The following is a 72,089-nucleotide window of genomic DNA, read 5'->3' as shown; positions in this document are numbered from 1 at the left end:
CACTCAATGGGTTCTATAACCGCTAGGATGGCTCTGGGATCTTCTCTCTATCCATCTTCATCCCTGCTATCCCCAGGTTGGTTCTAGACTCCATCTCCTCTATACCCCCTGAATGTTTCTGGCACTCCCCACCTCTCTAACCATCACCATCCCTGCCATCCCCAGGCTGCTTCTAGACTTCCTCTCCATCTCCTCTATACCCCCGAGGCTGGTTTTGGGATCACTCTCTCTACCCATCCTCATCCTCATCCCTGCCACCCCCAGGTTGGTTCTAGACTCCCTCTCCATGTACTCAATAACCACTAGGATAGTCCTGGAATCCCTCTCTCTACCCATCCTCATCCCTGCCACCCCCAAGTTAGTTATAGACTCCCTCTCCATCTCCTCTATACCCCCTGAATGGTTCTGGGATCCCCATCTTTACTAATCACCATCCCTGCCATCCCCACGCTGCTTCTAGACTCCCTCTCGCTCTCCATCTCCTCTATACCCCATAGGCTTGTTCTAGGACCCCTCTCTATAAGCATCCTCATCCTCATCCCTGTCACCTCCAGGTCGGTACCAGACTCCCTCTCCATGGGCGCTATAACCCCTAGGATGGCTCTGGGATCTTCTCTCTACAATCCTCATCCCTGCTATCTCCAGGTTGGTTCTAGACTCACTATCACACTCCATCTCCTCTATAACCCATAGGCTGGTTCTGGGATCCCTCTCTCTAACCATCCTCATCCTCACCCCTGTCACCCCGAGGTCCATACCAGGTGTCCTCTCAATGGGCTCTATAACCGCTAGGGTGGCTCTCGGATCTTCTCTCTACCCATCTTCATCCCTGCTATCCCCAGGTTGGTTAAAGACTCCCTCTCCATCTCCTCTATACCCCCTGAATGGTTCTGGCACCCCCCTCTCTACCCATCACCATCCCTGCCATCCCCAGGTTGGTTCTAGACTCCCTCTCCATGTACTCAATAACCACTAGGATAGTCCTGGAATCCCTCTCTCTACTCATCCCGACCCCTGCCACCCCTGGGCTGGTTCAACACTCCCTCTCCATCTCCTCTATACCTCCTAGGCAGGTTCTGGATCCCCCTCTCTACCCATTCCCACCCCTACCAACCCCGGGTTGGTTCTAGACTCTCTCTCCATCTCCTCTATAGCCCCGAGGCTGGTTCTGGGATCCCTCTGTCTACCCATCCCCATTGCTGCCCCCGAGGCTGGTTCTAGACTCCATCTCACTCTCCAGCTCCTCTATACGCTCTAGGCTGTTTCTGGGATCCCTCTCTCTACTCATCCACATGCCCATCTTCGCCACCTTTGGGCTGGTTCTAGACTCCCTCTCGCTCTCCATCTCCTCTATACCCCATAGGCTGGTTCTGGGAACCCTCTCTCTAAGCATCCTCATCCTCATCCCTGTCACCTCCAGGTCGGTACCAGACTCCCTCTCCATGGGCGCTATAACCCCTAGGATGGCTCTGGGATCTTCTCTCTACCATCCTCATCCCTGCTATCCCCATTCTAGACTCCCTATCGCACTCCATCTCCTCTATACCCCATAGGCTGGTTCTGGGATCCTTCTCTCTAACCATCCTCATCCCTGTCACCCCGAGTTCCATACCATGCTCCCTCTCAATAGGCTCTATAACCGCTAAGATGGCCCTGGGATCTTCTCTCTACCCATCTTCATCCTGCTATCCCCAGGTTGGTTCTAGACTCCCTCTCCATGTGCTCTATATCCACTAGGATGGTTCTGGGATCCTGCTTTCTCCACCCATCCTCACCCCTGTAACCTCCAAGTTGGTTAAAGACTCCCTCTCCATCTCATCTATACCCCCTGAATGGTTCTGGCACCCCCCTCTCTACCCATCACCATCCCTGCCATCTCCAGGCTGCTTCTAGACTCCCTCTCTATCTCCTCTATACCCCCTAGGCTGGTTCTGGGATCACTCTCTCTACCCATCCTCATCCTCACCCCGGTTTCCCCCAGGTTGGTTCTAGACTCCCTTTCCATGTGCTCAATAACCACTAGGATAGTCCTGGAATCCCTCTCTCTACCTGTCCTGAACCCTGCCACCTCTGAGCTGGTTCATCACTCCCTCCCCATTTCCTCTATACCTCCTAGGCAGGTTCTGGGATCCCCCTCTCTACCCATTCCCACCCCTGCCACCCCCGGGTTGGTTCTAGACTCTCTCTCCATCTCCTCTATACCCCTGGGGCTGGTTCTGGGATCCCTCTGTTTACCCATCCCCACTGCTGCCCCCCAGGCTGGTTCTAGACTCCATCTCACTCCCCAGCTCCTCTATACGCTGTAGGCTGGTTCTGGGATCCCTCTATCTACTCATCCCCATGCCCATCCTCACCACATCCGGGCTGGTTCTAGACTCCCTCTCCATCTGGTCTATACCTCCTAGGCAGGTTCTGGGATCCCCCTCTCTACCCATTCCCACACCTGCCACCCCCGGGTTGTTTCTAGACTCTCTCTCCATCTCCTCTATACCCCTGGGGCTGGTTCTGGGATCCCTCTGTTTACCCATCCCCATTGCTGCCCCCCAGGCTGGTTCTAGACTCCATCTCACTCTCAAGCTCCTCTATACTCTCTAGGCTGTTTCTGGGATGCCTCTCTCTACTCATCCACATGCCCATCCTCGCCACCTTCGGGCTGGTTCTAGACTCCCTCTCCATCTGCTCTATACCACCTAGGTCGGTTCTGGAATCCTTCTCTCTACCCATCCCCATCCCCGCCACCTTCAGGCGCTTCTAGTCTCCTTTTTGCTCACCATCTCCCAACCTTTTTCCACCTAGTTTAGTGCTGGACCCCTCCCCCTCGCTCTCCGAACCCCATTTACTTACCACCTTTGTACTATTTCTGGGCTCGGTCTCGCTCCCCATCCTCCCTCACACTGTTGATCTGTTTCTATGTTCTATCTCAATCCACAGTGCGCCCCACCGCCCAGATCAATGTCTGTTTCTGGGTTTCTGGGTTTCTGGGTTCCCTATCGCCCCTCACACCCCTTTCTTACTCCACCCTAGGCTGGTTCTTATTTCCCATCCCAATTGTAAAGCACCTAAACATGGGATTGCTGACATTATGGTTTATGTTATGGTATGTTATGTTATGCCATGCTATGTTATGTTGTTATGCTATGCTATGTTATTGTCCGTTATGCTATGTTATGTTATGTTATGCTATCCTATGTGCTATGTTATGCTATGTTATGTTACGCTATGCTATGCTATGTTATGTTATGTTAGGACATGAAATACGTCTTTTATACTACTCCAATCACCAGTAGTACCTTGTTTGCAAAAATGGAGAGTTATGCCCCTGTGAGAGGTAACCAGACCTTACACTGGAGGGAAAGAAGAAAGGAAAACAGGACAGAACGTGGGGGCGGGGAGAACCAGCAGTGGGTGGGGCCACACAGAGCTGGCACATTGGAAATATCTATGCCGGGCTGATGTAGCGGGAAGATGATTGATGAATTAGGGAGACATACGAAGTGCAGCTGTGTGTCACGTGGAGCAACTTTGATCAAAATATAGTTTGCTATCATCAAAACAAATGCAAACAAAAAAAAAAACACAAATAAAAACGAGAGTAACTACCAAACGAATGTTCTTTCAAACTGTGCACTGCACTGACCACGTGTATTTTCCTATCAGAAACTGGAACTGTCTCATTGTCCAGACTTCCATTTCCAGCGGTGTACCGCTCACTTCTATCTTAAGCAGAAAAAACACACCTCTGTTTTCTCAAAGCAGCCTTTACTGTGGGCTGTGATAAAAGGGGCCAGATTAGTTGACTTCAGGGTTTTTCTCTGTGTCCGGGAAAGCGGGAAGGGGAGAGTGTCGCTTTTGGGTGTCGAGGACTGAACGCCTTATCGAGTTGGGGCCAGTTGTCAGCAGGGCCGGCCTTAAGGGCAGCAGCGCCCTGGGCGAATTGACGCCCCCCCCCCCCTCGCCCTGGTTAACAGGGGGCGGGGCGGAAGGGGGCGGGGCAAAGGGGGGCCACTTTCTTTTTTTTTTTTAACCTCCTCGCTTTGGCGAGGAGGTTAAATAGGGCGCGTTAGCACCCCATTGCCATTGAATGAGCCCGCCGCTGCGGGTTCATTCACTGGCAATGAGGCGCCTGCCACACCTTCTGCCACCATGCCAGCTAGGGGGAACCCTTGAAAGACTCCCCGGAGCTGGCGTGGTGTGGGGCTAATGGTGCCTTTTCTTGTGAAAAGTGCCCGCGGCAGAGGGGCGCATTTACATGCACCCCCCTGCCGCGGGCACAATTTACGGTAAAAGGCCACCTGCTGCGCCTTCTCCCACAACGCCAGCTCGGGAGAGCCCTTTAAAGACTCCTCCGAGCTGGCGTGGCGGAGGCAAAAGGTGCCCTGGGGGGGCGTGGCGCCCCGGGCGGTCCCCCGGCTCGACCCTCCTAAGGCCGGCTCTGGTTGTCAGTGTTCTAAAAACGTACCCCAACGCTTCCCAGTGACAAGCTATTGCTGAATGTCGATCCCCAACAATCTGGAGGGATAAAGGCATGTTTTTCATTGTGCTTTCTCCTTTCATTCTCAAGGTATTCACGGTCCATGAAAAGGAGCCATGCCCTCAGCATGAGGGGAAAAGGCAATAGGTCAGTCACCTCCAGATAGTGGGAGCCAAAACCACTTGGCACCCCTGAAAGAAAAAGCCATGCCTTATATGTTAGGCTCCTAGAGTGTGGACGAAACAACAGTTCTGCTGTTTAGGAGCATACGGTCTTTTACATGGATGATTCCAGGACAGTTTTGCAATCCCATTCGGATGTGTTTTAAACGTTTACTGTTCCCAGGGGAGGACTGTCCTTCTCAGAACCGTGTTGTTGTTGCCCATGGGTGTTCAACCCATCAACAAGAGCATGCCACTCTGCATGGCAGGTCTTTCTGTGGGTTCCTGGCTGAGTCAACAACCAAAGTTAATCCTTGTGTCTGACCGCCAAGGCTCCACATGTCCTTGGCTCACTTTGTTTTGGACAATCCAGGGTTTTTCTGCATCAATCTTCTCTTGGCCTTGAAACTATGAAGCTCGTGGAGCAGTCTGTGGGCATTTCCTTGCCATGCCAGGCTGGAATCTATATCTTCTCACTGTTTGCTTCCTCTCTTTGGAACGTTCTGTCCCTCCTTGTCTGGTCAACACTCAATTACCTTGATCTGCCCCTTGACTGGGGTTTTCTGCAACCCTGACTGGCATCTCCCTGTTGCACCTGCTTCAATAGTCCTAGAGTCAGGAGATCAGTAGGTTGCCACTGCATCCATTCTTAGATGACAGTGGCACACTCCTGGCCAATAAGACCCATCTTCACTGGCCTGGTAACCCTAAACTGCCTACCCCGTAGCCTTTCATGAAACTATCCCTTGAGAAAGAATATTCATAGCATGTCCTGCTAATAAAAGTCCATTATTCTTCATAACCCCTTTGGTATTCGTATGTTAAGCCATTTTATTTGAAGGCGGTTTTAGGGCAGTCAGAACCAGGATAGATAAGCTTCTCTCAATCTTATATGGCCTTGAGATCCGCATATCTTCAGATGTGTGTCACGTGGTCTGCTAGGGTGGGCAGTGGGTGTTTTTTGCTGTCTTAGTTTCATCCTTCAGTCCTGATTTGTCCTTCTGCTACTGCGCTAGCTGGCTCCATCTCCATCCTTGAGAATCAAGAAGTCCAGGCGTTGCAAGGGACTGTGACGCCTCAGAGCTGCCTATCAAACTTATATTCCCTGTCTTTTACTCGTGCCACTGTGTGTCAAATGCTTCTCATTTTCAACTCCCTGAAATCAATAAGACTAGGCAAGGGTGGGCTGTCTGTTCGATAAACCGCGGACGCGGGCAGCGCCGGTTATTCCGGCTCATGAGGCGGGAAGATGAGGCTAAGATGCTTTTGCAGTGCAGGGATCTGTGCTAATGGGGACAGCAGACTGCGCTTCCGCCTGCCTGAACTAGAGAGTTCCTGCTCAGGGAATGATGGAATCTGCCACGGCCCCTGCAAAATGCCTGTGTGAGTGGGGCTTTACTCCTCTGCTCCAAGGGCTATCCTGAATCACTGCGTTATCAAGGTCAGTGGTAGAGAAGCAGGCGGCAAAATGAATGCTGCCACAAGTGTTTCCGTTATCAGCTTTTTGGAAATTCCTTTTTCATAGTATTCAATTTTATATGACACAATATCAGGGTGGTTTTATTGTGCCTCACAGAAATCCAGTTTCATAAGTAAGAGACAGCATTTGGTGGTTGGTAGGTGGGTGAAGGGACACAAAATGCTCCCTCAAAGGGAGTGGCCAATGGTGGCTCTTGGATGGGATTTTCAGATGGACGGCTTCCGCGTAGGCGGAGTTCCAGTGAGGTGGATCCTTGGAAAGGGAGGTTGGTGTGAAGAGAGGGCCCTTATTCTTATCTTGAAGTTCAGTAGATTGACTGCAGCCCCGAAGACTGAATGGAGCAAGACCAATGGGTCTATGTCAACTACTTTTAAGGGTAGACCCTCAGAAAACAGGCACGCTTGCCTTTGGGGACAATCGGTTGAAGAAGTTGGGGCGGGCTGATCCTTGCTGAGCGGTATATAGTGGAAGGTTAGTCTGTAAGGTGTCTTACTTTTGGGTTAGAAAAAAGAGAGGAACTCTTGTGGGGATACCGATTTTTTTTAGGTTAGCTATGGTTCATTTTTAAGTTCTTATAAGCTTGTCTCCTTTTCTCCAATCTACACAAAACTTTCAAAAAAAGTTTTGACATAGCTGATGGGTTCAGCTTTTGTGTAGGCATGGGATCAACGTTTTTGATGTACTGCCATATGGGCAGTATCTAGCCCCAAGATGTCAACAGTTGGCCAATGGTGATAGTACATCCACATATTATGTCAGTTCAATGCAAATGCCTGCCTATTGCAAAAACAAGAGATTACAAACACAACAGAAAAAAAAAACGTTTTGGCTTTGTCAATGCTGGTTTTAACCGGACTTTAGATATGAGGATACATATACTGCTTATAAATGAAATGGCAGAAGACCCACTTGGTTAGGTCATTTTCATTACACCAAGAGCTGGTTTACATGTGGATTTAAGCCACGACTTCACAGCGGACTGATCAGAAAGCACATAGCTAGTTCAAAGAGATCATGGGGGAGGAGGGAGTGGTGTTTTGGGAAGGGAATGACAGGTAGTCGGTGGGAATGGCCTTAGGCTCTAGGATGGCCATCAGCGGTCAATGGGTTGGTAAGTAAGACCCACAGCCTTGAGTCCCTCTGCACATCTCATCTCTCTTCTCTTTTGGCTTCCCCCGAAAATAGTTTTGGCTTATAGACAGAAGTTGCAGTGCCAGCTAAAAGCCAAACCGACACAGGGGCATAACACCAGCTCTGAGTGGGTTTTCAGAATGAAAGTATATTGACGGCTATTATCCCTTTCAATCTCCCAATCTGAACTTTTGCCAAACAATTGCACACAAGGACACCTCCACCAACACCACAGACGACAAATCCCTCCTGGTAAAACTCCCACTCACACCCTCAACCTCACAGAGTTTCCTACTCATCTACAGACCCACCAGGTACAACAAAAACTTTGCAAACACATTTCGTGAAGCACTGGCTGCCAACCTCATCCTACACCCAACACTCACCATCCTAGGGGATTTCAACATATGGTTTGACTCCCCGTCAAACCATTTGACCAGGTCGCTCACAACCACCTCATCCTCAACCATGGTAAAACTGAAATCCTAGTTTGCGGGAATACAGCACTCCTCCCCCAACCAGTCCTGTGGCCTTAACTGCTAGGACAAACACTGTCAATCTCTAACGTGTTGGACTCAGATTTATCCCTCACCCAACAAACCACCATCGTATCCAAAACCTGCTTCTACCAACTACGGAATCTCAGGCGCATTTTCCCTTACATCACCAACACCCACCATTTTACGGCCATCAACTCCACCATCCTGTACTGCCTAGACTACGCAAACTGCCTCTACCTAGGAGCCCTGTATCTCAACTAAGGAAACGCCAAAGAATCCAAAATGTTCAGCCTTAACCAGCCCGCCAGAGAACGCATCAGCCCTACTCTAAGAGTCCTCATCTGGCTCCCGTTTGCTCGACGCACCACCTTTAAAGACATGTGTATCATGCAACGCGCAGTCCATAACACAGGCGCAGAATTCCTCTGAGACAAAATTGTCCCCTACCAACCTTCTAGGGACCTCAGATCTTGTACAGCATTTGGACTAGTGATCCCACATCACAACTTTACAAAGTTGTGTGGGTCCTCCATCTCCATCGAAGCGCCAATCATCTGGAACTCTTTCGCGCTACACATTCGCAACACTGAAAAACAACTGAAATTCAGGAAGGCCCTTAAATCCTAGCTTTTCACAATATTACGCTAATTCCTTGTTCCTAGAGACTACAACACCGAAACAACACCCCTTGCACCTAAATGGTGTAATCAACAAAGGAGCCGGCAGCTTTTGTGGCAGCTCACCTGGCACACTATCACCCCATGCACAACAACATCAACAACATTTACACCCGACAAGTACACCAGGTAAGCTAGCAGCCTTAGTTGTTGCACACCTGCAATAAACACACGCACGCTTGCTGCCCATTATACTCCTACACAAGAAAGACCACAAAAAATGAGACAAATAGTCCAGGGTAGCATGCATCCCGCAACTAAGGCAGACTGCCATAAACCTATCCTTGCTCAGCGCATACTCTGACCCTTTTCACTAGAGAGACCACTCATGACAAGTCCACGCCGTCCGCTCAGAATGGGGATCACACCAGCCGAACCACTCTGAAGACCACAGTGCGTAGAATCCCTGAAGACTTTGGGTACATATACCCACACAACAACTATGGACAAAGGCAGCAGGCATGGCCAAGCACCCATGCACCACAGAATTCAGCTATGGTGCTTTTCGGTCTAGCAGTGCATATAGTCGTCCACACTGAAACACCTTGCATACATCAACACCTCTCCGTCTAGCATACAGTGACTACCAACTAAACGAAATTTGGTATCGCCGGCCACACGTTGATTCCTTCAACAATACCAGCACATTGACTATGGTAACCAAGGGTGTTCCGACCCGGAAAAAGCTCATTGAGGCTATACAAATGGGGAAAGAGTGCTATATAAATAACCAAATACAATACAATACAATACAATGAACACTACATTTGAATTAAACATGGAGGTTTCCTCCCACTTTAAATCCTTTTTTGCAAAAAATACTTGTTTTTAAAGTAAACAAAATGGGGCTTGGTTTGATAGAGGTACAATAACATTGCATTGATATTCTGGCATGGAGGACTAGATGCTCACATATTTGAGTGGCCTCATCGACCCCAGGAACTGCAGAGACAGCTGCAAAACACGTTCTGGGAGAACATTGCACCCCCCTGGTGCATATGCTGACCACAAGGAGAACAAAAAGCAAGCTCAAGATAGGCTGAGTACGCCATCAGGTGCAGGAAGAAAAGTCACCACATCATCAGACTCAGAGGGCAGTTCTGCTGTGTCAAAGGGCAATGACAAAATGTGACCGAGTCCCCAGATATTGAATAAACTATGCACACCTCAGAGGCGAAAATGCCAACCATTGGACACTGTAAGCATGGTGCATGGTATATAAGGGCAAATTCCAAAGGGCAGTGTCAAAGGATATGCCCAGGCGGACAGTAGCGAGAAGGAATGGATTCATATCATGCCCTGTTGGTACTGTAGGGGGAGGTATTGAACGTGGGCATGACCACTGGCCACGCACAGCAGACATTGAAGGCAAGGGGACCATGTTGAGATCTGATGAAGGCCATGCCCTGCCACACTATCAGCATGGTGTGGCCTCCTGCTCTGCCCAGCAAGCATTGCAGTTAGAGTCACTTTTCCTGAGGCTTGTCTGAAGGGCATATATTGCGGGCACTCTTTGTATGGCAACTGCATTGATGCTGCTGGCAGGCCCTGAAGCCCTGGCCATTGTTATTGGGAATTGCTGAAGGCCAAACATTTCTCAGTGGGCACTGCGGGCATTGTCACTGTGCCTGGGGCATGGCTACAGGGCTTAATGTGTGGTTGCCTTTGTTAAATGCGCCCTAAGTAAAGTGTCTGTGGAGCATGACTGAAGGACATGACCTTTAAGCATTCCAGTCAAAGTCACTGTGCCTTGCTGCATGGCCTGCACACACGGCAAAGGCATGGTTTCTGTAGGCAGGGTTCTAAAGGCAGTACGCTCAGACATATTAGCTGCAGTGCATCGAGTATGGCCACAATTCATTCCCAGGGCATAATGCCTTCAGTAGATGATTTCATGCAATGTGGTTAGTTAGGGTGACCAGATTTTTAAAATAAAATATCTGGACGGGCCAACGACATAGAAGTAGGACTACGGTTTCAGTGGACATAAAGACAAGGTCTGGTAATGCATTGTAATTGTAATGGGTTATATATAACGCGATACCCAGTGGTTTCTAAGCGCGGACCTGAGGATTGAACCTGTCTTGCTCCACCTTGCCTTGCATTCAAGACGAGCGCGTTGCCCCCGAGCTATCCTCCCAAACCAAAAATCAAGAATAGTCTCTGGCTATGTGCTTGGACACCTCCAGAGGATAGTCTGAAGTCATGCCCTAGCTGTCAAAAATGCACCCAGGAACGGCCACAATCCATTTCCTGTGGTCACTGTAGGTAGGTGCATTGTGGCCAAGCACTGGGGCCAAGAATACTGATCCCAGTACCCTTGGGCATGGTTGAGGGCCATGCTCTGGTACAGCGTCTGTATTTTATAGCCTCAGGTCACACCGTTTGGTCACTTTATGCCATGGTGCTGTGCCCAAACCAGACATTGCCCCAGGATATGCCCACGGATATTCCCTGGTCATGCTGCTTGTAGGCATGGGTACTGTGCCAGAGAATTGCCTTGGGCCTTGCCAGCCAGCAGCACTGTGCCCATGACATGACTGAGCACCATGCCTTAGGCACAGTGCCCACGGAAGAAGGCCCAATGCCATTCTATCTGGGACCTGAGGTCTGCTGCTTTACAAAGACAACGTATTATTTTTTAAATCACAAAAATAAAATGTTACGTTTTGATTCTCTGGAATGCTGAACTCATAATCCCAGAACAAAACTTCAGGACATGATGATTTTGATGCAACACCTAAAGCTCCCCGAAATTCAGGAGTTTTGATTAGCAACGCAACCTTCACCTGATTCCCCCACTTCCGTCTCCATCTCCCTGTGCTCCGGAAGTGGACGTGGCATCGTCAATGTATGAAGTCACGGAGATGTTGTTTATTATTATGGGCAGGGAAAGCGTGCAGCGGGCACCGGGCGAGGTCTTGTTCGGGGGGGAAGCCAGCACAGAGCAGGGTTTCCGCTTTCCGGACATGCGCTGTGGGTACATCACTTGCAGTACGATATCTGCAATCGTATTACCTGCGAGTTATGGCACCAGGTAGCGCCGGAAAGCCTCGGCCTAGCTTGCAGGGAGCTGGTGGAGCGACTGCAGCTCAGCCTCTGTGGGCTCCTGTCTGAGATTGCCAATATTAGGATCCTGGCGTCTTCCCAAAGCGGGCATATCATGAGGCAACTTACTGGCATTATTTAGCATAAAGCTATGGAATGCATGCACCGTAAAAATAATTATTATTCAAAAATCGTCATCACAAACATTAAAAGATGCGCAGAAATCCCCTTTTCAAAGAAGCCAATTGAAAGGCTTCTGAGTTCAGAAGGACCCCAGTCGTTAAGACTAATTATTGAGAGCAAAAGCCCCGAGGTTAGTGCATGACGCATATCATGTGGCCCTTTAAATTCCAGATAAGAGGACTGGCCTTTTCAATCTGTCAGATGTCATGTTCCAGTTGGAGGTTTCCAAGCCATTGACCCGCAAGCAAGGAAACACAGACATTGACTGATGGCACCAATCTTTCATCTATTTGTTTTGGCTATCGTGACAGCCTGGCTGGACTTTACTATTCAGAGGATCATGACAGTCTGGCTGCACTTTACTATTCAGATGATCGTAACAGACTGGCTGGACTTTACTATTCAGTGGATTGTGACAGTCTGGCTAGACCTTACTATTCAGTGGATTGTGACAGTCTGGCTGGACCTTACTATTCGGAGGATCGTGACAGACTGGCCAGACTTTACTATACAGTGGATTGTGATAGCCTGGCCAGACTTTACTATTCAGTGGATCGTGACAGCCTGGCCGGATGTTACTATTCAATGGATCGTGACAGCCTGGCCGGACTTTACTATTCGTTGGATCGTGACAGCCTGGCCGCACTTTACTATTCAATGGATAGTGACAGCCTGGCTGGACTTTACTATTCGGAGGATCGTGACAGACTGGCCAGACTTTACTATACAGTGGATTGTGATAGCCTGGCCAGACTTTACTATTCAGTGGATCGTGACAGCCTGGCCGGATGTTACTATTCAATGGATCGTGACAGCCTGGCCGGACTTTACTATTCGTTGGATCGTGACAGCCTGGCCGCACTTTACTATTCAATGGATAGTGACAGCCTGGCTGGACTTTACTATTCGGAGGATCGTGACAGACTGGCCAGACTTTACTATACAGTGGATTGTGATAGCCTGGCCAGACTTTACTATTCAGTGGATCGTGACAGCCTGGCCGGATGTTACTATTCAATGGATCGTGACAGCCTGGCCGGACTTTACTATTCGTTGGATCGTGACAGCCTGGCCGCACTTTACTATTCAATGGATAGTGACAGCCTGGCTGGACTTTACTATTCAGTGGATCGTGACAGCCAGGCCAGACTTTACTATTCGTTGGATCGTGACAGCCTGGCCGCACTTTACTGTTCAATGGATAGTGATCCATATTCAATGGATCGTGACAGCCTGGCCGGACTTTACTATTCAGAGGATCATGACAGCCTGGCCGGGCTTTACTATTCAGTGGATTGTGACAGCCTGGCCGGACTTTACTATACAGTGTATCGTGACAGCCTGGCCGGACTTTACTATACAGTGTATCGTGACAGCCTGGCCGGACTTTACTATACAGTGTATCATGACAGCCTGGCTGGACTTTACTATTCAGTGGATCGTGACAGCCTTGCCGGACTTTACTATTCAGTGGATCGTGACAGCCTTGCCGTACAGCCTGACCGGACTTTACTATACAGTGTATCGTGATAGCCTGGCAAGACTTTACCATTCAGTGAATTGTGACAGCCTGGCTGGACTTTACTATTTAGTGGATCGTGACAGCCTGGCTGGACTTTACTATTCAGTGGATCGTGACAGCCTGGCTGGACTTTACTATTCAGTGGATCGTGACAGCCTGGCCGGACTTTACTATTCAGTGGATCGTGACAGCCAGGCCGGACTTTACTATTCAGTGGATCGTGACAGCCTGGCCAGACTTTACTATTCAGTGGATCGTGACAGCCTGGCCGGACTTTACTACTCAGTGGATCGTGACAGCCTGGCTGGACTTTACTATTAAGTGGATCGCGACAGCCAGGCTGGACTTTACTATTCAGTGGATCGTGACAGCCAGGCCGGACTTTACTATTCAGTGGATCGTGACAGCCTGGCCGGACTTTACTATTCAGTGGATCGCGACAGCCAGGCCGGACTTTACTATTCAGTGGATCGTGGCAGCCTGGCCGGACTTTACTATTCAGTGGATCGTGACAGCCAGGCTGGACTTTACTATTCAGTGGATCGTGGCAGCCAGGCCGGACTTTACTATTCAGTGGATCGTGACAGCCTGGCAGGACTTTACTATTCAGTGGATCGTGGCAGCCTGGCTGGACTTTACTATTCAGTGGATCGTGGCAGCCTGGCCGGACTATACAATTCAGTGGATCGTGACAGCCCGGCTGGACTTAACTATTCAGTGGATCGTGGCAGCCTGGCCGGACTTTACTATTCAGTGGATTCATGAGCCCAGCCATGATCTGTTGGTGGCCCCAGGGGTTTTCCGTCTAATGTCCATCTCAAGTCATACAGGGCCCGCAACCACAGGCTGTGTCTCGAACCTGCAGCTGGTGGCGACCAGCCCTTCTACTCTGCCTCGAACACTATGAGGCAAAGATTGGAGCATTTCAAAGGAGACCAGAGTCAGTTGAAATATGGTCAGCGCTGGAGCAGAGTCACTGGTTTGCCGTGCTCTGGTAACTCTTTCCGTATCTCCCCAGTCGTTCTGAGGTCCTGGCCAGATTCCTGATAGGCCTGTCCACCTCCCACGGCCGAGCCAGCACCCACCCTCCTGCAGCCGCTCTTCGGTCTGTTTCATGAGGCTGCCCACATATAATATGGAAGTTCTGGCGGGCGAGCTCCACAGCCTGGAGTTGATTGCTTTTCCTCGAGGGAGGGGGAAGTGGGGGAACGTGGCCCTGACGACAGCATCTCCTGCAGATTATGAAAGATAAATGGTTTATCTCGAGAAAGGTCAAAGGTTAAGAGACAAACCACAGCTTAAAGAGAAGAATCCTTGCGGATTTATACATTACAGTGCAGGGTCAAACTGTGATGAATGTGACGTCTTGACAGGTTAAGGCCCCTCGGCTTCCTTTCCCTCCCCTCCCCTGGGCCCTCTGGTCTCTTGTGCTCCTGGTAACACGCAGCTCCCTCCCTCCCTCCCTCCCTCCCTCCCTCCCTCCCTCCCTCCCTTCCTCCCTTCCTTCCTTCCTTCCTTCCTTCCTTCCTTCCTTCCTTCCTTCCTTCCTTCCTTCCTTCCTTCCTTCCTTCCTTCCTTCCTTCCTTCCTTCCTTCCTTCCTTCCTTCCTTCCTTCCTTCCTTCCTTCCTTCCTTCCTTCCTTCCTTCCTTCCTTCCTTCCTTCCTTCCTTTTTTCTTCTGCTCGCTGCTGGCATTCTCTCCCACTCATCTCATCACTCTCTTCCTCTATATTTCATTTTGTTCTAAATTTCCCCTCTCCGTGCCTGTCTTTAGATCTCTATCCCAATATATTCTCTTCTTCTACACTTTTCCCTACTCCTTACAATACTTCTTATCAATGTCCTGTGCATTAGCACCTGAAAGAATATGGCAAAGTACTACTTTATGATCAACATAAAATAAAGTAGGGTAATCTGGCGAGCAACAAGCTGTAATCCACACACTCACACCCAAATTTGATTATACAAAGGTTTAATACCTCGATAGGCATTATCTATGACATCATCCTACGTGGCAAACTGTAAAACCTATTGAAGCGAGGGATCGTTTAAGGGAACATATATACCTGTATATCATATAAGTATCAACAATATTACTGGATGCCCCTTATCTGGTGGCACGCCTTGGACCACCTGTAAATACTTATAATACTGATTATAGCAGAATAATGGCAGCAGATTGGCTTTTACAGCATTATATAGCATGTTACTTATGTTACTTCATAGACCCTCTGATTGGTTGGCATGCTTTCCCAACCTTGTACTTGCAGCTAGTTAGCAGCACGTAAGCAAAATGGTACCAGGTGGCGAGAGTAACGTCAGACTTTTCCCAATTTCCCCATTAGCCACTCATCTCTTATCTGCCCGGCCCTATTCCAAGGCTCCTCCTTTGTATTTGACCTCCCTGCCTGTTCTTGATTCTGGGACTTTTAAGGGAGTGTAGTGACAGCATTATCTTTGTCTGGTGCTTAGTGAATGGCCGTTGACTTTGACTTCTGAATCACGTGTGAGAGGACCAAGAATTTGTCAATTCCGACCTTCTATTTACTGCTATTTGATTCAATTGTGCTAGGTTTAATTACTCCTCTCGGCCTCTAGAGACTTGCTCACTCCACCTTGCATAGGCTTTTCACATCTTTAATTGTCCAATACTTGACTCTTGCAGATGTTTTCCTCTTTAATTAATGTAAGAGAAATATGTCTGACGTACATGGCTTATCCTTCTGACTCCCCTTGTGCCTTGCAATTATTCCTTAAAGTAGCATGCTTGAACCCAGGCCAATAGACTCCTCTTTATTCCTCACACCAAGCTGTTTTTCCAGCGTCTCCTGACTGAGCAAATCGACTATCTGCACAGTGGGTATGCGCTTGCCTGGGCTTTTTTATAATTTAAAATGATATTCAATGCTAATAGATCAACCTCCGTAAAATGTATGGGGCTAATCCGCACATAATTTCCTGTGCTCACTGCATGACTTACACATAGAATTGTGTACTCTGGGTGGACACAGCCTACAGGCGGTGTCCCGCTGTCATATTTACTTCAAATATGATAGCCAAGAGTACATCAAGGCATTTCAGAAGGGAGAAGACAAAACCTTCCTCCTGCCACTGCCAGCCTAATTAACTAACAAAGGCTCCATGGATCCACCCTGCCCTTTTGTTATGTTGTTATGTTATTATGTTATGTTTATTTGTTGGGCGCTTAAGCCCATGGGCATCAGGGGAGCTTACGCGCACACACAGAGGACATAAATAAATGACAAGACAAGTGAGAAAGAGATCTGGTTAGTTCTAAGTAAATAACAGAGTTTTGAAGCCTTTCTTTAAAGGAGAGATGGTACTTTTCCTTTTTGCAGATTCCATGTCTGGGCAATCAGCACAGGAAAGGAACAACCATTCCCTCTGACTCTCTTGAACCATGGTATGATGAGACAATGCATATCACAAGACCTTAAATTTCAGCCAGGTGTATACATTTCCAATCTTTCCTTCAAATATGAAGGAGCTTTTGGCCCACGGTAAGAATCTTGAATTGTACTCTTGCTGCGACGTGGAGCCAATGTAGGTCGCTCCGAGCCCTTGATATCGGCTCTCTTCTTAAAATATTGCAGACCACATGTACTGCATCGTTCTGAATCTTTTGCAGTCTTCCTAGACACTCCTTACTTGTCCCATCCAAAAGGAAGTTAAAATAATCAAGTCTAGGTAGCACAATCACTCAAACTAGCTTCTCACAATTGTTTTTAGTGACTAACAGGCTGATCTGCCTTAAGGTCCTCAAGTAGTAATGGAAGTTCTTGACTACCTAATTTACACCGGCATCAGCATTTAGGGAAGTTTCCATTTATGTGACAAGTGTTTTTACCTTCTGCTGGACAGACTTGCTACATCCTTCAATCTCTAAGATTTTATAGGAATGACTCGACAATTCCTTTGCCTGTTTAGACTTATAGACCAACAGCTCAGTTTTAGAAGAATTTAATCACAGCAAGTTGTGGGCATCCAGTCTTTAATGATCGAGTATGCTTGATTCATCCTCCCCTGATCTATTTCGTGATTACTGCTGAGCTCCATGATCAACTGGAAACCATCTGCATAGTTTGTGAACTGTAGGCCAAGCTTCTCCATTTCAATACATAAAGATTTAATATACATGTTTAACAATTCAGGGGACAAGCAAGCACCATGGGTCCATGTATACAATCTAGGATGAGTCTGATGCAGCATCTCCCCAGCAAACTCTAGATTTCCTGCCACAAAGAAAGGAGTCCATCCACTTGATCACATTCTCTGAGCAGCGGCCCATGACTGCCAACAAATTCAATAACCTTTTGTGATCCAGCATGTCAAAGGCTGCTGATCCAAAAGAATCAGTAGCCCCTTACTACTGTCTTCTAAAGCTGATAACATCTGTGTGCGAAGGTCCGAAAGAGCACTCTCAGTTCTATTGTTGCTTCGAAACTCAGACTCTTTCTCAAGTAGGGCTCTAGCAGCCTCCATGTGCTGTTATAACTGCGTTGTAGCCATTGTGTCTATTATTTTGAGCAAAAATTTGGTATTTGTTATGGGCCTGAGGTTGGTTGGTTCCTGCGGGTCCAGTCCTGTTATTTTTTTTTTCTTTTTAAGTAAGCGGTTAATCCCACTTCTTTAATTGACATTTGAATGGATCCTTGCTCAAAGTGACCATTTGTAAATCTTCGGAAGAAGGGGACAAACATGTTCCTATTCTCCAAAATTATTTTAGATGGTAAAGAATCTCCTGGGCTTCTAGTGGGAGGCATGTCCCTAAGAAGGTTTTCCATGTCCAAATCTGACACAGGGCTGACATGATATAGAGCTTGGGGGTCCTGACAGTCATCAGTCGCATCAGTATCTTGCGGCCCTCAAGGGACTAGTATGTCGAGATCTTGTCTAGGTTTGTTATGTGTGAGTGATTTTCTCTGGAAAAGGCTTTCTTAACTTTAGTATAGTGATATCTATCTGGCACAAATGATCTGTCCAGAGCACTGGGCTTCTCCCAGTTTTTGAATATCTGGAAAAAAGTCTTAGTTTCATTGCCTGCCCGACTTATTTTCTCCTTATAGTAGTTCTTTTTCGTTTCCATCATTTTTATTTTAAATTACTTCCCGAATACTTTCCAGGCTTCTTTGTTTGTCTCTGTGGCCCAATTGTGCTCGGCATGTCTCTTGGCCTGCTTTAGCAATATTAGGTCAGAGGAAAACCAGCTATGGTGATTAGGGCGATCTCGTACTGTTTTTGATTTAAACTGGACGGTTCTATGTAGAAATACCTTGACATATACTCTATTTTTCTCCACTCGGTACTCAGGGGAATCCTTGTCTGTTGTTAAAGTCTTGAGTTCCTCAAGACAAGTAGCCATTTCGGAGAGCTTTATTTTCTGAAGGTTCCTGCTGTGAACCGGATGAGAAATACCATGGCTATGCTGCTGAGGTGCCGGTAGCTGCAACCTACATGTGATAAAAAAGTGGTTCGACCATATGCATGGTGTCGTTTCCACGGTAGTCACCTTCATATTCCTGATGGTGAGGCAATCCAAAATGTGTCCCTTTATATGTGAGGGGTCAGAATTATGTATATGAATGTCCATGTTCTTTAACATAAGTTCTAAATCCATAGATGGCTTAACCTTAGGATCTCCTTTTTCAAACTGAAAAAAGTCACCTAACAACACAGTGGCACAGTTGGGTTTGTGTAACGGAAGATATGGCCGATATGTTTATTGAATGTGGACATCTCTATAAGAGGCCTATACACTCAAATTAAATTCACACTGTTACTCTGGGTGATGGCAGCTTCACATACTAATCAGAGTTAATTCAAACAGGCCCACAGGGTGTCTGGCTGCAGGACTTACAAAGGAGACAGGAAAACTCCAACACCCTTTGATATGGATCTGTGTCAACCTGAAGCCAGCTCCCGTATTTTAGTAGCAAGGGCAGTGAACTATCATGTCTGGGACAGCTGTTTACAATGGTCATCCCCGGAGGGGGGCCCCATTTAGAAGCTACGAGTATGTGGATTAATGGAGACAACATGTCTGGTCTCGTCGTAGCTTCAAGGGAGACCTGCCACTTTAATCAGGTGCCACAGAGAGCTCAATTAACCAGAGAGACCCTTTCATCCACAACAGACAGCAAGATGGGTGGGGTTTAATATTACATATGCTCTAACCCTTTACCTTTTCTAGAGCAAAGTACTCTGCTTATGACCTCAGGCATACAGGAGATTGGTGGTGTGGACCCAGAATTGGTTCATTAAGATAGGCTTAGTGTACACCAATCATTGTGGCCCATTTGGTTTTAAAAGAGGCCTGAGCCCATCTTTTGGGCAAATCATCTGAAGACTTTGCAAGGAGTAACACAAAGACTAATGTGGACCCTGTTTGAAGGTACAGTCTTCCTTACTGCTACTACTAGTGAAGGAAGGCCAAAATTTCCAAAGAGGGAAGCAAGATCCCTCCCCGAAAAATCTCCCAAGGAACAGGGGCAGGTACTGAAATCATAGGACCCTCATGCAGCTCCAGAACCGGTTCCTAGCCAGCACAAAGACTGCCCTGCTAGGCTCTGCAAGCAAGATTCCTAGTTGGGTAGTGGCAGAGAGTCTATGTACCAAACCAAGGACAAGTCCGGTGCCTTCAAAACTCTCCACAGCTTTGGGCTGCCCGCTTTAAAAGTCGACACAATCCCAGTGAAGAAGCTAGGAGGAGTGCATCGACAAGCATCAATCAGTGAACGTCATAAAGGCAGTTTTTGAGCCAGTCAAGCCCCTGGAGCTGCAACCAACTGTACCACAGACTTTTGTTGCCGCGCAGTCACTCACGCTGTGTGAGACACCTCGACCAGTGCTTCAGCACGGACCACCACTGTGAAAATGATTCCTGACCCTGAACCACCGTGTAGGCTGAGCTGCAGCTGTCTGTCCAACCTCGCTTGCCAAACTTCCTGCTGCCCGATACCCGCATCTGTCTCCCTTCTTGATCTCTGTCGCAAAAACTGCAAAGCACCCTGAAACCGACTCTACGCTATCGAGCACCAAGAACTTCTACAAGCACAAGGTACTTTGTGGTTCTTTCCCCCTGGTCCTTTTCCGAAAGCCCCTAGTGACATTTTAGGACCCATGGCCCCCTTTCTGCTGAAACCAAGTATCCTTGAACTATTGAGATTAATTACTATACCATCTACCCGCCTGTCAGTATCCAGAGTAGATCCTGTTTCCTTCTATGAAGCTGTCTGACTTCTCCATTCCTTTACAGGGTGGGTTGTATTTTGTATTGTACTAGAACAGTATGTTGGATAATAAAGTAGATAGTTTTATACAACCTTGACTGGACAGTGCCTTTTATCATTGGGTAATAACTGTATTTTCACTGTGTTGCAATTAACCAACAATCCACGACCTTGTGGAGATAAGTCTGCCCTGCTGTCCATGTTAGCAAATTGGACAAGGAGGTTTATAATGATATTGTGTTTCCAATCTGTTTGGATCCCTCCTTCTGTACTAGAGGTGTGGGGCTGAAATATGGTTTAGAAACCGATCTTCATCCCTGTACCACTGGTGCCCGGAAGTTGATTTGTCATACCAGTCATTCTTCCGGGAGTCCAAGCACCAGGCCAGGGAGCTAAAGCTTTGCTGAAGAGCTGAGTAGTGGCCTGCAGAGGCCAGGTCAATGCCTTACAAGTGTGAATACTCTCTGAGTGCCTAACATCAGTCAAAGGGCCTTATTACAAATTTGCTGGTCTGGAAAAAAGTGCAAGTAAAAATGCTTACCGGCACTGTTTCCGGACTGGCAAAATACAAGTCTGCTGGTAGGGTCTGTGAACTACCACCAGGCCTGACCTGCCGGAAGTTCTGGCCCTTACTTGCAGAGTTTTCACTGAAGCACTGACCCCGTTACTAACCGTGCCAATGCTTCAGGGTTCCGATTCCCATGGAGTCCTACAGGACTCAATGGGAATGGCAACTTACCTTTCCTCCACCACTCGTAATATCCCGTTATTACCAGGAAACCAGTTGGCAGAAACAGTAATGGGAGTCTGCCGGTAACCCGCTGGTGGCACTGTCAGGTATCCGTCAGACTTGTAATAAGTGCCAAAGAGTCCTAGCACTGCTCCTAGAGTCACCCACTGCACCATTGAGTACAACTTCTGCTCAGGTGTGGGGCTGATTGATGGCTTAGAAACCGATATTGGACCTTGGAACACTGGTGCCCCAGAAGTTGATTTGCCACATTGGCGGCAGGTGGTCAGATCTAGTTGGAGCCTTGCCCACAGCCATCCCTGGAAATAAATACACTTTTGAGCAAGGAAGACACATATGGGCAGCTGACTGTGAGTGCATTTGTTTAATCAATGCTTCTTATAGCTGAAAAAAGGAAATGTCTCGACTATGTACTGCATACATTAGAGTTATATACTTGGCAACAGATTATGCAAACATGTTATGCTAATATGAACCTCATATCTTAGTATGTTTTCATTGGCCAATTTACTTAAAGTTCTAACATCACTTGGATATAAACATTTTCTGAAACACATGACTGACTTCCTATGCTAATTAGTATCACTTGCTTTTTTCCACATTTTCTCAATCATTGGACATGATTTGCAACCTTAAAACTGGACCGAGCAAGTTCTAGAAATGACAGATGTCTTCAGACTTCTTAGCACACTGTTTGCAAGACCTAAATATGCTGTCTGGTTTTTCATTGGCCAATTTCCCTATCTTATCTTTTTTCTGTCTGTATTCCAATTTCATTGTATGAGTTACACCACTGGAAATCACATATTCTACTATTAAATGCTAGCAACTGATCTGCACCTGTCTTCAGCTGCTCTCAGTCAACCGTGGCTGGTTCCATGTCTTACAATCGCGGCAAAATGGCTGTGTATACAAAATATTGCAGCAAAAATGCCGTGGTTTTGCTGCCACAATCATGTAAAATGCAGGGGACACCCCCACAACCCCATTGACCCATTATACTATATAAGGGGAGTGGGGGACACCCCTGCAACCTCTGTTCCACTTAATTGGTATAATGGGGTACACCTTTACCAGGTCAAACCACGGCAATTGATTTCTTTTACCAGCGACATTTTGCCCTGTGGCTGGGGATCAAATATTTGTATGGGGTTTTCACAACTCTGTGTTTCTGTGATTATAAACACTTGCAAACTCTTATCAGACTTAAGGCTTTTATTCATTTGCAAGGCAAACTGTGGAGTCCCTTTTAAGATAATGGACATCTGCTTCAGTCACATTTCTTTTATCAGGGAACGCTTTTTCTGCATGTATTTGAGGAACTACCAGTTTTCTGATGCCTAATGTCTGTTGATTGTGAGTAACATCCCCCCTATCTAAACACAGAGTAGTCTAATATCTGTGTTATTCTATAATAAATACATTTTAGTGTGTCTCTTATGCAACTATATGATGCCATAGGTGAAATTACATCACTTCTGTCATCCTTGGTCCACACCATGTTTATTCTCACTGTTTCTGTTTAGGGTATGGATAATACAGTTGTCTGAGTGCACAATACCACTCATATTTGCACTATTGGTCCAGGGGTGGGACACAATACCGAAATGGCATAATCACCTGTGCATCAAGAGTGAGGGGGGATCTACTACTCTACATTCCCCTCTCTGGTCAACATATTCGACCACTGTTCAACCACATACCTATTGTTTACTCTCCCCTGCATGCAATGTACCTATCCATCCCTGTCTCAGGCACCCTCTCAACTCACTGCTCAATCTCAACATGGGAGGTATCATGGAAGAAACTTATAGAGATCCAATAGTGTCTCCAATAATATTGTATTCTCCTAACCTATTGTGCATGTATCCTTTTTGTCAAAGGTGTGGCATATCTTGCACTCTTTTAATATTGATGTATATGTATGTATCCCCAAAGAGTAACATTGTTTACTTCCATCTTTTTCCCACCCCTGTTAACCAATTAAACATTAATTTACATGCACAACGAGTGACTCTGCCACTGCGAGAATCTGCAGATATCATTAAATGACATTTGTACATTTTCTTCAGAGGTGACCCACCAGCTCATTCATTTTCTACTATTATTATGTTCTCCTCCTCTTTTCCTCTTTTTTCCTGTAGATAGTAAGTTAATTACTCTTCTCCATCCCATAATATTTTCTTGGTCCCTGTTCCATTTGCTATCTGCTTGGAGTCCATTTCCTGGCCATCATCTCGCTTGAACTTCCATTAGAACATCTTCCATTGGGTTAACTTTCCTTCTCCATTTTGAGTTAAAGGATATTGCATTAGTTTATTATTCTTTTTTCTCTGCTTTGCAGCAAGTTCAGGGGGCCCTTAATTCGTACAAGGGCCGTGCTTTAGGATGCATTGTCTTCTTGAGTAAAATAGTAAGTTGAGCGGACATAGGATGGGGGAGCACCATAAAGAGAATGGTTTCTTCTTGTTTTCTTCAATTTCGGCACCAATGGGCATCTGGCTGGTTCCCCCACACCCATTTTCATGACAATTAGGGCCTTTCTCCCCGTTCATAGTCTTGTGTGCTGACATCACTCGAAGTGCACGTGTTCCCTGTCATCTGAAATATAAAAAACAGGGTGAGTTTTAAAAAAAAATAAGTGCATTGTATTACCAGCACCTGCTCCTAAAACCCAACCATTACTACTTCAATGCATCTATTTCTTTAATGTATTCCTACCTCCTAAAACATTTGCCACTAAATTTCCTCTTCTTTATTTTAGTTGAATGGCTGTTTCTCCATCTTTTAATGCATACCTTAGTGTTACCTATGTTTGTCTATGCTTAACTGGGTGTGCCTGTAACGTAGGACCAAAAAGAACACACATATGTTGCTTTACCCTCATTTGCCACACCCTTTGCATAGGTTCATACCCCATGTTGTCCTTTGAAGTGCCGTGCTGAACGTAAACGTCGTCTCCAAACTCCTCATTTAATTGGAACAGAAAACATTTCTCCTCTATTCTTTATAAATCTTTTTATAAGTGGTTGTGTCATTCTTAACACTAGAGGGGTTAAAGTGTCCCCTTCGGTATAATAAAAAATAATAAAAGACACAACAGACAACATGACAAATCCAACAATACCACAAAAGGAACTGTCTTCTTCTTCAGCCTCTCTTTTTCTTTCTTCTTGGTGCATCCATGGATAAACTGTCATTTACTTCCTGCAGAAACCAAATGGAGGCAAAAGTTATAGGGCCTCATTACACGGATGGCGGTAAGGGTTTAACGGTTCCGGTATTTTACCGGTACCGGTAAATCCTTACCGCCTTACTACAAGGTCCCTTTGCGGGTTGGGGAATTTAACGCCTGCTTTTTGCAGGCTTTAAAAAACCAGCCCGCAAAGGGACCAGGGAGCTAATTACAGTACCGCAATTTGCGGTACCGTAATTAGCGCCTTCCCCATTCCCATAGAGCCCTACGGGGCAAAAATTGGAGTGGGGAAGGGCAATGCTGGAAGGGGAAATTACCGCCCCGCCAACCTTGGACTAGGGCGGTAATTCCCCTTTCCACCAAGGCGGTGCCGGTATTTTACCGGCATGAACCATGGCGCTAGTAGCGCCATGGTTCACTGCCATCCGTGTAATGAGGCCCAAAGTAAGCTAACAAAGAGAACTGTACTTCCCTAAAATAGGCCTTTCTCCCTTCTTCTGCATGGAGGGCACTGGCCTTGTCGCTAGTGCATTTCCTTGATGGGATGGTGCTGGGGTCACCTCTTCATATCCATGCCCAGGTAAAATACAGTCTCATTTTTTTTTAAAGTAGAAACAATGGTGCACTTTACTTTATCTTCCTTTTTTTCTGAACTTAGTTGGCAGGCCTGCTTTTAGCGCTCTTTGTTTTATTTAAACATTTTCTTGGTACTTTTCTTTTTGTAGTCCTCCTGATGTCGCCGGACCGCTGTCTTTTCTTTCTTTGCTGTGTTCATTCTGCAAGATATAATTAACACTTTTGTCACCCTTCCTACTATAATCTATCTACCCATGATGCTGAACATGAGTGCATTGTCCTACTTAAGTGCATTTAATTGTGGTTTATATGCATACAGTGTTTGCCTATAACTACATTTTCATATCCCACTATTCCTTTGTTCCTTTATTAAAGCACAGCATATACCAACTATACTGTCATTATTTTACATTAACATAATCATGAAAGGGTTACTACACCTTCTAACATCCAAAGGTCTTCTCTAGCTTCTTCACTAAATATGGCTATACTTATATACATGTAGTATTATTTACCTGTACCTGCTATACTTTACTTAGGAAATTATTCTATTAGTTTTAAGCCACTGTATCCCTCACTACCTTTCACTTGTACTCGCCTGGGTCCTCTTTCTTCTAATAATGATTAATAAGAAGATCCCCACACTTATTGTGCCCCCAGGTACCCACTTTTTCTCTCTTTATTTCTACCCCTCTTTCATCCTCCAGTACTCACCTTTTCTCATAATCTTGTTCCTTCCAACCGTATCACTATGCTCCGCTAAGGCCATATAGAAATTCCTCTTTTGCTCCAAAAAAGACACATTTTTAAATATAACATGAATCAAAATGTGTACATAAACATATAAATTATAAAATAAAATATGTTCTTGTTACTTACTCTCATGCATTGCTGTGTGCACTGGCAGGAGTTCTTTCATTATGTTTTTCCTCATAGCTCCTCATTCTTGGCCCTCACAGGTGTATATTACTGTGTGTTCTTTATGTCTTGTAACCCCATCCCTATAAATTAAAATAATTGTTCCAAAAATACTAAAAACATAATATGCATTTTATGTTCTCTTATGTTGTGTTTTAGGAAGGCATGAGATTACTGTGACTTAAACTGGCACTATACTTTAATTGTAAAAAGGTTGGCTACTATTGTGGTGCAGTATATTCATGTTCAGTGTGTGTGCATGTGTGTGTCACTCCCCCTTCTTTATGGCCAGAACATGACAAAACCCTAACCTAATATCCTTATGTTTTTCCAAATCTCGTGCATAATGCCTTCTCTTTCCATATCTCCAAATTCCCCTTCTCTTCACCCCTTTAATTAGCCAATCATCATGAATACTATTGATCGATAACATGCTCAATACTTGTACCAATTGTTCCTTGTTCATGTTTACAATCCTTAACTGCTAAATAAACTTCCATTAACCAAGACTTTTTTTGTCAAATTATTCTGTGTTCTTCACCAAGAGCCATCACTGCCCTTCAGTTTTATTCCCTTATTTTTTCAACTCCTAGCTTGCTTGAACTCCTTAGTCCTTCTTTCTCATCCACAGATGTGTATGTTTTATCTGAATAAAAACTCTATAAATAATCCTAACAATCTACCCTTAATCTTTGAAAGCTATACAACTCAGGGTGTGTGCTCCATGAAAAATACTTCTTTGGCCTAATGGCACACTCCTTTATATTTCCAGGACTTCAAATACAAATGTGACTTCTTGTGTAATTGCATAATTCATCCTTAAAATAGTGCATGTTAGCCTCTGGTCATTTACTTAAATATATCCCCAAATATCTGTTAATATGATTTAACACGCTCATGCCCCCCTATCCTGTAGTGTATGTTACTTCATTCTTTGTGCTAGTAAGAGTGCTCCCTCTCATTACTATTACTTCCCCAATTCTGAATACAAATGTGTGTGTCAGTGCATACACATTTCATGACGCTACTGTAAAAAGTACTTATAATCATATTAATTCCTGCTGTACTAATATAAATATTTGCTGTGCCTAATCTGGTGTCACGTGTATTACATTAACCTTCTCTGTTGTGCAGTTTGCATTTACAAGTGTACTGTTAACTTCGGCACATACCTGGCACCATGTGTGATCTTGGGCATATTATTTCAATGATTCTGTGCTATGCATTGGGGAGATGCTGCCCTGCCTGTTTCTGTCCTTAATTACCAGTATCATCAATGTCTGGTTATTTGTAGCACTCTCCTGTGCCTTCATTGCAATCTTAATCTCACTTGCACTTTCTCATGCCTGTTTCCTTTCTTGCCATCCTTTATCTCCCTCTCCTTCCCTCAATCCCTTTCCCATTTCCTTCTTTGGGCATACTTCCTGTCCCTTTTACTGTTACAATTTCTGTGAAAATAAACTGTGTGCATCTGCTCTTCCTTTTGATAATGTACTGACACATCTAAGATCCCTTCAAGTTGTTGCATTCCATTCCATGCAGCGTAATACAAGGATGCGAGGCACCTCCCTGTGCTCATTCATTGTATGTTGAATATCATTGTGCAAGGCATCTTTCCCTCTTCCACATTTCTTTTCAATAATGTGCCTAAACTATAAAAAAATGGTTTATTTCCATTGCTCAACATGCGTTGTTTCCCTTATCTGTTGCTACCCTGTGCAAACCGATAGTATATGCCTTTTAAAAATGTCCCATCTATTACTAATAAAAATAACTACAATGTTTAAATTGGATTTAAAAAAAATTGGGGGCTCTGATGTGTGCTAATATAATGTCTATGATCAGGTCCTTACAAAAGAAAGTATCTGGCATAGCTCCAAAAAATCTGAAATAACTACTAAGACCTTAAAATGGGAAGTGGTTTCTGTAATTAAAAAAACGATCTAATAAGGACAATCTAATCCATTTATGGGTAATGAATGGGGAGACATTCTAATATGAAAAAATGTGCTCAAAATATGTTTATTCATGCATAAATTTTAGCCAAAACATAAAGTATTCCAAAAATATAGAACCTCGTCAAATCAAAAAACAGGGTTTCACACACCCCACAATCACATATATTCCAATCAAATGTTCCCCAAACACACCACTTCAATGTAACATGTAACAAAATAGCAAACTATTGTTTTAACTTCAAAACCTATCCAATCTCTAAATCAAAGTAAAACTGACATCCTCCACTCAAAAAACACCATGATTCCTGATATAGTCAATGTAAGGAGTCCTGACTCGTAAACACTTTTCAATGATAGTGGCACTGAGCCCCTGCCTCACTTAAAGCTCTGTATTAAAAATACATGTTGCAAAATACATGACCACAATCATTCTAATATTTTCTCTGCTGGCAATGTCAATCCAAAATCACTTTGCTATTATATACAGCATATTGCTTCATTCTAAAAAAAACAAAAAAAAATAAAAATTACCAATTTTAAAAACCTGCATTTATTCGCAATCTACACTAATAATTTGCATGCCTATCTATATATCACCTCTAGCCCTACTCATTCTTATTCATTCTTTATTTATGCCTCAGATCACACCTCTTAAAAGAAATACATCATCTTTAAATGACTCTATTTCATAGCCCTTTCCCTTTTATATTCACCAAATATATCATACACATATACATAAACACCAACCACTTCCTACCTCATTACGGATCCAACAATATCTACCTTGGCATGCCTCCTCTGTGTCATTTCTATTGTGTATGTTTTTTTCTCAAATCACCATTTTGAAATGTCATCTCATTCTCATATCCACACTATCAACCAGAAACTACCAATTTAAAACAAAATCCATTTCCTTCATGTTGCATTTCAGCATAACTCAATAAATATCATATAACTCTGTATTTCAAAAGTACTTTACATAACATATATTTACATATATTACTAGTTTTCATTGCCACTCAAAACTAATACTAGCATGTGTGTGTGCATAACTTTTCAGATAGTACTGCTGAATGTTCAACAACAGAACCATGTTCTGGCGAGGACGCGGGTTTCTCGTAGTGAGGAGCATCGCGCAAAGCGTATGGTTAACAGAGGTTACCCTTGAGAGTATGACACTGAGGCACAATGGAGTGACACAGAAGGGGAGACAAACAGTGCCACTGTAAAAACAGCGCTTAGAGCCTTGATGACAGACTATGTCCGAAATGCATTAACAGGCGCTATATGGCTAAAGGACGCCTAAGCCTCAGAACTAAAACAGAAGACAGGATTCTTCATGGTTTTACCAATGAGTAGTGAGTGATGATTTTGAAATAAATATCACTACAATGATTCAGAATTTGATCAGCTCCATTTGGAGAGTGGGGGAGAGCACACCTAGGGCCAGATTAAGTTCTGATCCCTTTTCCTTTTGTTCATACTTTACCTTGTGCCAGGGTCTCAAGGTGTGCCCTAAATACATAATACATACATATGTATAAAGTTTAAAAAGCAATTTCAACAAGCATAGCAGTGCCCACCCCTCCAAATTCAAAAACAAAACCATGCCAGCAGTTTTCCTCATATTATTTCTGAAATACTTGCAAACCAGCCCAATCCATCTTCCTAAAAATCTAAACACTTCATATAATTTCTTTAAGTTTCTCCATAACTCTGTTGCACTCTAAATGCATACTACTGTAATCAATGTTATAAACTGATAGACCAATATCTTAACCAGCTGAGCTACCTAGGGTCCTGTTCTTTCTCTGAGCGCAACTTTTTTCTTCTACTGAAGGGTTTAGTTCTGGCACCACTAACCACTTGTTTGAAGCCTGGCTGGCAAAGCGAAAGAAAGTTATCTCTGCTTGACAAGGCCATCATTTATGTCATACTTTAACTAAACTGTTTGCATAAAAAACACGTTAACCTTTAAACCTCCTTTATGTTTAGCTTAAATGCATTATAAAATATACACATTGTTTAGGCCTAAATAAAATAACTTTAAAAACCATAGCTTTTTTAGCTCAGAGCTACTTAAAAAGGTGCTCTGTTTCTCTTTCCGACAGGCAAAGCCATTTTCAGGCTGTGTATTACTAGAGCTGTCTTCGCTGTTTGAAATATGTTAGCAGCCCATTGAATGCTATAGCAAAACCACTGTGTATTTTTTAAAACTAAATGCAGGCCACAGTTTAACATGGGAAAACATAATTCTTTTAAAACTAAAAAGGAATTCTTTGTCTCTGTGCTCGACGCAAAGTGAAAATGACACATCACAAAATATACATCAATTGGTCAAAAATGCTGCTTTGTATCCCTTGGCATACGCACAAAAAAATGTTTTCCTTAAATTCCAACAATAAACAATGACCCAAGGCACATACCACATACAATGAGTTAGTCTTCATGGACACACAAGAAAACATATAACATAACAAATATTCAAAAACTGTTTTCGTTAAAAAGCCAATTGCCCCTTTGTCTATTTATATGCGATAGGAATATGTGGTAAAATGAAATCCAGCTTCATTCACCACATACACTTAACCCCAAAAAAAAATATCTTCACTATCACAGCTTACACCACAACAAAAATGTGCACTTTACGGCCCTCTTCTCCCATTCTCTTATAGTGGAGGTAACTCATCTCAACTTGACTCCATTTTGGAGTGTGACAAGTCACTCTTCATCTTGACATCTTGGCTCAGTTACCTCTAAAAAGGTCCCCAATTGGCGTGTAGTGTGTGGCCTTGAGTTGCCTTCAAAATCAAAACTGAAGAATCCTTCCTTCTTTTTACACAAATCCTGTTACTTATACATTATGTACAATACAATTTTCCCTTCCCTTATATCTGTTCCTTGCACAATGTATACATTACCATGATAATTATGAGACTGGCTTCATTACTGCTCTGTGAGGAGCAGGGAAATGCTCTGAAACATGGGGTCAACTTCAGTTTATCCTTACCCCTCCTCTGTCTCCTGTAATTCCCTGTACCCTTCAGTATGGCATGTTAGGGTAACATGGGTTCTTGCCATCTCTGAAGATTTTAAGACGGCCCCTTTGATTGGTGGCCAAATGTAAAGAAATTAACTCTGAGCCATAATTCTCTGCTGTCAGACGTCCCCGGAAATAAATAACTTTTGTGCAAGGAAGAGACTTATGGGCAGCCGACTGGGAGTACATTTGTTTAATCACTGCTTCTTACAGCTGAAAAATGAAATGTCTCAGCCTTGTACTGCATACATCACAGTTTTATATATGGCAATAGATTATACAATCATGTTATGCCAATATGAACCTAATCTTAATAGGCTTTGATTGGCCAATTTACTAAAAGGTCAAACCTCACTTGTTTCCCATTTGACATAAACATATTCCTAAACACATGACTTCCTATGCTAATCAGCATGGCTTGCATTTTTCCACATTTTCTGAATGATCCGTCATATGTTTCAACCTTAAAACTGGGCAGAGCAAGTTCAATAAATGACGCACGTCTTCAGACCTCTTAGCGCACAGTGTTCATAAATAAGCTGTCTAGTTTACATTGAGCAATTTCCCTACCTTATCTTTTTCTAACTGTGTTCCTGTTTCATATTAAATACAACCAGTCTTTAGCTTGTCTCAGTCAACCTTGGCTGGGGCTCAACTATTTGTCTGAAGTTTTCAAATCTCTGTGTTTCTGTGATTCTAAAAACTGGTAAACTCCTAACCAAATTAAGGTCTTTTTATATTTGCAAGGCAAACTGTGGAGTCCATTTTATGATAATGGACATCTGCAGTGGTCACATTTCATTTGTCAGGGAACTATTTTTCTGCATGTATTTGAGCACTGCCAGTTTTTTGATGTCTAATGTCTATTGAGTGTGAGTAACATCCTCCATATCTAAACACAGTGTGGCCTAATGTCTGTTTTATTTTATAATAAATACATTTGTACCTTGTTTCTTATGCAACTTTATGATTTCATAGGTGAAATTACATAATTTCTGCCAACCCTGGACCACACCATGGTTATCCACACTGTTTCTGTTTAGGGTATGAATAATACAGTTGTCTGAGTGCACATTTCTTCTTATATTTGCACTATTGGACCAGGGACAAGACAAGGCCCCTAAATGGCATAGTCATCTGTCCATCACCAGAGTGAGGGGGAGGATCTACTCCACTACAGTCTCTAAGTGGCCCAGTAATTGTCCCCGCTGTTAATGAGGTAGAGGCTAGAAAGATCCTGCGGGAGGAGAGGAGACTAGCAGTAGACAAACAGAAACAGCGGGACAAGGTCACCATAGAGCGGGACAAGGCTGCCATAGAGATGAGCAAGCTGGTGCTTGAAGAGAAGAAGGAGGCCAACAGAACCAGCTCTATCAAAAGCAGCAGTAGTGGCTCAAACCAGAGTGCACAGATTAAGCCCCAGCAGCAAATCCCAAAAGTCCTAGTGCAGCCTTACAAAGTTGGGAAGGATATTTTTGACTGGTTTGAAGCACTTGAGCTAGCTTTTTAGCTACAGGAGGCAGACGGGGTACAGCCCCGATGAGTCTCTTATCAACACCCGGGACACCCGGGACTGATGCAATTCTTGAGTTAACTCCTGAGAAAAGGTCAGTTTATGAAAGCATAAGGCAAGCCCTCCACAGAAAATTCTATAAAACCCCAGAACAGGAAGTCAAGAGCTTCAGAGAGCTTGAAATGAAAAAAGGGCAGACAATTGAAGCATTAACATACTTGTTGAAATATCTGACTGGGTGGGTTACTAGTAACAAAGTTGACACATTTAAAAGGATGTACAATTTGATTGTGAGCATGTATTGAAGAATTGTGAGGTTGACCTAAACCAGCATCTTGTGGACAAGACTATCATGGACACTAGGGAGCTGCAAAGGCTGCCAATAGGTTTGTGAGTATTTGAGTCCAGAAAAAAGCCCAGTAGCCCACACCCAAACAGAAAGAAAAAGGCTCAGGAGCGCACACCCAAACAGAACGAGAATTCTTCAGCAAAAAAGTAAACAACAATGGGGAGGACAAAGGTCCAACCCAGGCCTCTTCGAAGTCAGGTCCCAAAAAGAATAACAGGAAATCCCAAAACTCTAGTTCAGCCGTACACACTTAAAAGAAGAGTGCTGGCTCCCCTAACACTGGGAAACCTGCGTTCTCACCACCCAAAGGTTGTTTTGTGTGTAAGTAGCTGGGCCATAGGAAATGGGTTCATACTTGCAAGGGCATACCCAAACAAGCCATAGTGAATGTTGTACTCGTGGAAGAGGCCAACATTATTGTTGGTTTCCTAGAGGAGGACGTCCCACTAGTCCAGGGAGTGCCTGAATGTGGATTGGTTACACTGAGTGGGAATGGTACCAGGTCTCCAGAAGAGATCCCAGTTCCCAATAATACTCAATTTTATTTAGAACATTTGTATATCAATGGACACAAAACCTCTGTGGTCCGAGAGACTGAATATAGAATCACTGCAGTTACGTGGCAGTGGGTACAGCCAGGACAATATATTGATAAACCTGATTGTACTGTCAGTGGGTTTGATGGAAAGAATAAGTGTCCCTTGGTGAAAGAACAGTTCAGCCGGCGAGGTAAAATGACCCAGCACAGTGTAGCAGTGAAAGCCCCATCCTTGATCCTTGTCCCATGTCTCTTGGGTAATGATCTTCCTGATCCCGAGAGTCACTGCGGCTACCCGATCCAGGGCCAACGAGAAGGATCTGATTGGGATTCCTCCCATGTTGTTTCCCCAAGGTAGTCACTACTGACAGAGTATCAAATACAGAGTATCAAATTGCATATCAGCATACATGAATGCTATGTGGGAAGAGTATGGATTCACCTGCCGGTTCTCTACATCCTTCTACCCAAAATGGGTTTGTTGAGTGGTTAAAAAATACCCTGAAAGGCATGATAAGTGGCTTTGAATAGAAGCTGAAGAGAACATGGGATATTCTCCTGCCATGCCTTCTGTTCGCCTACAGGGGGGTGCCACTGAACGGGGTAGATTTTAGCCCCTTTGAGCTTCTGTTTGGACATCCTGTATGAGGAGTGTACTCAGAGGCCCCCGGCCGCCCCATAGAGCTGAGGTTTGCCCCGAAGTACTTTAAGACGAGATAGCTGCACCCTTGGAATGGATGGGGTGCAGATTCATTACTCCAACACCAATCAAAAAGGACAACTCAATGGTTTGGCAATGGGAGTCCATTTAATGACAAGTACAAAAAACGGGGAGTCATGGAAATCAGCAGTGATGCGATCGTCCTTCTCGCGTCAACTCTGACGAACTTCATAAAAATCAGAACATTTATACTGTAAACACGTCATCATTGACATATAACACTCAAAAGCTAATATGCAATTCTATTGGTTAGGAAAAGGTAACTTTAATATAGGTACTATATCTTTATATGGTAACGGAGTAAGGGGATTGGGTAAACACTGTCAGGTGGGCGTCTAAGCCCTTCCTTCAAAAATTACTACTGTAGATGTCACTAAATATACGACATCCCATTGGTTTTACTAACTATAGGACCCTAGATTATTTGGTCCATTGTGATTGGGTTGGCACCAACCCCTATGCATAAATTTCCACTTTGCTTAGCAGTGCACAGAATGGTGAACCAGGTGCAGGGTGCCCCCTAGTTACCCACCCTTCCTCCAATTAAGGTTACAATCAATCATCACTTCAGCAACTATGTGTCAATTATTTTACTGTGGTTGGCCTCGAAACTGCATCTTCTTTCTGGAAATGTTCTGATATCTCTTCCTGGACGGATGCCAAGCGTAAGTGTGAGCCTGTGCTTCTCCTCGCTCGGCTGGTCACGTGCTTCCCACACCGTGAATTTGTCTAGTTTCTCTCAATTTGTGTTTTTGATTCTTATTCAGCTTGCCACCTGCCTACGCCTCCTTATCTCGACCTTTCAGAGACAGGATATTCTGTTCTTAAGTGTCAGTTATATGTAGCTACTCTTCGTTCCTTCTATTGGTATGACCTTGGCTCTCCTGGCACGAGTTTGATCTGCCGAGTTTTGATTCAGCCGTCCCTTCTCGTTTTGCTAGAATATGAATCTCTGCTCATGCGGCCTTTAGAAACCTGGGTTGATTCTGCTTTTCGTGCAAAGTATAATCGCACTTATAATACTGCGCTTTGTTTTGAGGAAGATTATGCATAATGGTGCTTGCCGCACTATTCTTCTACTTAGCATAGCAAGCTGCATTGTTTTCTTATCTTTCGTGCGGTTCCAAGCATATGTAGAGGTGTTTAGCTGGTTGAATATCTTCATCCTGTTTACAGCTTCAGCTTCTTTGTATTTCAACATCGTTTTCCCCTTCTAGTTTCACGATATCCTTATTCATGGCATTTCGTCACTGTGTGTCATTCTCGGGTCATCATTTCTTCTATTTGTACATTAGTCCGGGTCCTCGTGACGTCACCATTCATCTTCCATTAAGACCTTTTTGGGTTCTTCCGGGACTGTGCTTAGGCAATCTTCATTTTGTCTCATTTGCTGGTAGAGTTTCCTTAATGTATACCTTACTGTCCATGGTTTTGTGGGTATTGGTACTTCAATAGGTGTTGCTCTTCTGATGGGTACTGGGCAGAGCTCTTCTGCGGCTGTCTGCTGGTTTATTTGCTCATCATATATCACACATTTTGGTGTGTACGTTCCTCCTGGTACTTCAAAATGGGCTACTGGAGTGCAGGCTTTATTTGGGACCTCCTCTACAGGTCCCTTCAGACTACTGAAAGACTGATGGGAGAGCAACCCCTCATACCCTACATGAGATGTGGTGGACTACATACTTGGCCGTCGGTCTAGCATGACAAAGTACATAGAACAGTCAACGAGATACCTAAAGTCCAGTCAGGCGCTGATGAAGCACTGGCATGACCAGAAGGCCACAGTGACCATCTGTTCTCCAGGCCAGTGTGTGTGGATTATGGAGCCTGAAAAACCCAGTGCCCTTCAGGACAAGTCGACTGGGCCTTACAGTACTGGAAAAAAGTCAGAAAGGTGAATGATCTCATAGACATGAAAGGGCCTAAACAAATGTGCAGGGTCTTTCACGTTCATGGCATTAGTGACTGACAGAGAGACTGAGGAGGAGACCGATTCCCTCCCAGACCTCCTGCACACTGACTGTAGACATGGGACAGTTGAAGGCGTGAACCTTGCAACCGACCTGTCAGAACAGCAACTGACAGACTGTCACCAGTTCCTGGGACAGTTTGCGGGTCTGTTTTCACTGACTCCACACCGTGCAGATTGGTGAAACCATGATGTGGACAATGGAGACAGTAAGCCGGTGAAGAGTAGGATTCACTGGATGTCCGATAACGTCAGGGACACCATCAAGGAGGATGTTTCCAAGATGCTGTTCCTTGAAGTGATAGAGCCACCCCACATCCCCTGGGCTAGTCCAGTGGTACTAGTCCCTACAAAGACCAGTGCTGGGAAGACTGAACTTCACATTTGTGTGGACTGCAGGGAACTCAGTTCTGTCACAAAGACACAATCTCACCCAATTCCTCAGGCCGATGAGCTCATTGACACACTCGGTGCTGCCAATTACAGCAGGGTACCGGCAGGTCGGATTGATAGATGAAGCAAGAGAGAGGTCAGCATTCTCAACCTCAGAAGGACATTATCAGTTCACTGTGATGCCCTTCAGATTGAAGAATGCCCCTGCTACTTTTCAAGCGGATGGTTAAGCACGTTTTGTCTGGTCTGGAAAACTTAAGTGTCGCCTATTTAGACAACAGTGCTGTCTTCAGCCAGACCTGGGAGGATCACTTATCCCTCCTGAAACAAGTGCTACAGGTGCCACGGAAAGCAGGTCTGACAATCAAGGCCACAAAGTGCCAGATAGCGAAGGGCACTATGACTTACCTAAGCCACCTGTTCGGTGGAAGTAAGAAACAACCTGTTGAAGTGAAGCTACAGGCTGTAAAGGATTGGGACATCCCCCCACATAGACGCAGGTGAGAGCCTTCCTAGGTCTCACCGGGTACTACCAGTCCTTCATCAAGTGGTACGGGACCATTGCCATCCCCTGAATGATGCAACTTCCAAGAAGATGCCCAAGAAGGTAACTTGGACCTCCGCCTGTAACACCTCCTTGCAGGATTTAAAGGATGGATTGTGAATAGCCCCAGTTATGAAAGTGCCAGACTATCGTCAGTAGTTCATTATTCAGACAGACTCCTTTAATTTTTGGATTGGAGCAGTGTTAGCTCAGCTGAACTTTCAAGGGATAGAGCAACCTCTTGCCTACATTAGCAGGTGGTTGACAAAAAGGCAAAGGAACTGGGCTGTCATTGAAAAAGAGGCTTACGTGGATATGTGGGCCATAAAAGCTGTAACACCACATCTTTGGGTCACACTTTACGATCCAGACAGACCACCAGCTTCTTCGATGGTTAATGGCCATGCACGGCAGAACCCTAAGCCTTTGCGCTGGGCCATATCCCTAGAGGGATTAGATATGCACATCCAGCACAAGCCAGGATCCCAGCATGGAAATGCAGATGGCCTCAGCCAGTACTTTCACCCGGATGAAGAACCAGACCCTCAATAGGGTGGTAGTTCACATGTTGAGGCTGGGGGACATGTGAGGTATTCAACCATCCACACAGTGTGTGGGCGCTCTCCTGTTTTTTAATTTTTTTAAATTTGAAATTGAATGATGGTAGATCAACCTCCCCACACATTTTCCTAGACGTACCACTTGACATACACATAGGCCTGTGTATTATGGATGGACACAGCCTACAGGCGACGTCCCACAGCCATATTTAGTTGGAATATGACATCCAAAAGTACAACATGGCAACAGAAAGGGGAAGGCAAAACCATCCTCCTTCCATGGCAAGCCTAATTAACTAACAAAGGCTCCATGGATCCACCCTGCCTTTTGTTAGATTCTGGTGGCAGCTTTGTATACTAATAAGAATTAATTCAAACATGCCCACAGGAGTCTGGCTGCTGGACTAACAAAGGAGACAGGAAAAATCCATCAACTTTTGCTATGCATCTGTGTCAACCTAAAGGAGCTCCTACCTCTTAGTAACAAGGGCAGTGAAATATCATGTCTGGATAACTGTTTACAGTAGTCATCCCTGGAGGGGGGCCCCATTCAGCCGGTACAAGTATGTGGATTGATGGAGACAGAAAGTCTGATCTCGCTGCAGCTTCAAGGGAGACCTGCCGCTCTAATCAGGAATCACAGAGAGCTCAATTTACCATAGAGACCCTCTGATCCCCAACAGATAGGAAGACGGATGGAACATAGTATTACACGTTTTCAACCCTTTACCTTTTCTGTTGCAACCCACCCTGGTTATGACCTCAGGCATACAGGAGATTGTTGGTGGAGATTCATTGTAGGTTCATTAAGGTAGGCTTAGCCTACACCATTCACTGTGGCCCGTTATGCTTGCACAGAAACTTGGTTGTTGAACAAGTGTGTTGACTGGGGTGCTTGGAGTGTCAAGAAAGAAGGTGGCTACTGTGACTCCCTCCCAGGCTAGCCCAGATAACCTGGAGGCTCTGAGGGTCCTAAAGGCCCCCAGTGATGTGCTCATCTTACGGGCCCCCTCATATTAATGGGGCTGGGCTTTAAGGCCCCCTCTTCAAGAGTATACCACCCAACTAAGCCCCCTCCCCTACTATTGGGCCCAAATTTGGCCATCCTGGGGAAGACAATGGGGTGTATTCCTACTGGTGGCACTTCTAGCTCTGTGTCCAACTATCACAGGCATACATTGGATTTGCTACATAAAGGAATGTTTCTCCATCATTAGAAGCGATATAGAATGCGGTTTGTGTGGCCGGATACCCCACTGAATTCTCCTCAAGGTTTCTAGTTGAAGGATTGCTTTTAGAAGGGGTCAGTTAGCGGTGAGGCCCATTTCTTTCCTCCAGAATCTATTGTTGCTCAGCAACCCTTGGTTTTCGGTCTCGGTGAAAGGGGTTCCACCCCAGTTCAGGCTGTGGATCTCATAGACCTGGAGGAAGTTGATTGACTGAAGAGCGGGTGTGTTGTAACTGAAATAGCTGTCCAGAGTTTTAATCTGCTCTCTTGGAACTTTGAATGGGTGGGAAGATTGTTGAATGTTTCAGAGTGTTCTACTTTTGTTCACGGCTTTAATGTGATCGCCCTACAGGGCAATTGATTTGATTATGATTCAATGCTATCAGTGTTTCCAGAGCCCCACAACCAATGACCTAAAAGGCAAACCCAGTGTTGGCCTTCTGTCCTAGATTGAGGTGAGACTGAGCTGGAAGCTAGAGGTCATAACAACACCTTTCCCAGACCGTCAAATGTTGCACATTTGAACTAATAATGAGGAATCATTTTGCCTATTTAACATCTAAAACAGGCCCCTGAGTTTGCTGGGCTTGTCACTCTGGAGTGTTTTTATGCCATGATGTCCACTAAACCTGACAACTTTCTACACATAACTATACTGTAGTAGCTGGAGACGTTAACCTACAATTGAAACCATTAAAATAACTAGAGGGGATGTGGGATGAGCAGGGCCAGGCCTGGGACATTCCCAGTCTGAACTCACCCTACTCCTGTAGATCATGTGGCCAAGTATCATTCCATCATGAAGTCACTCTGCTCTCGTCAGATTGCACTTATAGCTCTATGATGTCCAACAGTTTGTGCCAACCTCCTTCCACCCTTTCAGTGTGAAGGTACATTCGATATGGTTGTCTGAGTGCAAATCTTCTCTAATACACTTGATGGGGTATTGAGATGATACCTGGTGTCCCGCATAGTGCTATTCTGCTGTTCCAGTATGACAGAGGTGAGTGGGCCAGAGCTAGGGCTGATGTGTCCACCTGCTCCTTTACATTCCCCCCCGGTTGAGTCCTCGACCACCTCCTCCTCTTCAATCTTCTTAATCTTCTCTTCATACCTAGGTTTCATTCAATCCATATTTTTGTCACTCCCCTCAGGTCACCTGCATTCTTTATATGTGTATTCATACTCCAGTTAATGTGACAGCATTCGCCAGTTGGTTCACAGAATACCCAATGTCCCAAATAATAGTTGTTATCCTTAGGGTAGTATAACTTTGTTCCTGGGAGTGCCAGGGGACTTTTGTTTATGTCATCAGTCGTGGTGTCTTCCGTCTGTGGTGTATGGTCTCCATTCACATCGATAATTATCTTCATCCCAACAACTTTCTTAGCTGTCTTCTGACATTGTCCCAAAATGATCCCTGTAAGAGAGAATCCTAGTAATACTAACACTTGTATTGCTCCAGGTAACTTGAAGGCATTTGCCAGCCAAGTCGTAATCCATGAAAACCGAGACGAAAACCAGTCATCTCCTGATGTCTCATCAACTTCATCCTCCATCATTGCATGCAGAGTTGTGTGAGAAGTCAGAGGGTGCCTCACCCACTAATCCCAAGGAATCTCTCTCTCATGTGGCCAGGGCACGGCCATCTCTTTTGGATCCAGGCCTGGGGGTGGACAAAGTGCGGGAGTATCACCTGGGTGAGGGGTCTTTGAGTAGAGGGGGTGAGACGGCCGATGGTGAGACGTGGTACTCACCCATTTTCTGTTCATCTACCCCATCCTAGTTTAAGGATTTTCCGAAGTCCCAACGCCCCTCCTGGTTTTTTTCACAAACACTGGGCTGAGGAAGAGTATAAGTGAGAGCAACCAGACTAACTCTCTCACATCGTACTGGCCCATTAAACTGATCAGGCAAAGTCAGGAACTTCACACTAAGTGCATACACCTAATACCAGTTAGCTCTCCTCACACAAATAAAAGTCAACACCTAAAGACACAGTCTGAGCAAGGTGGATCACGCACATGAGCAGAACTTATGGTATGAGGGCACACCTTCTGGAGCAGAGCAACAGACCAAGGAATGAGAGCAGCAGGCAGAAAACCCCAAGGGTTCCATACTGGAGGTTGTTGCCCCTGACAGACCATGGATTACACGCAGATAAGGCCATATCCCATAGGTGAAGATTGCATTGTGTTCCAAGGATGCCCGCAACGCTCCCGGGTGAGCGGCAGAGTCGGGGGGGTAAGGCCAAGCCTGTGGTACTAACCTTGACTCGCTGATTGAAAATAGCAAAACAGGAAAGAAGCACACACAGCCGGTGAGTTGGCAAGTAACCTGAGAGACCGGTGTATGTTAAAGTGAATGAAGTAGCAACATTGTATCAAACGTGAAGGCTACACATGTATGGATGAGACGCAAAGAAAGGCAGATCTGTGAATGAACTTTGAAGTAATAAGCAGCAGGGAGATCAGCGATACTAAGTAACGGAGTGGTCTGGCAAAAGGAAGTAGCCCATTTGAAAATCTCAGTGAGAGGTACATTGTTTTGAAGGAAAACAAAATAGCAAGATCAAATTAAGTGAAAAAAACCGTGAACTTTAAGTCAAAGTTGTACTGTTGTGGTCTGGTTAAAAGGGTCATGCACTTATCGAAAGTCTTCAAATGGGGTCTGAGCCCAATTGAGTGAGTCCCGATGTACAGTAAACATGGGGGAAGGAGCTCCCTTGCAAGTTTGTGTTGAACTGTGATGTTGGAGGTCTGAGCCCGGCAGAGGAGGATCTTTGTGAACTGTGTGCTATACGGTCTGAGCCCGGCAGAGGGGGACCTTCGTAAACTGTGTGCTATACGGTCTGAGTCAGGCAGAGGGGGACCTTTGTGAATTGTGTACTGTAAGGTCTGAGCCTTGCAGAGGGGGACCTGTGTGAATTTTATGTTGGAAATACCATTTTGGGAAGTCAAGAAAATACTTTAACATGGAAGGTCAGATGGGCGTCAATACATGGTTTGGAACTGTTTAGAGTGTTATAACCCGAGCCAGATTCTGCCATCCTGCCTACAGGGATAGCCTTACTGTGTGAGGTGTAACTTGAGGAGGAGAGCTGGTTCAACTACTTTTATTCTTTTGAATACTCATTTTTCCTTTTACATACTTGTCTCTGTTTACAATTTTTGTATAAGAGAAGGGCAGGTATTAGGATTTGTTAGCATAGGACATTTTGATTTGACTGATGCCACTAGGACTGTTATGTTATTCGTTTGATGGTTGAGACTACTCCCATCTGAGGTATAGGGCAAATTAGGAGTTTCTCCAACCGCAACATTTTCAATAAAGGTTTTACAAATTGTATCCATTGTGTCAGTGTCATACGTGTGATACCATGCCTTCCATTCATATGCTGTCATGAGTGGGATGCGACTCAATTGAGACAAATTGGGGGGCCCAAGAATTCCAGCAACTAAGTCACAGGGCCTCAGACCCCTCTACTGCCACAAAATAATTCATAGGCTTTGATATTTGTAGCAGCAGAGAACCCACTATCCCTTCTGGGAAAAGAAGGATGATTTCCACAGACTTAGTCCTAATACCCCCTGAGGGTTAATATATAAGGCTGGCCCCAAAATCTGCCCTAGCCTAGAAGTCTGATCTAGATATCCTAGCAGGCATCATAGATCCAGACATTCAGGGAGACATAAAAGTACTCCTACAGAACCATGGCGAAACTTCATTTGAAATGCGCTGTGGCGACATAATTACACAGGGAATTCTCGAGAAGGCTCTATTTCCCTGTTTAAGGAATAAAGTGAAACCGGGGAAAGTGAGGGAGGTAGCTTAGGCGTTGGACAGGCTGATAAAACACCTATCACTGAGGCAAAGAGGGAAGAAGAACCTACCATCCTTCCCGATTTAGCCTTCACCCAGCAAAATGATACAGCACTCAAAAATGCTTTCTTACAAGTGATTCCTGAGGGAGACGGACAAGAAAAGGGAAGCCCTTTCTTCTTCCTGAAACAGGGATTAATATATCAAATAGAAACCTCCAGAGAGGGCCTAAGTAAAACTCAGTTAGGTATACCCAAAAACCATTACAAGATTGTGCTAGAGATTGCACATTCTCATTTTACAGCGGGACATTTAGGACAGTATAAAACCCAAGCTCACATCAGTGGGACATTCTACTGGCCAGTTATCCATACTGACATAAAGAAGTTCATTCAGACATGTGAAATATGCCAGAAAACCAGTGCACATATTCCCTTACCTGTCCCTCTAAACCCCTAACCGATAATAGAAGTCGCTTTCTGCTGAATTGGGATGGATATCATTGGACCATTGGAAGCCCTAGACTGGGTAATAAGTATGTTCTCGTAATCGCTGATTATGCTATCCGGTACCCAGAGGCTTTCCCCATGCGGAAACAACACAACCCAGCAAATCTTAAAAAGCCTACTACCATTTTATTCTAAGGTTGGTTTCCCCATGGAAATTCTAACAGATCAGGGATCCAATTTCATGAGTAAACTTATGGGTGAGCCAAGGAATTACTACAGATTACCATTTTAAGAACCTCAATTTAACACCCCCAAATGTACAGATTGATAGAGGAATTTAACAAAACCCTTATAATGATTTTGAGAAAATGTGTTTGATGAGGATGCGAAGGACTGGAATCGCATGATCACATGGGGCCATATTTGCAGTAAGAAAGTCCCCTCAGTCACCCACCGGATTCTCTCCTTTTGAATTACTTTACAGTAGAGTACCAAGAGATGTCTTAGACAAGCTCTGGGAGACCTGTGAAGAGAGAGAAGAATCACCTATACCCCTCTCACAAACAGCTACCGATTGCAAAAGCACATGAAACTCGTCTGGAGTCTAGTCTATACTCACATGGAGAAAGCTCAAGCCCAACCATGCCTTCTCTTCCCTACAGTTGTCAGCATAGTTACTGCTTCCGTCAGGGTCCCATTTTCTCCATCATTAGAAGGTGTGAATGGACAGCAAGAAGGTCCAACCTTGGCGCATACACCTCCTTCCATCGCTGTAATTAAGTCCAGGAAAAACCTGTTCTGGAGGGTCATAAGCCTAAAGGCCCCCATTTTTTCTCTGATTGCATTAAATGCTTTTATTGCTCCGTTAATTGTTTGCAGCAGCTCCCTTTGGAAAATCTTCTGCTACTTGGCATTCACTGCAATCTGAAGTCCAACACACCTCCGCTGGGTCTGTTAACTCCCAGGTTAAACATTGTGGCCCTGTCTGAGGTCTCCCTCATGGCTTCCCCCACTTTGGCCTGCCTCCCACATCCACAGTGTTGTGGTACCATGACTTGGATCCAGAACCGAGTCTAGATCCCTGATCACCCGAATAGCACCGTAATATCTGCACCTGCTATGGCTAAATTCACCCCTGTTCTGCGGCCTGCACACCTCTCCTCTGTCCATGTTTCCCTTTTTAGAATCTACAAATCAGTCCCAGTGAAAAGGAGTTCATGCCCTGAGAGCTTCCTGCTGTGCCTGAGTGTGACTGCCGGATCAAGTAGTAAGGTATGAACACCTACATCTGTGCCGCCCATGGACATTGCCAGCTTTAGCTTGAGGGGAGGGATCCTAGTCTCTGAGGGTGTTTGCAAAATAGAGGGTAGTTCAGCGTACCCATCCAGTAAACTCTTGTCCCACTCCCACAGTGGTAACACACCGGCGCATTGCCACTGTCAGAGGAGGATATGAACACCTGCACAACATCAGAATTATACTTGCAAATTGTAGCGTGTACATTTCCAGGATAATCTTCCCAACTAGTCATAGCATTCAGATCTCAACTCCTAAGTGTATCTGGTGTTCGGTTTTAACCCTCAGAATTCCTCAGGTGATGGGAGTCACCTATCCCATAACAAACTCACCTTCTAGGCCCATACTAGAGGGTGAAAAAGGGTAGCTGTGGCTCATTGCACACCTCAGGGACCGGTCCACCAAGAGCCTTGTTTTAGAGCACACTACATGTCACTTGATTCAATTTACTAGGGTGCTTGAATCTGGGTAAAAAGAGAGGTGATGTAGCATCTTAATACCAATTCCTTCTGTAGATACCTTTGTGGAGTGTGCCCTGATATCCTTCAGTTTGCTTGTCTGGTTGGCCGGAGCCCTTAGCCATTTGTGAGGAGCCATCTTTATGGCAAGTGCACATGTAGATACCTCTCTGGAGTATACACTTTGAACCCTTCATTTGGCTTGTCTTGGTGGCTAGAGCCCTCACCACACCAATGCGCCTAATTCAGTTTACTAATACCAGAGACACTTTGCCTGTTCAAACACATCTCCTAGACACTCACTAGGAGTGAACAAGGCTAGTAGATGGCCCAACCTCACCCACCTACTCATTTTTATTGTGTCCATATCCTGGTCATGAGAGACATGTATTTCCTTAGGACCACAAGGGTGGGCATCTAGAGATCATTTTTGCCTGGAACTCTTTTGTGTGGAGTTCCAGACCTGACTGCCTGCCTGATTTCGAGTAGTTTTCCAGGGATGCCTGGGAATTGTACTTAACACTCCTTTTGGAAATAGACCAGTAGCTTGGCATTGCTGAGCCACCTGCCCTGCAACAGTTTATCATCCAGCCCCTTCCCTAGTTGAGTGCCTGTGAGTGTGCATCTGTGAGTGCCTGTGCACGATTGTGAGTGTGGTAGATTAACCCTGGATGACAGACTTGGATAGTAGGGACTCAGTGGTGCTGACCTATGCCCTGTAGTGATTTAGTATTTGTCAAGACATCTTAGTTTGTGTACAACATCATTTTGCCTGTCAGAATGGCAAATTGTGCAAGTCAGGGAGTGAGCCTTTCCCCCAATTCCCCTGTGGCATCCATGACTACTGTGCATGGCCAGACATAGTCAGATAGATCCCTGTATGGCACAAAGAGAGCAAGCATCAAAACCTACCGTTCTGGCCCTTAGATGGCTCCTTTGATGAGACTATAATTTGACTGACAAAGCTACATGTTCCTCTTTATATAGACAATACTGTCTGCTGATCATACCTGCTAAACATTCATTTTTCACAAGCAGTATCGAGGCTGCCCTGAATCAGTCCAGAGGTCCTTTCTCGGTTGTAAAATCCTTCTCGTCTAATGCATGTTTTCTCGAGGGAGGATTTCTTCCATTTAAAAATCATAAAGTTTGTGATGATATCGAATCTACATACTCTAGGGCATCGGTCATTGACATCAGTCAACCCGCCACTTTTAGCTGGGATATTTTTCTAGTGTTCAAGGATGCGATTATTCTGACTGCCATTGCGCGTATTAAATCGGCACACCATCAGACCCAGTTCCTTTATCGATCTTGCTGTATCTTTTGCCTAGGATTATTCCCTGGTGACCCAGGTTTTGAATCTTTCTTGCAGTCATGGGTACATTCCAGCTGTGTTAAAACAGGCCATTGTGATCCCTCTACCTAAGAAACCATCCTTGATTGCCACCATTTTGTCACATTTTCGTCCTATTTCTCGAAGCTCTGATTTCTCCTCTTCTTTCTTGTTTCTTGGAGTCTTCTGCAGTATTCTACCCCTTTCAGTCTGGTTTTCGGTCGGAAAGGGGTACAGAGAGTGTTCTAGTCTCAGTTATAGATGACCTCGCCTGGATGGTTGACAGTGGAGGAGTGGGGGCCCTGATTTTACTCGACCTGTCAGTCGCTTTTGATACTGTCGATCACCCCCTGTCTCCTTTCCCAGCTGGTGGCAATTGGAATAGCTAGTCCTGTGCTAGCCTGGTTCACCTCTTTTTTTGCCTCGTTGAGGTCAATCTGTATCTCTTCCCCCTGTTCTGTGCTCTGTTCATTCTCTATTCTGTGGGGTTCCCCAGGAATCTGCCTTGTCCCCAATGTCATTAAAACATCTATATGTGTTCCCTGATTGCTCTTATCCGCTCCCATGGCTTTAGGTGCTATTCCTACACTGACAACATGCAATTCCTGGTCCGTTTAGCTCTTTACCGGGATGGTGCGCTGTCTCGTCTGTATGACTGCCTTTTGGCCATGGGGGTCTGGATGGGCACCAGTTGGCTCAAGTTAAACAGGGACAAGATGGATGTCTTGGGGGTGGGTTCCCTGGCCACATCTGACTCTTGGTCCTCTTCCTTTTGGCCTGCTTCTCTGAGTGCACTCCCCATTCCGTTGACAGTGGTGAAGAACCTGGGGGTTTACCTATCTTTGTCACTTTCTATGGCGGCACAGGTGAGTGCAGTATGCCAGTCTGGCCATTTCCTGTTGCTTGTTCTTCGTAAAAGCTTGTCCTTTCTTTCTGCCCATCTGCGCCCGCCTGTGGTGGCCGCATTGGTGTCAAGCAGGATCGATTATTGCAATGCTCTTGTTTAGGCTCAGCCGGTTGCCTTGATCCGCCAGCTGTAATTGCTTCACAACTTAGCTGCTCGAATTGCTACTGCAACTCCATATGTTTCTCATATCAGCCTGGTGCTGCGTCATTTGCACTGGCTTCCAGTGCAGCAGTGGATCACTTTTAAATCCCTATGTATTGTTCATCGGGTTGTCTGTCAGGTTTGATCAGAATTTCTTCAGGAGAAGTTTCAGCCTTACATTCCCAATCAGACTCTTCGCTCTAGTAGCGATGGATTGGTGGTGGCTCTAAGGTTTTGCCTTCAGAGAGTGGATGGCAAGGCCTTCTCTGTAGTGGCAGGTAAGCTGTGGAACAGTCTTCCTCTTAAACTCAAGTCTGTTGAGAATCACTTAACCTTCCATCGCCTACTTAAGACCACTCTTTTCTGCTGATTCACCCTTGCTTGTTGTGGCTTGCTAAGTAATTCCCCATGCCAAGATGCCTTCGAGTGTATGTGGTATGTGCCCATTATAGGTTTACCTAACATAACATAACTCACCTAGCAGAGGGCGGGGTGAGGTTCTTAAAACATAGAAAGGGAACTCAGCAGTTAGGCAGTGTGAGTCCTACACATTGTGGTCCCTACAGAGTATGTCTGTGCCAAGGAAGAAGTGGCTGGAACAACAAGTGACCCTAGAGAAGAAGCTAGAACAGCCTGTTGTAGAGAAAATGAGAAATTACCCAGTTATGGGTGTGGCCCCCACCTGTTCCGAGTGTTATCCCAGTGACCCTTTCTGCCCCAGAGGATGTCATAGATAGTTCTGTGCTTGCTCCCCCACTCATCTATTCTGCTCCCTTCCCAGTTCCTTCCCCTTGGGTGTATGCCCCTGCTGAATCAGCCCACATACTGTCACCCAATGGGGGCCAGTATGGGGTTTCAAGAGGATTCAACTAATTTAGCAGGGGGGGAGCAAGAAGAGGAATCATTCACCACTCCCAGATGCCGCACCTAAACCCACAGTACTGGGGCTATCACAACAATAGGTAGGTGCCTCAGCATGTCTCAAGCCAGTGTCCACCCTCATCCCGGTACCCATCCCAGTTAGGTCACTGTGTGCACCGGGACCAGTGATCCTTTTGTATGGAATGGAGTCACTGGAAGTATAACTGTCCTCAGCAGATTCAGCATCAGGAGAAGCAAGCCCACTGCTCTGTCTGCTCAGAGCAAATCACAGTTACCTTAACCTTGCCCGCCTGGTCCCTTTCACCTTCGTGCTCAGCCTAGAACCCCAGATCAAAATGCTGGTTCTGGCCCAGCACCCCAGCCCGGACAACACCATGCCAGATCCCAGACCAATGCTGCTCATCTCCCAGAAAGTAGTAAAAACAGCCAAGGTGCCTCTACTGGCACCGCCTTGCAACCCTGGCCCTAGCAGCCAGGCCAGTGTCCCTCTTAGTTCGCTCAAGTTTGACGGAAAGTTGACCCAGATCATGTACCCCTGGCACCCCAACTCCTCGCCCTAACCGTTCCCCTCCCATCCTGTGGTCCCTGTGTGACAGCACAGGTAAGTAACACACATGTCAGGATCCTGCTTGACACAGGAGACACCTTCAGCACACTGAGGCTAGGGGAGTTCCCAGATGTCCCAGTTTCTGGCAGAACTGTCACATCTGTAGGAATAAAGAACATCCCATTTAAGGTGCCTGCATCATTGTGGTGTTCTGTGTCCTCTGGCCCACTAGAGCACTCCACTTGACCCTTTTGCTGCTGCCCTAACAATTGTTATGTGCAGTTGCGAGTTCTGTGTCCGTGGTCCATTATCCCCAGTTCTCCTGTACACATTCCTGTAGCAAAATAGACACCATTGCTCCACACACTGCAGGCAACCCTATGGATGAAATATAACTCAATGCTTGGGGGAAAGAGAAAGGAAGAATGGGGAGCTACAAGCTAGTAAAAGTGCGCACAGACAGGTCTAAGATGGCTACATGCGTTGCCCCTTGCCCTCATGTACATGCGAGGTATGCCCAGCTACTTTGCTGGAATCTCTCTATTTGAGAGCATGATGGCAAGAACAATGCCTCTGCCTGCTCCTCCCTCTGTGAACAGGTTGCTTTTGGCACTGATTGATGATCCAGTTCTGCGATATTTCAAACACCTTACTTCAGTCATGAGACAGATCTACCACCAGGACATCGAACCACACCCTGTGCCAGTCCAGACAAGATTATATTTAGTAAAGGAGGGAGAGATAGGACACTGCGTCCCCCTTGGGCACAGACAATTTTTCCCCAAAATCAGCTCTCAACCCCACCAAGAAACCCTGCTGGTATGGGAACAGCCTATCAGATATTTTCGTGGACCGTGGTCACTTGAACTGTGATTTTATTGGATGTTAGTATTTTGACAGTGAATATTTTGTGCTTTTTTGTCATTTTCAACTTTAATATTTGTATATTTTGATTTTTTGTATTTTAATAATTTTTAATATAGGTAAATTATGTTATACACTTTTTTCTTTTTTAATTTGGATTTTGTTTTTGAATCTTAATTTAACATTTTCTTAAAAAATAATTTTATATTTTAATATTGTATATTTGTTTTCTCTTTCTGTTTGTTTCAAGCTTTATCTCCTTTGAAAGAAAACGTTTTTTTAAAAATGTTCCTTGTTGCATTTGTGAGTTGTGATATTTGGAGTCTTATATGTTTGGATTTCGACTTGCATTTAAGGAGTAACAGTTCCGCTTTTCAATGTCATCTAGTATCTCAATGTGACCATCATGCGGCTACAGTTCACCAAGCTCACTCTGTCATAAGTGTATTTTAACATTTGCTGTTCCAACAAGTCTTGCCTTTCATCTTTCATTTTTGCACTATGCCATCATCCTGTCTTTATGTACCAGCGTTGGTTTATTTTCAGCTTGCTTTCTTGTGAGATCTCTGCTTCCCTCAAGGACTTGGAGGACAGAGAGACTGACTTGTCTGCACACGCTTTGCTCCAAATGGGCGTTCTTGCCCCCCGTGGGTACCCAAAGCTAATCCATAATGTCTGCCATCAGCCAGTAAATCACACTTGCTCTGCTCCTCCCTCTTGCATTAACGGACTACCAAGAGAACATTCCCTGTGTATGTGGGCACCAAAACCAGATGCCAGTCCACGGTGCTCCTGTCGCACAAGTCGCCCCTGGCTATGCTGAAAATAGGACGTCCTCTATGAGACCGCCTTCTATCTTACATTGCCTGCGGGCTATGGAAGACACCCTTGCCTGAATGCCTGCCAAAAGACACCTAGATGGCACAATAACTCTTCCAGATCTGTTCACCAAAGAAAGACATCATGGCAAGATCCAAAATGCCCCTGACCTTCAACAAGCTCATGACCTAATGAACACCTACACTCCTCTGATGGACACACAGCTGTATGGCATTAATACCCCAGATGGGTGTCATGAGAGTAGTTTGGGCTACATATTGGTTGCAAGCAATTTTGGAAGTGGTGGCAAATGAAACTGCTGTATCGCTATGAACATTGGCCGCCGAGCAGAGGGAGTTGAGAAAACTGGATCTCAAAATCCACAACATGATATTGGCTTCCCATGGTGGAGTTGGTGCCCATGTTGGATTTTAGCACTGTGTATGTGTTGCAGACTCCTCTGATGAAATATTTTACTCACATCACTTCCTTCGTGCCACCCCCAAGGACAAAGCGAAAAAGTTTCTGAATGGAAAGAAATTCAGGTTCAGCTCCTTCTGGGGAAAACTCCTTTCATATATCCTGTATGCTGGTGGGGGTTTGTTGCACTAATTCTCATATGCAAACTACTTCATATCAAACTGTTGCAAAACCCATGGACACTACTTAACCATGGTTCATATCCCCCTCACATCCTGGAATCCAGACTGAAACAAAGGACTTTCCAGATTGAGGAGTGAAGCTGGTCCCCAGCCCAGTGTGGGGTAAAGAGGCCAGGCCATTATTTAAGAGTGACGCTGGCTGGTGCTATCCTTTGGAAAATGCAGGACAGTCCAAAACATTGCTTTTTCTGACTTAAGGCCAAGTGACATGGAAAGAAATGGGTTTAGTTAAATTCTACTGCAATAGACAAGTGCGCAAGTAGATAAGGGCACTTTCTTTTCACAAATAAACAGGCAGTTAAAGGGCAAATAACTGCTATGAGTGAACAATACTGAAGGGATACTCAGGCCTTTCAACTGGATATTAAAGAAATACATTACACATGGACAGATTAAAAAACTGCAGCAAGTCACATGGGATGAAAAGAAATAGTTGTGCATTTGCAAGCTAAAAATGAGGAACAATGCCTTTTCAATACAGAAATAAAGTGAAGGACAGATTATATTCATCAGGAGGAAAGAGACTTAGGGGGTAATTCATAGAATTTAGCGCACAAGTGGTGCACGCGGCTGGCGCACAGTGTGCGCGTGCGGCAGTCTGTGCCAGCTGCATGCGCCAAAACCCATTTAAGCGCACAGTGTATTCATGGATTTCAACATCCATAACCAGCCGCGGCACAGAGTGGCGCAGCGACCCTGCAGCAGCGCCAGTCACGCCCCCAAACCCACCCCGTGCACCATGAACAGGGCACAAATCCTGTACATGGCGCACAGGCCAGTGGACCAGCATACAGCCCCTGAACCACAAAAACGCGTGTAAAACTCCCCGCACACCCCTCCGAATACACGTACCCCTCTCGTGGTAGCGAAATCGTGTGTAAAACTCCCCATGCACCCCTTCGAATACACGTACCCCTCTCGCGCTAGCGAAATCGCGTGTTAAACTCCCTGCGCATCCCTCCGAATACACGTACCCCTCTCGCGCTAGCGAAATCGTGTGTTGAACTCCCCGCGCACCCATCCAAATACACGTACCCCTCTCGCGCTAGCGAAATCGCGTGTTAAACTACCCGCGCACCCATCCAAATACACGTACCCCTCTCGCGCTAGCGAAATCGCGTGTAAAACTCCCCGTGCACCCCTCAGAATACATGTACCCCTCTCGCGCTAGCAAAATCGCGTGTAAAACTCCACCCTGTGGTGTGGGCAGCCTGTGGTGCATGCACTGGGGTGATGGGATGCCTGTGGGGAATGTTGAGGGTGGATGGGCTGGTGGAGTTTTACACTCGATTTCAATGGCCGAGCGGGGTATGTGTATTTGGAGGGGTTTGCAGGGAGTTTTACACGCGATTTTGCTACAGCAAGAGGGGTACGTGTATTCGGAGGGGTGCGCGGGGAGTTTTAAATGCGAATTCGCTAGCGCAAAAGGGGTACGTTTATCCGTAGGGGTGTGCAGGGAGTTTTACACGTGATTTCGCTTGGCAAGCGGGGTACATGTATTCCTGGGGTGCGCAGGGAGTACCACACGCTAAATGGCAGTGTGGGTCCTCCCAGCTGTGCCCTCTACCCCCTCCCCAGGCCCTGCAGGCAGCCCACACCACAGGGGACTACCCTGTACCCCTGGCCATGCCCCACAGGCAGCCCATCCACTCTGCCATGGCCCGCAGGCAGCCCATACCACAGGGGACTACCCTGCACCCCCTGGCCATGCCCCGCAGGCAGCCCATACACCCTGGGCATGCCCCGCATCCAGCACACATGGCACCATGCACTAGTGAGTCCAGACTCATGTCCCCCTGCACCCCCATCCCCCCAGCATTGACCGGCACCTGCCAGCAGGCCCTGACTCATTTCCCCCTGCCCCCCCACCAACCCAGCATTGACAGGCACCTGCCAGCAGGCCCCGACTCATGTCCCCCTGCCCCCCACCCTCCCAGCATTGATGGGCACCTGCCAGCAGGCCCCAACTCATGTGCCCCTGTCCCTCCACCCACCCAGCATTGACCGGCACCTGCCAGCAAGCCCCAACTCATGTCCCCCTGTCCCACACCCCCCACAGCATTGACGGGCACCTGCCAGCAGGTCCCGACTCATGTCCCGCTGACCACCCAGCATTGACGGGCACGTGCCAGCAGGCCCCGACTCATGTCCCCCTGCACCCCCCACCCACCCAGCATTGACGGGCACCTGCCAGCAAGCCCCAACTCATGTCCCCCTAACCCCCACCCACCCAGCATTAACAGGCACCTGCCAGCAGGCCCAGTCGCATGTCCCCCCCAACACGTCATCACGATCCACAATCATGGGCCTCATGGCCACCAAAATCACACCCTGTCCAAACACTCAAACAAGTATTCCATCCACCCCACATAGAAATGCCCATTACATGATACAACCCAAATGGCAAGTATGCACATCAACACATGTCCGTCACACACACACTGGGTGCAAGTGAATGAGAAAACCCACATCGTGACATGCATGAAACCAACGAGAGAATACCACACATTGAAGTATGAAAAAAAATGTATTGAACACAAAAGCAAAGGGATTACATCAAATCACACAATAATGGAAATAATAAAGAAAATGCAGCATGTTCCAATAAAAGGAAAGAAAAAATATGAAAGCAGAATCCAAAGAAATCCAAAAGAAAATGGGTCCAAAGTGTCCGTCCAACAAATGAAATCCAAAGAAAAAAAATAAGAATAATCTATTGCTCCATGGTAAACAAAACAAAGAATGATGAGAAATGCAGTCTCCAACTATATACAAATAACAAATCCAGGGTCCATAAGCCCAATTATTGAAAGGAAACCTACAAAAAACCCTACCTAATAAAGAACTATCTACAAAAAGGTGGGGCATAGTCGAAGCGCCCCAAATGAAAGAAAAACATAAATGAAACCTAACACTAATTAACCATATACAATTGCGGCGGGCAAGTCCTACGGCTCAATGGTTGATATCCCGGCCAGGGCATCATCGTACTCCTGTTCAACGTCCTGGGGGCGGGCCTGTTCCCTGGCCCTGAGGTCTCGCAGGGATAACGCCATGTCCACCTCCAACTCCCTGCGAATTCTCTCGAGGCACTCAGCCCGCCTCAGCGCCCTGCGCATGGAGTTCTCCGCCCTGACCATAGTGAGCTGTGCCTCCTCCGCCCGCCGCCGCTCCGCATCTATCTGCTGGCCCAACCGCTGCCACATGGAAGACACTCCCATTCCAGGGTCCTCCTGACCTCCGGTCGATGCCTGCCCCTCTGATGTTGATGCCATGATGCCTCCCACGGTGAGCCTGCCGCTGCCTCCTATGCAACTGCCTCTGCCAGCACGATGTCATCCAGGCTGATGGAATCCACTGGCACTGTCGTGCATGTGCCCTGCCCAATGATGCTGGCACATCCTCCATCTGCTGGGGTCCAGTTGCTGGGGTGTCCACCCCTGCTGGACCTCCTACTCCCGACTGTGGCAGGGATGGGATCTCCACCGAGCTGGCTGTGTTGGTCAGGGCAAGTCCACAGGGAGACTGGTGGCATCTGGGCCAGAAGACGGCATGGAGAATGACTGGCGCATAGTCTCTACAGAGGAGGAGAGGGCCGCCAGAGTGCCCGACACATGTACGAAACCCCCGACCAAGGCACTTCCCAACTGGGCCATGTTGGCACGCAGCTCTTCGTGATGATGTGCGTGCTCCCCCCAGGAAGCACGCACGTCATCACGAATGTCATGCAATCCCAATGCGACACCAATCAGGACGGTCTCCATACGGTCACAGGTCCCCTCGTCCGCAGGTAGAGGAGGGTCAGATGATGTGGACCTCCCCCCTACCTGCGGACGGGCCTGGGATGGGGCATCCCTGCTGGTGCATGGTGGTGCAGTCACAGTGTCAGGGACAGTGACATGCACAGGCCCCTCCACGGCGACCTGTGCTGCCTCCTGCCCCTGCCCCTGGACTGCACCATTTGCACCAGTGGTACCACCCCCACCAGGCCCCATGTGCGGCTCAGTAGCGGCCTCCTCCTCCTCTGTGCAAACCACCAACCTAGATGGCTCCACACCGTCTTCCGCCGTCGCAAGCCCCTGTGGGGGCTCACCCACCCCTTCCGCTGCAGCCGTAGTGGCAGACGCAGCACCAGTCCCCTCGCTCCCGGATGAGGGTAATTCCTGGGCGTGTGACTGGGCCTTGCATTGCCGGCCGGTGGAGGCATCCCCGCTGCTTTGCTCCACAGCACTGTCTCCACCTTCTTCTTAACTCGCCGTTGTGTAGAGGGAGACATAGAACACAAGCATCAGGGTACTGTACAATAGACAGGAAGCAACAGCACATGAGTGGCTCTGTCAAACATCACTTCCATCATGTCCCTCCACAATACATGGGTCAGTGCAGGCAACACACATGCAGAAACAGGTATAGCTCATGCGAAGAACATTTGCATACATATCCAAGGAACTGTTGAAACATATGATGGTGATTTGAAACTCACATGCATCATGGGTCATACTGATCACATGCACACACATCACCGTAGTTTTAGCCATCTGGCCTCGTACACCCAGACACAGTGGAGACAAGGATGACTAGGCTGCATCAGTGAATCAGAACATTGTCACGGACATGTGTCATGCATCCATGGCGTTTACAAGTCACAAACACGATACTCAGACACACAGACATTTACACCATACATGTCCTTGACAGCAGCACCCATCTCTCACACCCCATCCATGTCCAACAACAGAGACAGGCATGCATTCATGTGTGCATTCTGCATGTTGCTCCGCATGTTGCATTGTAACACATGCACCATCCATGTGGTTCACGCATGACTGGTCTCACATGCAGCACCATGATGTCCCTGCACACACACGTCCATACATGGCCTATGTCACACATACAGGCAAGTAGCTGACTACCAGCACACTGCAACATGCCCTGTTTCACACAGCAATGCATGGCCACTTACCGCTCGACTCCAGATGGGTCTGCATCCTGAGGATCTGTGGTTAAGCACTGGGCGATTGCGCTCCAGGACCCTCATCTGCTGGTTGGTAAGCTGGCCCCGGCGCTCCACTGCATCCTCTGCGCCTAAGAGGCGCCGGGCCTTCTTGAGGGTCATGGACTTGTATTCCTCCCAGCGCTTCTGGACGTGTTTCATGTCGCGGGGGGCCACCCCCTCCGCGTTGATGGCACCCACTATGTCCGTCCAGATCCTCCTCTGTCCTTCCTTGTTGGCACACGATGGTGTGAAGAGGGCATCATACTGCCCCAGGACTTGCTCCACCAGGATGCCAACTTCTTCGGAAGTGAAGCTGGCAGCCCTCTGCCTCTCTGGCTGGGGGTTGCCACTGGCGCCGGAAGGTGTTGTGTCGGACATGGCAACCCCCGGGGCAGGTGTGGGTGGGCAACTGGGTCCTGGGGCTGGGCTCTGGAGGGATGGAACACCAGTTGGGAGTCTTCTGTTCCAGCAGGGGTGGTAACTGCAACTGGACCCCTGCAGATGGCAGATGTGCTGGCACCAAATGGCAGGGCACATTGGCAGCAGGCAGGCAGGCAGCAGCAGATGCCTCGTGGGAGGCTGCTCGGGGCTCTTGGGGGCAGGAAAATGGCCTTCTGGGCAGGAGCGCGATCTTCCGTGTGTTGTTGCATGGCCAGCTTGATATGGAGTGATTTGGCACGTGAAAAAACTGCACGTCAGCGTGTAATTCGAGGAAAGGCCCTTAGGGCATAAGCACATCTGTGACGTTACGCGCGTGGGCGTTTCCCTCATGACGGGTGCATAGTGAATGATATGATATGGCATTTGTAATGCGCCTATACACAAGTGTTTCAGCACGTGAAAAAACTGCACGTCCCCGTGTTAATGTGTGTAATCCGAGGAAAGGGCCTAAGTGCGTAAGTGAGGTGACGCGCGCGGGTGTTTCCCTCAGCACGGGTTAAAGGTGAGCAGGGCCAGCAGTTCGCTGTACTTGCCTTTCGTGCAGACCGACGTGTGAGTTGCTACTTCGTGTTGTTTCGCGCGCCATCACTACTTCACAGCGGATCAAGGACGTATTTCTGCTTTTGGCAGGTTTATTGGCTAAGCGTGTTTTTCATTATCACGCTAGTCAGACGGTGAGTCGCGCACGCTATTTTTCCCACTGCGGGCCCCCCTGTGTATCGCGTACCCTTTTCAAGGTCATAGTAGCCTGCGTGCCCACGCGTATGCGTTTTTCGTGTTCCTGGATGCCACCGCATACTGCAGGAGGTTAATTCCATGCACGTGGGCTACGGGGGTTGCCTGCACGGTTTTACAGCAGTTTTGGGGTGCCTGACTGTTGTGTGACCCGTCACTTAATCAACTGGGTCACATACAGCCTTGCAGGGGCAGGGGTGCTGTTAATATCTTATATCCCACCCCCTTCACCCCAATTGCCCAGGACAATTGGCCTGTACACCTCCCATTGGCACTACTACATCTGTGGCGGCACTACTCCATCTGTGCCATGGCTGGGAGGCCACGAAAGGTGAGGGGCGCCTCAGCTGGGCGTACTCCCCATGGCAGGCATGGTCAGGGATGTGGGCGGGGTGACCAGGGAGTAGGGAGACTCCAGGGTGTCCAGGGTGGCTGCAGAGGGGGAAGAGGCAGGGGTGTGCCAGCTCGGCACGATGTTGTGCCACGTGTTGGTGCAGTCATGCCACCACCACCTGCGGCGCCGGGAGATGCAGTTCTTGCATCTGGCACTGGCGCCGATGTGACCCGGCAGTTCGTTTCATCGACTGCCACGGGCCCAAGGGTAGTGGTAGCTGCAGATGCAGCTGTGGATACCACCACCCAGGCTCAGGGTCTGCCAGCGCAGGCTGCGTTGGCACTTGAAGAGTCCATGGAAGATTTCCAGGAGGTCAGGAGGCACACAGTAGGTGCACGCAGGGCTGCCCTGACCGAGGCACGTGTCCCTGGGGCAGTAATGTCATCGGCTGCCCCGACCAGCCAGGTGTTAGCAAGTGCAGGGGCAGATGCAGCCGACACCCCCGGTTGCGAGTCTACCAACCAGGACAGTCCCACTCAATGACCCTGGCACAGCAGATGTTGCTGCGGAGGGTCCATTCCAGGGCCCCCAGCAGCCACTGATGCAAGTCAGGGCTTCACTCCATGTTCCACCTGACACTCCCTCAGCTCATTCCACCAGCGCCACTGCCCATACTGATCAGGGCGGCATTTGCCAGCCAGGGTTCGGACCAGCGTCCAAGAGGAGGAAGGTTGCACATGCAGTAGAGGCTGGGACCCCAGACAAGGCTATGGCCTTTGGCACGTCGAGGAAGAAGCCTTTCTGCAAGCAGGAACTGGACTTCCTCATGGACTACGTGTGGGAACACAACGTGACATGCTAGTGGGGCCGAATTGTCAAACTACGGATGCCCATCGTGATACCCACTGGAAGCAAGTTGCGGATCATGTGAGTGCATTCGGCCATTCGGTGCACACAGCGCAAGAGTGCAAAAAGCATTAGAATGACCTCAAACACAGCACTAAGGTGAAGCGTGCCTCTAATTACAACATGACTCTGGTGACTGGCAGTGGGCCACCACCTGAGGAAGAAGAACTCACTCCAAACCAGTCACTCGTTGCGGAGTTCATACCAACAGGAATGGTCGAAGGAGTGGGAGAGATGCAGGACTTTGATGCCCCGTCCAGTGAGTGTTGTCGCCTGTTCGTAGAGGACATGTGTGTTTTGCTTGTGTGATGTGTGGTGCTTGACTGCCACTGCGTGTCATGTGTACATGGTTCTAATGTGCAAGTCATGCAATGCTTCACTGATGCGTGCCTGCTGTGCAGGATAGTGGACATGTAGAGCAGACAGGGACTGTCCTGACCACCACACTTGCACCCTATTCACATGCTGGTCACGCAGCTGCCCCTACAGTCCATGTTCCAGCTCAAGGGCCCTTCTACATGTAGCCTGGGGTGTGTTTCCTCTCAGCACTGGGACTATGTCATTGCATGACTGACGTGCATGTGTCCTCTGCATGCATGTGGGTACTCCACGTAGGCATGCTCTCTTGCCCCTCAACCACATCTGCACCCCAATTTCAACATTGCACAGGTGTGCATCATGTTGGCGTACTGCAATGGCCCTTTCAAGACTCCTATACATGCAAACTTCCACCAGCCAACCTGGCAGACACATGCAGTGGGGTACATCCTCTGCACTTCATGCAGAGTGTCTCACTTGGACTGTGCAGATGGCAGATGCTTCGCCGGGACATGAGTTCCCATTCATGCTCCATGTGTATTCCATGCATGCCCCTATGTGTCCTTGACTGGATGATCATTGTAGTACATGTCCAGGATGACCTACATTTCTTTGCATTTGATCATCCATTCCATGCCCACTCTGGCTCAGTCCTGCATCACACACATGTTTAGGGCGTCACAGTCTGTGCAGGGCACAGTCCTCCCCCGTTTCAGGCCCACTGACTCTGTTCAACTGGTGTAGCGGCTTCTGCACACATGGCTGTACTACTGAGGGGTCATCATGTGTCCTGCTTTCTGTCCTATCATCATCTGCTGTGTTGTCAGTTGACTCAGATGATGCAATTGATGCTAGCCACCACTGTCTGCCAATACACAGGTCTTTGGTCGCCCTTTCGCTGCCATGCAACACTTCCCTGCATTTTCACTTGGGGGGGGGTTTGCTTGTAGCCATGAAACACATTGCATGCACATTGCACGTGATGCCTGAACTTGCCCTTGCACTGCTTTCAAGTTAATTGATACACATCATGATGTACTTGTTCATGTAGATAGTGGATAACGTACACATGTTCTGCACTGCATCAACCCACTTCAGAGCCGTGTTACACCGTTCTACATGCCTACTCCCTGATGCTATTTCAAAGTGACTTGGCATGCATGCCAGGTTTACATTTGTGTGTGACATGTCTGCTTCATGTGTTGGCTGTCTGTGTGATGTCTATGTGTGTGTGTGTGTTTTGTGCTCCTGACATGTGTACTAATGTACATTTTTCTCCACTTTCCAGATGATGACACAATGGAGCCAGAGGATGGTGTTGTCATGTCAGGCACAGGTTTGCTATCACACCAGCAACCCAGCACAAGTGGGGGTTGTGGGGTGGTAGACCACGAGAACCCACATGTGTTACAGACCATCTTGTCTGTGGCTGGCAATGAGTCAAGCCCAGATGATCACTCTGACGACAATGTCGAGTTGGATGTGCATCAGGTCCATTCGTCAAGGGTGGGTGATTCTGATGTGGAAGCTCCTCTGTCCGCGACACCTGCACTCAGGGGCCAGACAGTGGTGGGACCTCCTCCTGTGGTGGATCGAGACGCAGGGTCACCCTCCACACCAGTTGCTGATGTGCCTCGGGCATCACGTCAACGTAGGAATGTAGTCCTGCAGCCGCGGGCGGTGCCAACCCAAGGACATCGGTCCTTGGGCTCCGTAGGTGTCAAGCCCAGCAAGGCGGTGGCCACGCACCACTGGGGTATACTGAGTGGAAGCAAGCCATGGTTGTCAATTCAGAACACCAGGGGGCAGCAATTGATAACATTGCTGAGAGCATGGAGCGTGTGGCCCAATCCGTGCTACCCCCGTGCTACCCCGGGTCGTATGTGGCCATTTTTGATTTTTCATTTTAGTTTAGTTAGTTAAAATTGTTTTTGATAGGTGGTTTAATTTGGTAATGTAGGCTTTTTATAGTTAGTTTAATTAGTTAATATAGTTTAAAATTGCTTGTCTATTGTGCATTCATGTGATGGTGTGGTGCTTTGTTGTTTTTGAAAGCATCCACTGTCTGTCCAGCTGGGCCCTTCAAGCTTGTCTCGTGTATGTGTTTGAAGCTTGGGGTCCTGACTCACATAGGCCACTCCTGCTTCCCTTATCCATGGGCTCGCAAGGATGGTTCAGTGTTATAGTCATTTACACAAGGGTTTTGGACTGTCATATCTGTGGCCCGTCTGCTGCTGTACTACTTGTGTTAACAACCCTAGTGGGGATGCACGGCATGTCTGTATTAGATTTGGGTGGGTTCATGATTGATGTGTCCATTACTTGATATACCTTGTGATGTATGTTTATTTTCTTTGCTGTACATGTGCTTGATGCACTTCATGCTATAGACAGTGGTCGGCACCCTTTGCCTGTCAAAGTCACACTGATGGTGGGAGGAATTCTGATGTAGGTCTCTGACATGGCCCAGTCACAGCCAGCATGAAAAGACACACACAGGGAACTTTCATGCGTTAATTATATGTTGTGTGCCCTTTCCTTAGGAGAATGAGCCTCCAGACCACCTTTGCAAGCAGACATGGGGCATAGTACTACAGACAGCTGGCCATGTTTGGTGGGGCAGACATGCGCATGTGTGCGCAAGCAGTGGCACAGGGCTTGTGCTCAGACATCCAACAGAAGCAGACGTGTTCCCAGGAGATCCAAGCAAGGTGAGGAGCACAAGGGGGCTACACCGCAGCCAACCTTTCACCAGGCCACTTGCACATGCATGCTAAGTAGTGCCACTGATGGGGAGCTTAGACAGATATTTCTTGTTGAAGCGCACAGTAGAGCTAAGATGCGTTGGGGGACAAATGGCAAGTTGCTTTCCAAGTTGTCAGGGGCACACGCAGGGGCTGTCGCACATATCCTCTGGTCCCCCCTCCTCCATAGAAGCAGAGTTATTAGCGCAGTGGCATTCCTAGCCAGATACTTATACAGCGCACAGGGACACCCAGCGAGGCACAGACTTGTGTGCAGTGCATATCATTGGCATGTGCAAATTGACACGTGCACTACCTATTGAAATCTGCGGATGCCAGAACACAACTTGTACTGAAGTCGCACCTTGCTATACGCGTCTAGCTGCTCACCCAGGGACCATTGTATGATGTGTGATTCTTGACGTATTGGTCTTCCATTTCCTGCGCGCCCACGTGCGCCTGCCTTACTGCATTGACAGTGTATGAACCATCACGGGGACACACTAACATATGGGTACAAAGCAGCAGACAAGAGTGTTTGTGGAGGAGTCACTTACTTTGGGGCATGAATGGTGTTGTGTGTGTTGTAAACACACACAGATTAGTAACTCACACTCTCTTTGCAGCATTGAACTGTTCCTGTTACCGGACCTGAGAGTGCGCAGGCAGGTTGCCAGCACTCACCCCAGAGATAAGTCTCTCTTTGGCTTGCATTTCTTTGACTCATTTGATACAATGTGCATGATGAACATGTTTTGTCTGAGTATGTGTTATTGTGAATAGTTGTTTTTTGTATTTTCCCTACTTTCCCTTGACAATCCTACTCCCCTCTCCTGCCTCTCTTTCCAGTTATCCTTAATACCAATGCCTGTCCGAACAACATATCCCTGACCCTCCTTCCACGCCGGGGTCTCAGAGGCCTGTGTAAGTTTGACCTTGCAGGCGCCGAGACCACAGAGGGGGTGGTTGGTTTGTGCCACTCCTGCGCTTGGACACTGGAGCTGTGACACTACCCATCAGTTGTTGCATCATCATTGTATATTATATACCGAACATGGTACCCATCCTGTTGGAGCATTGTTGAATTGTGCTACCTTGGTTGTTCTATCATTGTGCTTGGACATGTACTTGGACATTTTCTTCTACTTCAAGTCATCTACTGGAGACTCTCCCAGGGTTTTTTGGTGCCTGCAGGTTTTTTCCCTGGTTTGTGGGTTTGTGGGTTTGGCTCTTTGGAGTTCTCTGCGATTTGGTATTTTTACCAGTCAAGGTGGCCTCTGAGGGGGCTGGACCCTATTTACACGCAGGGTGGCACATGGAGACCAAGGGGTAGGGTGATCCTTTAGCCAGGTAGACTTGAAGGAAGAAGGCTACATACCCCAGACACCGTTGTTCAGTAGGTCATGGTGATGTGTAAATGAGGGAGGGCCTTTTGTTCTTTTGTTGTTGGACAGTTGGCTTGGGCTACAGTGTTTTGGGATACACAATGTGTTTCAAAGCGCTTCAAGGCAAGGAAGGGAACAAGGGAAAATACGACATTCGTACAGGCCATGGACAGGAAGGATGTGAAATTAACTATCATACTTGGCCTGACGACATTTCAGATAGTGCAAGTGCTAAGACATAGATAAGGAAGGGAGGGGGAGAGTGGGAAGGAAATGGAAACAGACAGGCGACTACCGTACTAGGCTGATGACATTTCTGGTAGACCTGGAGGAAAACAGAAGGTGAGGGAGAGGGGTGCAGAAAGGGAGGAGAGGAACAAAACAAGTGACTATCGTACTAGGCCTGACAACATTTCTGGTAGAGCTGGAGCAAAACAAAAGGTGAGGGAGAGGGGTGCAGAAAGGGAGGGGAGGAACAAAACAAGTGACTATCGTCCTAGGCCTGACAACATTTTAGATAGTGCTGGAGGGAGAGGGGGGCAACAGTAAGGGGATAGGGGAGCGACATCGAGGTTGCTATCATAGTAGGTCCAGGGACAATTCTAATAGAGTAAGTGCATAGAAGAAAGTAAGGGGAGGAGGGGAGGAGATAGGAAAAGGGAGAGGGAAGGGGAGGAGAGAACAGAGAGTAAGCAGTCAAAAAGAGTGGAGAAGCAAGAGAGGAGAGTGAATACAATTGCAGAAGTCAGTAGTAACACATAATGTTGCAAGCCAGGATACAAGATGAAAATGGAACAGCATGATTCAGGGCCACCATGTGTATAAGATGTAAAGGAAGTCCAGCATGAGAGTTTAGAAAGGGTGACGCCAGTGAATCAATGAAGTCCATAAAAGTAAAATCCAGCATTGGCCACAAGACGGTGATGGTGAAACCAGAATGTATCAGGACAGACTCCTGTGTGCAGGAAGGTGGGGGTGCACAAGGGAAAAACACGGGGGGACCAGAGAGGGTGGGGATAGCCTGATGGGACAAAGGGTGTAAACACATGTTGGTGCATGCTTACCTGCTGTCTTAGCAGGGGGTCGGACCCTGGATCCTCCTGGTCCGAACAGGTCCAAACAGCAATAGCCCTTCACTGTGGACGCCTGGGCGAGAGACGCCCTTCATCTAAGAGTTAAGAGCAGGAAAAAAGAGGCAGGGCTAAGAAGGTGGGCAGGGCTTAGGCCAGGTGACCTAGATCCACTTACACCTGCTCCCCAACTGCAAAGGAAAAGAGACTGGAGGGCTCCTTAAGTAGGGAAAAGAGCGGCAAGCAGGAAGGCACCAGGTGGGCGGGGCTTGCTAAGTGATGAAAAGGAGCTCCAAGCAGGACGGCACCAGGTGTGCGGGGCTTGCTAAGTGGCGAAAAGGAGCGGCAAGCAGGAAGGCACCAGGTGGGCGGGGCTTGCTAAGTGGTGAAAAGGAGCGACAACCAGGAAGGCACCGGGTGGGCGGGGCTTAGGCCAGGTGACCTAGATCCACTTACACCTGCTCCCCAACTTCAAAGGAAAAGAGGCTGGAGTGCTCCTTAAGAAGGGAAAAGAGCGGCAAGCAGGAAGGCACCAGGTGGGCAGGGCTTGCTAAGTGATGAAAAGGAGCAGCAAGCAGGACAGCACCAGGTGGGCGGGGCTTGCTAAGTGGTGAAAAGGAGCAGCAAGCAGGAGGGCACCAGGTGGGCGGGGCTTGCTAAGTGATGAAAAGGAGCGGCAAGCAGGAAGGCACCAGGTGGGCGGGGCTTGCTAAGTGGTGAAAAGGAGCGGCAAGCAGGAAGGCACCAGGTGGGCGGGACTTGCTAAGTGGTGAAAAGGAGCGGCAACCAGGAAGGCACCAGGTGGGCGGGGCTTAGGCCAGGTGACCTAGATCCACTTACACCTGCTCCCCATTGTAATTGTGGGGTACTATGTACATGATGTGTTCTGCTGGTCAATGCCTGTTCCTGTGTTGTGTTTACTTTTCAGGTGTCAGGGGATTGGTGTGGTTTGACATGCTGGGGTGTATACATGGGCAGTGTTCACATGTGATGTGTACAGGACACTGAATGTCACTTGATTTCACATGCATGTATTGAGTGCATGTCCCTACTGACACACACAGTTGCACAATGATCCACCACATGTATAACCACCCTTCCATGGCCACAGGTGCACACATATTGCCTTCTCGGGCACGCTGTGTCCCTGCAGCGCATGATCTATGACCATTTGGGGATCCTGGACATGCGTCAATTGGTTATTTATTTAATTATTCCTTTTCATGTGATGCTCAAGGTGTATCTGCAACACAATGGCTGCTCACTGTGCTGTGTGCTGAGCAGTGTGTTGCAGGAGACACACACACAGAACACAGGTTCTGGAGTAGGGATTTTGGCTTGCCCAATGTGCATGTGAACAGGCATTCAGTGTTATGTTCATGCTACGACTGGTGGAAAGCATTTGTTTATGACTTGGTATGTGTGGGAGGTTGTTGGTCAGTCATTTCATCTGATTCCATGTCAGGCGTCAATGTCTCGAGCTACTTTCCATTTATCACATATCACTTCGTATCTTATTGGTCATGTGTTGGGCTTTTGCTATTGCATGCCATGTCATGGTGTGGCAGACACGGGTGATGTGGGTTGGGAGGGTTTGGGTGACATACCAGGGATTGTCATGGCCTGTTTTGTGGGGGTGTGTGATACACACCTTGCATGTGTTCCTTTTGGTCACACAGGATTGGTTAGGTATAAGTAGCTAGGGATGCACACAATGTAGCACTTCCATGGCAACATTCTCTGGGTGGTAAGGTTGTGACAGTTGACTGTCTCTTTGTGATCATCGATTGTCACCTGGTATGTGCCAGGCCTGTGTGCACTCCGCAGGGTGGTAGTTTAGGTGAAAAATGTGGCCACAAGCTGGGTCCAGGCTGCCTCGCCACGTGCCCTATCCCCTCCCATGGGCAGCGCCTGTGCCTGTGGTTGGGGATGTGGGGGCACCACCATGTCCACCGGTACACCCTGACGTGTTGCAACATTGTGCAAGACACATGCTGCCCCAATGATCCTGCACACTACTGCATATAGTAGCTGCCCGCCAGAGCGGTCAAGGGAGCGGAAGCGTGACTTGAGCACTCCGAATGTGCGCTCCACTATGCTCCTGGTTGCAATATGGGCAGTATTGTATCTTACCTGGGGTGGTGTGGTGGGATTCCGGATTGGCATCATCATGTGGATGTTCAGAGGGTAGGCTAGGAGGTGATAATGGTTGTGATTATTAGGGTTTGTGTATTTGTCTGTATGTGACATGCATGCATGTGCACAGGCATTTGTACTCACCTGGAGCCATGTGTCGCCATGCTGCCCAGCTTCCAGGGCCCGGCTCAGGGTGGACATTCTGTATATGAAACTGTCATGGGTGGAGCCAGGGTAGTTTGCATAGACAGATGTGATGATTCCCTTTGCATCGCATACGACCTGCACGTTGATGGAATGCCAGTGCTTGCGGTTTCGATAGATGTACTCAGTGGCCCTAGGTGGACGTAGGGCCACATGGGTGCAATCTATGGCACCAAGCACTTTGGAGAAGTGTGCCACCCTGTAAAAGTCCTGGACCACGACCTGCCTTTCTGCAGGTGTTCTGGGCATGCATATGTGCCTGCGGACTGAGGGGTGCGCAGTCATCATTGCCAACACCTGGTGTAGGCAGTGTGACTGCATGGCCTGGGACACCCCCCCTATGGCAGTTGTCCGCTGAAATGACCCAGTGGCCAAAAAATCCAGGACATTGAGCACCTTCTCCAAGGGGCTCAAGGCTTGGGAGCACAGGGTGGGGGATGTAAGGTCATCTTCCCACTACCTGAGCAGGTTTAGGATGATACGAGGTGGGAACCTATACCTGCCATAGACCCCTGGTCATCAGGCATCCCAAAAAGGCTAGTCCAGGGAAAAAAAAATGCGGGCCCTGGCTATTCTCTTCCTGTGGTGTCCCACGATCAGTGCTGCGACAAATGGGGCATTCATCGTAGCTGTATATACGTGTTGTTGTTTGCGTGCACTTTTATAAGGTGCGCGGGGACGCTTCCGCCTGCCTTCGTGTGGCAGACATGTTGACGCCTGTGCACGTCTTTTAGTATGCATGTGTTTCCCGTATTCAATTCCATCAATACGTGTTGTTCGCGTGTGGGTGTTCCGTGTATTTCCCTGCAGTACTTCCCCAGTTACGCCTTCGTTTTCACGCGTTGTTCCCCATTCCGCGTGTTACGCCCCGTGTCCTGCCCCCTTTCTGGTGTGTGCGCCGACGTTGTGCACTTTTCCTGTGTGCGTCGCGCATGGTGTTCGGGAAAACCCATGCAGGCCCTTCCTTGAATCGCACGCGTGCGTGTGCGCTTGCTTTTTCACGCTTGCGCCAGCTTGCGCCAGCATGTGCAAAGATTTTCTGCACACATTTGTTCCATGAGTCGGCCCCTTATTTTCACCATTTACAATGAAAGCATGGACAGAGAAGGACCTATTTCGTTTGGTGTAGATTTGAATACTGCTCCCTGATGCAACTATGGCCTGTCTGTGTGGATAGAGTGAACTCATTTCTGTTAATATTATATAAAGAAAATACTGTATTTATGTACAACAGCCCCTGGTGCAGCATTGAAAGTTGCAGGTACACAGTGCTTAATTGTAATATGCTAGCCTTGCAGAATGGTAAACTGCAACTTGTTCTCTCTGAGCTGAAATTCCCTAATGAACTGTGAATGTAACAGTGTATCTGGATGCTGACCCTGGCAATACTTGCCCAAACAAACCCTTGCCTGGGTGAGTTAGGCTGGCCTGGAGGAGGCGGAACGACAGCATATATCCTGGCAATGCCCAAACAAACACTTGCATGAGGGAGAGGCCAGGCCTGAAGTGGGCAGGAAAAACAGCCTTAAATGAGCCTGTGGAGAGAGGACTGGGGGACTATTTTTTGGCTGCTGGCGTTGTTTGCTGACCGTGGGGGTTGAGGGTAGAGAGGCCTCCTATCTAAGGTACCCTTGTCCCCAGTCTACCCTTAATTTTCTTCCTCTTCCCCAAACTGTTTTATTTCTTCTCTCTGCCCTGCTTTCCCCCCGGTCTGTGTCTCTGACTCTCTGTGTCTCTGTCTCCCTGTGTCTCTGTCTCCCTGTGTGTCTGTCTCCCTATGTGTCTCTCACTGTGCGTGTGTCCCACTGTGTGAGTCTCACTGTGTGTGTGTGTATGTGTCTTGCTGTGTGTGTGTGTTTTTCCCACTGTGTGTGCGTCTCGCTGTGTGTGTGTCTTGCTGAGTGTGTGTCTGTGTTTGTGTATGTGTGCGTGTGGCTGTCGCTGTGTGTGTCTCTCTTTCTCCTTCTCTCTTCCTCCCTCATGTGCCCCTTTGTGTGCTCTCTCAATGGGTGCCACCTCTCTCACTGGGAGCCGCATTTCTCACTGGGTGCACCCTCTCTCTCTTGCGTCCATTGTCTTTATGTCCTCCCTCTCTCAGACTTCTGTCTCTACCAATCCCCTCCTCCCACTTCCTCTCCAACCCTTCCCTTCGGGTTCTGACACCCCCGTGCATTCAAGGGTACTTCCCTGGCCTACAGGTTCATTGCCACTAGAAGTGCCTAGCTAGTGTGCCTTTTCAGTGTAACCTGCCTGTTATTGCCAGAGGGGGGACCCAGTCCATCTGCGTACACAATGCACCCCCACCGGGCCTGTTGTCTCCTTGATCCAAAACTATGGCCCTGTCTGGGGTCACCCTCATGGCCTGCACCATTTTGGCCTGCCTCCCATTTCCAGACTTAAGTCTGAAGTCCTGGTATCAATATAGATGTCATTATCATTGTCGGCCTGCTGAATAATGTATGCTCATCTGGAATATCATTATAAGATTCTATTGACTTTAATGAGAAATAATTCTGCCTTTTCAGCTGACATAGGTTGAGTGACCTCTTCTTTCTCTAGGGTTCCTTCAAACTTTGAAATTCGTCAATATTGAGATCACTTTGAGGAACCGCTAATGCAGGAACATATATGACCACAATGGAGCATACTCCTCCCCAATTTTTAGGCAGCTGCATTCAAGCTCTGGATCCACAGACCCAATATCAATCCATCAGCACGGCAGTTCCTTCATTCATTCCTGGTACTTCGAGCACCTGCGCATATCCTTTATTTTCTCCAACCAGAACTAGGCCTTCATTCTTTAAACATGTCCCATTTTATATGGGTATTATAGATACCGGTCCTGATTCATTGTCAAGCCATGTTAGTCGCTTAGAATACTTGGCCCATGACTCTAAACACATATCTTTTACTATTTGCACTATGCTTACTGGTTCCTTCTTCTATAAGTGTGCAGGGCAAGATAACATTCCTTCTTCCCCTCCTGTACTGGTGGCAACCCAGCCAAACACCAATAGCTGAGGTCTCTCGCAGCATCCCGGTACTCCAGATCTTTCTACCATGTCTGAACTTTACATCCTCTTCATTTCAAGAATCTTTATTCATTTTCCAATCAGGTATGGATATACACAGTTTTTACTTGTCCACCCCATCCCTTTGTCCATCCTTTGTGTTTTCACATAAGTATCTTCATCCGGAAAAGTACACCTTGATCGCCATCGTAGGGTTGCCCATTTTCCTTTGAATGGCCCTCTGGTTGTGCATGCTGCTAGATGACTAAGGCACTTCGCATCATGTGCGGGCATTTCTTTTGCAATAAATGTCCTGGCTGCGTTCATGGTTTAGAGGATGAATCAACATACGTAGCATCTTTCATCTGATGTTCTCTCTCCCTTCATGTGCTGGTAACAAAGGTTGTTATTATTTTTTGTTATAAATTTGTTTTTATTAAATTTTTACAACATGAGGGCGAACCCCTCTAGCAAAACAATAGGAAGTATGTTATACTTCCCTCTTAAACCCCCCCCACCCCTGCTTCCCTTTTGCGAGTGGATTCTCATTTAGGTAGATATAGGTTTGAACTGTGTTCTCATGTGTACGTTCTTGACCGAGTAGGCTGCAAACATAGTGCCCCTGCCCCCATAGCATCCATGGTGCCTTTCTCTTGTTTTAGAACATTGGGAGGCCGGGCTGGTTCATCCTTACTAACCACCTGCCCCTTTTCCCTTCACTGAAACATGTTATGAAATTGTAACCATTCAGTTTCCACCGCGGAGCTACCTTTGTGGATTGCTGCAGAGATCTTTTCCATGAGATATAGGTCTTTGGCTATGTTAGACCACTCCTGCAGTGTGGGGAGGAGCCCCCTTTTCCAATGTCTGGCCCAGCATGCTTGTGCCGCTAATAGTAGAAAATGTACCAGCGGTGATGGTGTGTGCCACTTGTCGTCACTCCTCTCCGACCCAAACAGGATAAAGAAGGGGTCCAAACTGTGCACTCCCCCCCTGCATCCCTGACACACTCCAAGACCTCAGTCCAGAACACCTGCACCCTGGGACATGCCCACTACATGTGCCAATAGTCAGCTCTGGCTACGCAGCCGTGCCAACAGTGGAGATCCACGGTTGGGAACATTCTGGACAAGTGCACTGAGTCGTACTGCCATTGATGAAGCAGTTTTATCGCATGCAACTTGTACTGGCATGAGATAGAAGATTGAAGGCTTGTTTACACAAGCAGTGCCATAGGTCGTCTCCCATTTCAATGTCCAAGTCTCTCTCCCATCCTGCTTGCAGCTCTCTAGTAACCCCCTTCCCGGGTTCCAGCAGTGTGCCATAGAGGCGTGAGATGAGGCCTTTCTAGAACCTTCTCGACTGGAGTGAGATCCCTTTGAATGAACCTCTTCCATTTCTCAGACATGAATATCTCTTTTAGCCTAAGGTATAGCAGCACAGACAACCCCCCAATACCAAGTGCCTCCTCAAGCTTCTGAATATCTATAAATCCCTCCTTTTTTACCAGTTAGCCCACCCTATTAAGTTCCACCTCAAACCAGGGCTGATAGCGTTCAACTTCCGGTGTTTCATCCCTAACTCTCATGGGAAAAGGCCAGGTGGTGATTCTCTCCCCCATTGCCCCCATAGCTAGGACTTCCCATAGGACCCCCAGGATTGGGTGATCTCTAATACATCTCAGAATGCTGTTCCTTGGGACCCAAAGCCATTCCCCCACCGTTGCCAGGAGCAGGTGTTGGTTTTCCAGGAACACCCATTGTTTATTGGGATCCTCCCTCAAGTGCGGGACTAATGCCCTAAATTGAACCGCCCTAAAATACATCATTAGGTCCGGGAGGCCTACCCCTCCCCTCTCCTTTGGGAGAATGAGCGTCCCATATGCCACCCTGGCCCTTTGGCCCTGCCATAGGAATCTCATAATACGTCGCTTAGCATTTTGAATAATTACAGAACTCTCAGAAGGAGGTTCATTTTTATCACATTGATCATCCCCATCCATGACAGCTTCCCCTTCCCCCATCCCTCCATTTCGGAAAATAATGTGTCAAACAAGGGAGGGTAGTTGGCTTGGCCCAGGTCCTGCCCAGGTCGGACAATGTTGATCCCGAGGTATTGCACCCCCTCCAACTGAATCCGCAATCCGAGCGGTTCCAATTCTTCTATATTTCTAGCAGAGTCAAGGGCAAAGGGGAAGACCACTGATTTTCCAATATTCACCTTAAATCCTGAGAACCTCCCAAACTCTCTGATTACTTTCATGGCTGCGAGGATGAAGCAGACGGGGTTCTTCAAGTGCAAAATGAGGTCATCTGCATACAGCCCTAGTTTGAATTCTTTATCACCAACCCTGGTGCCCTCTACCTATGGGGCTCTCCTCAGGTACTCTGCCAGTATTTCGATCGTTAGGGCAAACAGCAAGGGCGACAGTGTGCGTAACAAAACTGACCATGTCAAGAAGAGGGGTTTGTTACAATCGTTACCTACTCCAGAGAAATCATGGACTCACCTTTCCATGGATTTTATTACCGATCTTCCCTCCGACAATCAGTTTGACACCATCTGGGTGGTGGTAGATTATCTGTCTAACAAGCCCATTTTATTCCATGCATAGGGATACCGGGGGCAGGCAAATAAGCAGAATTATTTCTGCAACACGTGGTGCGGTTGCATGGTCTTATGAAGAGTATTGTATCTGACAGAGGGCCTCAGTTTACTTCAAGATTTTGGCATGCTTTCTGTAGGATGTTGGGAATTGAGTGTGCCCTGTCCACAAGTTACCACCTGCAAACTGATGGGCAAACGAAACGGGTAAATCAGACCCTTGAGCAATATTTGAGGTGTTATTTAGGATATGGCATGGAATCATGGGTGCAAGCACTATGGTTGGCAGAATTTACATATAATAATACCCAACATTCCTCTTTGGGAATGGTACCTAATGAAT

This window comes from Ambystoma mexicanum, chromosome 9, assembly GCF_040938575.1.
Source record: "Ambystoma mexicanum isolate Mex_15411 chromosome 9, UKY_AmexF1_1, whole genome shotgun sequence".
In the NCBI taxonomy this organism is placed as follows: domain Eukaryota; kingdom Metazoa; phylum Chordata; class Amphibia; order Caudata; family Ambystomatidae; genus Ambystoma; species Ambystoma mexicanum.
The sequence above is the reverse complement of the archived record's forward strand: the minus strand, read 5'-3'. Positions refer to the sequence as shown.